Below are 72,089 nucleotides of genomic sequence, written 5' to 3' on the forward strand. Positions count from 1 at the left end.
GCTTGTCCAGGAAAGAGCCATGAGCCTTGAACCCGGATGACTCTGCGTCTAAATGCAGCGGGAAATCCTGCTAAACCGTGCCAGATCCTTAATTCCCTGAAATACATGTAAGTTGAAGAATCAACAATAATGTTGAGCGAGTTCATGCGAAAATGAGTAAATAAACCTTTATCTTTATCAAAAACCCTGGTATGTAGCAAATAAGGAAATAAAAGAGATCACCAATGGGTTGCAAGTCCACTGATATGTGTGAAGTGCAAGTAGGGATGACTCAAACCTAGCGGATTTATGCGTCGGGCACTAAGTCACCCCGAGGTCCGTTCAGCTGGACCTGGGGCTGGGCTCGCTACACCCAGATAGATCTACCGCTCCTGTCCCTCGGTCCTCAACGAGGATTAATGGCCTCAAGTTTCTGCCTACCCACTCACATGATCTAAGTAATAACACTCCTTATGCTAACCATACCATGTATAACATATCCATAATCATTGTAACATGTATTTCACCCCCGCAGTTTATAAAACTGAAAACAGTTAAGAGAAAAGGGGGACATGAACTCACAGTGAACGCGTCACAAAATCAAGCAATCCAATATCCAAGTGCTGTGCAACGACCTACATGTGCTAATTCTATTAGACGGATGGCCGTGCTTTAGCTTCATAGTTTACATTTTTAGGAGACGGTTAGGCAACCGTTCCGTGTGTATACTTGATAACGCAATCTCCTTCCCAAGGATGGGGGGAATTTAAATATATGTACACTTGTATCATTTTATTAAGTCCCACTTAATATATTTTATTTCTTATTTCAAAATATAATCATTTTTCTCAAAAATAATATATTTTCTCTTTACATAATACTTTCCAAAATAATACGTTGACAACATACGTGTCGATGAATATTTCCGCGTAATGCGTAAGTTACGTTTTAAATGATTAGGTGGTAATAGAAATTACCATTGTAACTTTTATGCTTGTCGTATGAGCGTTTGTATTATTTTGGGTTTGACAAGTTAGTAAATATTATTTTTACTCTAAAAATAATATTTATACATTTTCACAAAATAATCATAAACAGTGTTGTGACAAAATATATTTACCGAATATATATTTATTACGTTTAGTTTTGTGAAAAATCCCACCTCCGATTATTTATAAATAAAGTTGTGGCGAAATATATTTGAAAACATGTCAAAGTAGTCTAACACTTGTAAATAATTCTAAGTGTTAGATTTTTAGAAAATTTCGCCAGAGTTTCCCCTGTAACTGGAGGTGGCCACGCTTTCAAGCGTATCATTTTCTTTTACAAAATCATCTCAACAATTTATCAAATCAACCGAATCAATTTTCAACACTTCAAATAGAAGACTAGTATGTAAAACCGCGTTGTTTCATGAACTTGTAGTTTTTACAAAATCTACGGTGTAGGTCTCGTTATTTTTGGTGGATCTATTCACAACATAGCTTAGTCTTGCAAAAACCTCGTTTTTGGCACAAATCACTTCTTACAACTTCCCGACAATTTTTGTAAACATTGTTATTTTGTCGGATCTTTTATTCTACAAGTGTTTATACACTTGTAGTTTATAAAAATCGTATTTGTTAACACTTTATCCATTTTTATAAAAACATGATTTTCTCGACACCCGGTCCTACGAATATACCACTTGTACATACGTAGATCGGCTCGTTTTAAATACTATTTTTCACGTTAAAACATTTTTACACAAGTTCATGTTTCCCGTGTGGTGGAGTTTCACCTTTTAACCCTTGTACCAAAGAAACAAGTGTATGTCAAGATACGTGATCCTAACAAAGTCGGGTTAAACGATGATGAGAGCCACCACATCATAGATCGGGCCATTTTAATCAACCTGTTCAAATACTACGACTTTTACACGCGTTTTGAGCTTTTATCCAACGATATACACGTTTTAGCAACTTTAAAGTTCCATTAAGCGGGTTACCGACATTCAACCGACAAATATCCTTTTAACCACTTTAGACATGACCAAAAATGAGTTTTAAACGTTATACCTCTAGCTCGGGGCTAGGGAAGAAACTAGTCGAAAACTGCGTGGATAATAGCAAACGGTAGAGGTCCTCCGCGTTCCGTTTGTTCCGAGCTCCGTTGTACGTAACCACCGACACTTGAGTATACTTGGAATGTCAAGACTTGAACCGAAAAACGGATGGGTGGTGGGGCTAGTGTTCGGCCGAGAGGGAGAGCAAGGGAGGGAGAGAGAGTGAAGGTGAGGTGTGTGTGTGTTTAGGTGTGAGAGGTGAGGATATTTATAGAGAAAGTTGCCTCGTTCTTCGCGTAATCTAATTTAATATAATAAAGGACGTACTCTCCCGGTCCCACTAGTTGGCCGATTCCATTGAGTTGTAATGGTGCTCGGTTCGTTTCCAAACGTTCAGTTACGGTTTAGTTTGGTTAAGTGCGTTAACTTTAAGGTCTAACCCCGTTAGTTGTTTTAGTGCATTAAAAGCGGGTGTTAGGGTAATCAGGGACCCTAACTGGCTCAGAAAAGTACTAATATTAATTTTGGCAATATTTTTATGTTCCGGGTATTGTCCGGTTGTTCGGTCGGATAGTAATCCGTTAAAGTGCTTAAGATATCCGTTAAGCGTCATAAATAATATTTTTAGCGACACAATTTATTCTGCAAAGTGTCGGGAATAATTCCTCATATTTTGGCACTTTATTAATTAGCTAGAAGCTAGTGTGTTGATAAAAGTGCTGTGTTCCGTGCTTAAAGTATGTTTTAGGCACATCCAAATCTCTATATCTTATTCCTAGAGACGTAATCATACAACCCTTGTATCCCTACACACACTATGGGTGTAGTAAAATAATTCTGGCTCATTCAGGCCTTTAGAGGCAGTGTTTGCCTGATGCTGGCTATACCAGCAAGTTCACTGTGTATCCGTTTAGTGCTACTGTGCTTTTGTGCATCATGCTTGTCACTAAGGTTCAGTAAATAAGTAGTGTAGTGACAGGAATATCAAAGTATGATGCAGATATGTACAAGTACCAACAATCAAGTAGCAGTTTATCAGCAAACTCAGTAAAGCACAGTAATTAGGCAACAATTAATAATTAATTAGGTCGTACGGATACCTGGTTTTGAGAGGGTTGTCACAAGTATAAGTATCCTTCACAACCGAGGATAGTAGTATGTATAAGTATCCTTCACAACCGAGGATAGTAGTAAGTATAAGTCTATGTAGATTGTAAGTATGTGTCCTGCACAACCGAGGACAGTGAATAGCATAAGTATGTGTCCTACACAACCGAGGACAGTAAGAAACATAAGTATGTGTCCTGCACAACCGAGGACAGTAAGAAGCATATGTATGTGTGGGCTTTACGCCTGTGTCCTGCACAACCGAGGACAGTAAGTAGTATAAGCATGCGTAGGTTTACGTATGTGTCCTGCACAACCGAGGACGCTGGTATGGTAGTCTAGTATTAGTGTCAGTACGAATCTATTCAACCTTATTCCTTCAATCCCATTCCCAAGCCCTTGGGAATCCCATGCCTTTGTAAGGGTGTGAACTCACCTTGGTTTGCTCGGTATGCTAGGTTATGCACTCACAAGTAATCAATCAAAGCCTAGAGTATGCACGTGTTCACAGTCAGTTCATGTTTGTATGGTTTCGCAAGCAAAGTTCATCACATAGCGTGTGTAACAGTTAACATCAGGCATTGCAACCAGTTAATCATCTTCATACATTTCATGCTTGATAGGAAGAACAGGCAGTTAACAGGATTCGCATAATAGAAATGTTATATGTCTAGCTGTGATAATCATCCTCGCAATCATAACGGAATTAACGTGTTTAACTGGATTACACTCTAACATAGTTTACTAACTAAGAGAGTTAATAAGGCTAATGTTTAACCAATCATCAGATCATACGTATAACAAACAATCGGGCTATTTCATTGTACTATCAAACATTCAGGCAAAGCTTCCTAGCTAACACTCGGACAATCAATCATACTATAAAGTTCGGACCTCTACACACCCCCTTTAAAGGTCGGACCCCATCCAATCCTTTAAAGAATTCGGACACAACACCATACAAAAGTCGGACAGGAGGATAGAGGTTTGAAACTCGGACCAATGGAGACATGGGTCAAAAGTCGGACCAACATTTTGAGAAACTCGGACCATATGCCATGATAATCAAAAGTCGGACTAGGGTATGGGCCAAAACTCGGACCCTTGGTCATTAAGTAAAACTCGGACTTCGCATTTGTGCTAAAAAAAACTCGGACATTCATGATCAACACATAAACCTCGGACACCTTTCATGTTTAAAGTCGGACCATACCACTTTCCTTAAGAAACTCGGACAATAACACAAGTTAAAGTCGGGTATTTATCATTTAAAGAACCTCGGACCTCCATTAACATTAAAGGTCGGACCCCCCCTCTGACTATTTATAAAAGTCGGACTTTATGTCTTTCACATAAAACTCGGGCAATGCATGTTGTTCAAAACTCAGACAAAACATATGTTTATAAACTTCGGACCTTTATGCTTTACCCAAAACTCAGACAAGAGGATCCAAAAACTCTGACTTAAAGCAACATACATACGAATGATCAAGTTTATATCAGTTACGTTCTTATATTGAACCAGTTACGTTTACATACAATCCAAAACCCTAATTCACATTACAAAAATCATAAGCAGTAAATCGATGATACAGTAACTATCATATAACAAACGATCCATCAGGCATACAACTAATCATCATCGTCATCACAGTAATTTCAGAATCAAATCAATAATCACAGCCTATCACATGAAGAACTAGGGTTTTAACATCAATCAATCAATCAACAATTAATCACAAACAATGATTAAACAATTACCTTGATTCGATTCTAGATGAATTGACAATCAAACTTGATGCAAAAGACTTGTGAAACCAAGAAGGATGAGGAGATGATTGTAGAGAGGATTAGAGGAGGTGAAAGTACGTGTTTTGATTCTTTGTGAATGATTAGAGAATGATTAGGGAAGGGGATTAGGGTTATGAGTTGTTAAAGTTTCACTATCAACCCTAAGCACCCTTAAGTATTATTTATTACAGTTTCAACACCACATTCCATTATTTGACAAATCTTTCACAAGTAACACCTAACCATGCACAACCACAAAACACTATATTATATCAAAACGTATACAGTTTCATAGCAAACCAATTCTGCAAGCAAACAATTAAACAATCAATAAACGTGCAATAAATGCGTAATAGAAATCTTGGAAATTCGAGTTGTCACAGGTTACACCCAAGGAAGGTCAGGCTTGGGTGGATATATTTTTTCAAGAATAAAAACCTGACTTGCCGGAGATCCCAAGATGGTATTGTGGATCATGAATCGGCATGTTTCTAAATCTGTTTAAGAAGTTGCAGGACTTGCCGGAACTCCCAGGTTTGTAAGCGAGGAGTAGGAATCGGCACTTTGAAAATTCAACTAACAGATGGTAATTGGTTGAAAAACAGGTTTGAAGAAGCTTAAATTGCTAAACTTACAAGTGATTGTACGTTTGTGATTGTTATAAATGGTTCAGAATGAGAACCAGTTGATCTTACAAGTGGTTAAATCAAGGTCATTCAATTGAACTTGATTTAATTATCATTCAGGAAATTGGTAAACAAAGTGATGATTTGAACCCCAATTTTACAAAAGGTAAAAACAACTAAACTTTTTTCCGGAAAAACCATACTGATTAAAACAAACTTGAGTGTTTTGAAATCATTATGGGAAAATAGTTTGTTGTGAGGGGGAGTTCTGATTGTTTATGCCAAACGGATGGAGAATTGAAGTGTTTCGATATCAGTTGTCATGTTCTGTACAGTTTGTTTTCAATTTTCTTTAGATGTATTTGAATTTTAGGGGGAGTAAGAATTTTTAGAAAATCCAAAAACATCAGAAAATCTGAAAAAGACAAAAAACATGATAAAACTGAAAAATGAGATTTTGTTGCATAAAAGAGGAAATGATAGTACATCAGTGAACTATCACAGCACGCTAAAGAATTGTAAAGTCAAAATGTGATAAACAATCTTACTGCGGATGTGTCAGTAGATTTTTGCACATTTAGTAGATTGAAACGAGATATAAACCTAAATCAAACTTACTTAATTCGTGGGTAACTATTCTTGGATATATGGGTAACCCCCGAAATCTTGTTTGAAAGGTCCCGTATTCTGAGATACTAGGTCTTTATGCTCAGTGATATCTGGGGTATTATTCCGGGACTTCTGCTGTATGGAAATACTGACCTAGTCCTCGAATAATACTTTCTGCAAAAAGCTTTGAAACATAAGCGCCGCCCTCAGCAAACTGATTAAACAATAAAATTGGTAACCTTTGCTGTTGTAACAAAAGATCCTCTAAAGGGGACCCACCAAAAGTCGAGTCGTCATCTCTCTGCTGAACGGAAGTTCTGACCTGAGCTCTCACGGTTTCGCATCTACCCCTTTACAGATATCATCTGTGGTATATTCACCTGTAAGACTGAATATTTGGGATCTGGATACGGGAGTATATTCAAGTGGAGTGATACACAATTAAGTTTAAGTCTTTAAAACATTAATATCGTATCTCGAATCAGTTGAAATCTGTGTGAAAATTTAAGTGGACAAACATACTGACAATCTAGGTAAATTGTTTAGAACTTATCATGTAATCAAGCTTAACGGTGTTTGTGATATGTTTTATAACTGATATGATCCTCTTGCACAAACTCACAAAAATATTGTCTGTAAATATTTCAATTTCGGCATTTACTTTTATTCAAAAATCCAAAAAGATTTTTGGTGTGTTTTAGCATAAATTTTGAAAAATCAAAAAGATTTTCGACAACTGGTGTTGGGATGCTGATTTTCGAAATTCAAAAGTGCTAAACTTGAAGAACTGGTTTGGGGAGTATTTGTGTGTAAATGATAAAATTGTTTTGATAAGAACCAGTAATATTCTTGAATGCAAAATCTTTATTAGTTTTGGTTCAACATAGTTTCTAAATTTATGAAAAGTTTTTAATCTTTGAAGAAACTTATGTTTCGGTAGAGATTGTGCAGGACTTGAGCCAGATATTGATCCTGAGAGAAAATGGAGCCAGGTATCGATCTGGAACCTGATGGGAGCCTGTTAACGATCTTAGAACCAGTGAAAGTTTGAATTCCAGACTACGATCCCAGCTGTGTGAGAGGGGGAGTCTGAAGACACCGTGTCAACATTCAAGAGAGAAGAGTTTGATGATGATGAAGATAGAGAACAAGGATTCTTGGAACGACAGTTATTTCAGAGGCAGATTATCGACTGATGAAAATTGTAGATAGTCATGTGCGAAGACTCTATGAAGACTCCGTCAACATCCGAGGGGGAGTCTGTTGGTGCACTTACATCTGCTGACTACGTCTTACATCGAGTCTTGAAGATTGAACAGATCGGAAATGACACGGATACCTAGAAATGCAAGTTGTATATGGATCGCTTATTAGTCACTAGTCTAGGACCGCTTTTGTGTCATTGTTATATCTGGATCGCTCATGTGTCAATACTTGGACCGCTTTTCTGTCATTGGTTGGACCGCTCATACGTACATGTACGTATGAGCGGACCAGAAAGTCTATATATAGGTCCACATGAGCGATTCTAAAACTTATAGTTGATGGTGTTTTGTTCCGGTACTCTGCCGAAGTGTTGTCAGATCGTGTAATAGTGTTTGATGTCAATAAAACAGCAATATTAAAGTGAATACAGCTTCAATAGCACCGAATTATTAGTTTCCGCCTCTTAATTCGGATACGAACTTCTCTGAACGACTCAAACAGGTCGAAGAACGATCCTACATATTATGCGAAGAATGTATCGGCAAAGTTTGGGTTTTCAAAACTTATGATGAACACGTCAGGTTTCTTTTTCTTCAAGTTTGATTCAAAGGAAGGTTTGACGAAGGTGTTGGAAGGAGGACCATGGTTAATACGAAAAGTGCCGTTATTTCTGAACGTATGGTCTCCGAAGGTTACACTCAAGAAAGATAGTATCAAAACTGTTCCAATATGGGTTAAGTTGCACAATGTGCCGATTTCGGTCTACACTGATGATGGATTGAGCTTGTTGGCGTCGAAGTTAGGGGTTCCTAAAAGGTTAGATTCTTATACAGCTGATATGTGTGTTAATAATTGGGGTAGGAGTAGTTATGCTCGTGCGATGATTGAGATAAATGCTGACAACGAGCTAAAGGATCACATTATTGTAGCTATCCCTAAAATGGATGAGGATGGATTTATTATGGAACGGGTTAAAGTGGAATATGAGTGGAGGCCGTTACGCTGTAGTACATGTTGTTTATTTGGCCATGATGAAAATACATGTAGCAAGAAACCTAATGGTAAGGCTAAGATGGTAACTGTGACAACCCTCACTAAACCAGGTATCCGTACGACTTAATTAATAATTAATTACTGCTTAATTACTGTGCTTACTTGAACTTGTGGATAAAGCGCTACTTGAAATACTGATACTTGTACATACTTGCATCATACTCTGTTTGCTGTCACTACATTATTTACATACTGAACTCTAGTGACAATCTTGATGCACGAAAGCACAGTAGCACCATGAACGGATAACCTATCAAACATGCTGATATAGCCAGCAACAGGCAGGTACTGCCTCTAAGGCCTGTAAGAGCCTGAGATAGTTTGCTACACTAGTGGTGAGTGTAGGGATATAAGGGTTGTAGAACTGCGTCACTAGGAATAAGTTACAGTGACCGGATGTGCCTAAAACGTACTTTGAGTACAAAATTCTACACTTTAAATAAAAAAAAAATCAGCTTTTACCTAAACTAGTAAAGTGCAAAAAGTTGGAAAAATATTACTAGACACTTTCCATAGTGTCGGGAATAAATTGTGTCACTAAAGATAAAATTCACGACACTTTAAATAATTATTTAGCGCTTTAATGGAGTAATATCCAACTGTACAACCGGACTTAACCCGGGACATAAAAATATTGTCATTGACATTGTTTTGTTTCTCTGAGCTAGTTAGGGTACCCGAACACCCCAACACCCGTTATAAAATACTACACATTAATAACTTAATTCAAGTACCTAATTAACATAACTAGTGATTAATTTATTAGTTGAAATTGAACTATAGTGCAACCCCCCCCCCCCCCCCATAACCGATCGGATTACCTTAAGGGAACACATCCCACCTTTTTTTAATATTATACTAATCCTTGTCCAATATCTACATGACATAAAATCCAATGGGTTTAGTGGGTGATGGTATATAATAAGGATTATGGATAAGCATTTCATCCACTTCAACATTTCACAAAAAAAAAAAAATAAAAAAATTTTGAACTCTTTTCTCTTGAACCTCTCGGCCGAGAACCAAAGCCTAGCACACCCAGATTTTGATTTCATCCAAGCAAATCCAAATATATTCAAGTGTGAAGGGTCACATACGAGGAAGCCCGGTGCTTGTGGATTGCTAAGGACCTCACTACGTTGCTTTTAACCACCTATTTTTCGACTAGTTTCTTCCCTAGCCTCGAGCTAGTAGTAAGTGACTCTAAACGCCTTTTTGATCTATTCTAAAGTGGTTAATAAGAATTTTGACGGTTGAAATTTATGAACATGTGAGAACAAAATTTAAAGTCTACTAAAATAATATAATCAAGTGGGTAATAGATGAATATTGGTGTAAAAATTATAAAACTTGTCTTGTTATGATTATTTAGTGTTGTTTTATGCTAGTGTTAGTTCGGATCGTCATCTGACCCGACTAAGTCATGTTCATGGAACATGACCTAGTGTATGTTATAGTGTGAAAAGTGGTTAGATGAAGACCACTACTACTTATAACCATGAACTTGTGTAAAAACAATTTTTCTTACAAAATGGAGTTCTAAACTAGTGGATCTACGGATCTACAAGTGGTATTTTCGAAGGACCAAGTGTAAAATGAAATCATAATTTTAAAGCCGGATCCTTCCTAAACAAAAGTAATTCTCGTGAACACACAAGTGTGTAGACACTTGTGTAACAAAAAGTTTTAACAAAGAATTATTTTTATAAATTTTGGACAAGAAGTTGTAGAAAGGTATCTTCTTTAATAACAAGGTTCTCGAAGAAACCGAGTCTATTTATAAAAGATCTACTAAAATATGGGAAAGGTTACTACATATCTTACACAAACCACAAGTTCATGTGTTATGCGATTTATATCTATTTTGGACTAGTTGATGTTGATATATCGTTTGTTAATGTTGGGAACATTGTTGATTTGAATTATAAAAGAAAATGATACGCTTGAAAGCGTGGCCACCTTCAGTTACAGAGGAAACTCTGACGAAATTTTTCCAAAGATCTAACACTTGTAAATATTTTTATCACAAGTGTTATGGATATATTTTAACTTATTTTTCCAAATAAAATTCGTCACGATTTTTATTACAAATTAAGCAAGTGTCGGAGATGGGATTTTCACTAAATAAAACTTGTTAAAATATATATTTAGAATATATATTTGCATAACAACACTTGTGTAAAATTTTGTGATTATTTTGTGAACTACGTAAATATTATTTTTAGGGTAAAAATAATATTACTAAATATTAACGGCTCCAAAATAATACGAACGCCTTCACAATAAATATTTAAGTTACAACGGTATTATTATCACCACCCGATCTATATCCGTAACTTACGTATTTTCAGAAAATACGCATAAGTGTGTATTTCGTTAGAAGTATTATTTTGGGTAAAATTATATGGAATAAAATATAATATTTTTGGGAAGAATATTTATATTTTGGAGTAAGAAATAAAATATATTAAGTGAGACTTAATAATGTATTTCGAATTTTTTTTTTTTTTTTGGTAAAGGGTTACCCCGGTGATTCTATTATAAACCGCAAATAAGTACAAGTAGTGAGGATGAATTCCACACTAGTTCATATACAGGACATGCCTCGTATATATTAAATCCCATATTTCGAATTTTACGAACACGCATGTATTAAATCCCCCATCCTTGGGAAGGAAAATAATTACCAAGTATTTACAAAAAAATAGACACGAAATAGTTGTCTAACTATTTCCCAAAAACTTAAACCTTAAGCTAAGGCACGGCTGCTTGAGCAGGAGATACACTTGGTAGAGACGCACCACTGTGAGTTCATGTCCCCCTTTTCTCATAACTGTTTTCAGTTTTCTAAACTGCGGGGGTGAAATACATGTTACTATGATTACAAATATTTCTTACATGGTATAGTCAGCTAAGGAAGGAACTGTTAGGTTATGTGATTTGGGTAGGTGAAACCTTAAGAACATTAGTCCTCGTAGTACGATCGAGGGATACAAGTGATAGGCCTATTTGAGCATAACAAACCTCACCCATGCGCCCTAAGGTTGGACCATGTGGTGACCTTGTCTTAACACCACCCATGCGCCCGCAGGTTGGACCATGTGGTGACCTTGTCGTAACACCACCCATGCGCCCGCAGATTGGACCATGTGGTGACCTTGTCCTATCCCTTCCCATGCGCCCGCAGGTTGGACCATGTGGATACACATTAACTGATATGTTTCCTTATTTGCTTTCATACCAGAGTTTACAAAATATTCACACTTACAATGATTATAAAGGTTTATTCACGCGCACATACTAAACACATGAACTCGCTCACCATTATTGTTGATTTTTCAACTTACATGTATTTCAGGGAATTAAAAGATCTGGCACGGTATGGCACGTTTTCCCGCTGCACTAGTTTCCGAGGTCATCCAGGGTTTAGGGAATGTGACTCTTTCCTGGACAAGTCACAGTCCTTAAACTGTGTTTATGCTATATTTATGTTTGTAATGTTGTTGAACAAGGTTGTGGTTGTTAGGGCGTATTCCTGTTAAAACAATGGTATTGTATTTGGTTTTCAAAACTTAATGGATGATCTTGCATGTTTTTAATTCATATAGCTTTGTTATGATTAAGCTATGGTATTAAGAAGTCACACCAAAATAACCACGCTTCCGCAAAGCCAGTGTGTGACAGCTTGGTATCAGAGCTCTGATCATAGCGAACTAGGATTCCTTCTCGAGTCTAGACTATGATCACTAGGGCTCTCACGAAAACATTTTTACTGCATACCACTTAAGTCCAGATCCAAAACCTTTTTATAAACAAATGTTGAGCACATTTTATTTATTTATTATTTAGACTCAGTCTTGGAAGCTGAGGCTCGGTCTTGGAGGCCGAGGCTCGATCTTAGAGATCGAGGTAGATGGCTAGTGAGACTAGGAAGAGTAGGCTCAGTCATGGAGGCTGAGGCTCGGTCATGGAGGCCGAGGCTCGATCTAAGTGGTCGAGGTAGATAATAGAGCAGTCTTGGAGACTGGGAGGAATTTGGCTAGTGGGACTAGGAGTGTCAGTCTAGGAGACTGGGAGGCTAGTGGGACTAGGAGAATTGTTTGATTGTTTATTGTGACTAACATGTTTATATGATTATATGATTGTTATACGTATATGTGTTTGTGTTACAAACGTCATGCTTTCATCATGTGCTAGAAAGATGGACACTACGAATCCCATGGCCATAGTATAAGACGACATTGTTTCATCGGAGCACGAGATGTACATTTCCGATACTACCGGCACAGACAATGACGACTTTCAGCCCTTTTGCGCTGCCTGAAGTCGTAGCAGAGCCTACTGATGGCCATCTTGTTGGGAATTTGCCACTCGCGGTAATCCCTGCTCCTGTGCCCCTTGCCGCTTATCCTGTTGTTGATATGCCCCCCCTCCCCGACGTGGCCTCTGACGACGATAACGATCTACTAGAGGAGGACCCATTCGAGGGCGAGGCCCTATTGCTGCTGGTATTAGCCTATTGCTTGCGGACGCTCCTGCAGGGGAAACTCATGCCCATTCCCCTGTCCCAGACTCATTTGAGTTTCTGACATCCGCATTTTCGCATATACAGGGAGTGCAGCACCATTCACACGACGCCGACCCTGATACGGCATCATCAGCTGCACCGGTTCCCGCACACAGCTTTGAGTTTGATCACAGTATTGAGGGTGATCTTGTTCTTCCACCTGGTTTTGATCCAGACCATGACCTTGAGTTCATACACTTAGACCAGCCCTTGGAGGATCCTGTAACCCCCTGTGATGATTAATCCAGCTGATTTTGAGATGGAGTTTGTTGATTCGGAGCCAGCCGTGGCCCCTGAGCCAGGCATTGCTCCTAACACCGCATTGGAGCATGACCTTGTTCATGCCGATGCACCTGCTGTTGCTCCTTGATTGATCATCTGCTTGGACGAGAGAAAATTTGGGGTAACTGTGCAAGACAATTTATTATTACGGGGGCCCACGTAATAACGACTTGTAGTGCACAGAATCCTGGTGGACTGTGCGGGTCAAGCTAATGAAAACCAATGTGGCAGGAAATAACTCGAACACGAATGACCAAGGCGATGAAGCCTCGAGTTCATTCTATTTCAAGCAACAAGCCAAATTGGCAAGCCTATGTGAAGGCTCAGTAATTTATTTCCCCACCCATACATTGAGTATATTTACGTGTAAAATTAGGTGAGTACATGATGGCTTATGGTGCTCTGTATCTCCTAGACAATTGGAAAGTTGTCTAACCCACTTCATGCCATTTCGGCAGAAGAGAATGCCACCCAGGCGTGACACAAACACCAGTATGTTGCCAAGGATAGGAGCCGAGCTGCAAAAACGCATCTCACAGGCAAATGCATGACATGAAGCACTCCGCATTAAGTGCAGCGATGGCACTACTGGGAATAACCCCCCCCCCCAACTGACCGCACCTATAAGCAGTTCCTGAACTGCAAGCCTTTGAACTTCGTCGAAACAGGAAGCGCCATTGCATTTGTCGTTGGTCCGAAAAAAAAATTGACTCCATTCTAAGAATGACTAACTGTTCACCCCAACAGAGTGTTACCTTTACCTCGGGGTCATTTCTAGATGGCACACTCTCATGATAGGATCTTCAGATTCAGACCCTTGGTACAAATACTGCTTATGCACTGAGCTGGGACGAGCTCAAGGAAATGATTAAGGAGAAATATGGTTCTAAGACTGGAATAACAGGAGCTTGAGATGGAGTCCTGGAATTTGAAAATGGACGAACCAGAGATTCCTGAACATGTCCAGCGATCGCATGACTTGCCTAGGGTCGTCACCTACTAAGTCATTGATGATGTATGATACAGTTGGGTACCTGTAAACCTTACATTCTGGTCTCGATTTGTGGCAATGCAATCGCAGTAATCTATTGTTTATGTTCTATAACATGAGATGTTATGTGTTGATATTGTTGTATACTTACGTACACTTTACTTACTATGACCTGACCCATACGATCATCATTTAGAAGATGCCTCCAAGACGGGATGTATGCATACCCACCAACGAGGCGGAACTTCAGGGAATCATTGCTGCAGTCATCGCACAATACGAGCCCATCACTCCGAGCGCAACGGAGGTACCTCAGGAAATAACCCACCCAACGGCTGCACCTACAAGCAGTTCTTAGGCTGCCAGCCCCTACATTTCGATGGCACTGGGGGTGCCATAGCCTTCGTACGCTGGATTGAGAAAACGGACACTGTTTTGCGTGCGAGCAAATGCGCCCCAAGAGATCAGGTCACATACATTTCCGGGCTGTTCCGAGATGGGGCTCTGTCATGGTGGAAACTTCAGGTTCAGACAATGGGTGAGGCTGCTGCGTATGCTCTATCGTGGGACGAGCTGAAAGAGCTAATGCATAAAAAGTACTGTTCGAGAACAGAAAGCCAGAAGGTAGAAACTGAGTTCTGGAACTTGAAAATGGAAGGTCCAAAAATAGCTGAGTATGTGGAGAAGTTCCAAGTTCTATCGCGTATCGTTCCTTACATGGTAGATCCGGAGTTTAAAAGGATTGAGCATTTCATTTGGGGATTGGCACCCCAAATCATGAGCATGGTAACGGCATCAAAGCCTGCAACAATCTCTGAGGCCATCAATCTAAGTGTAGCCCTGACGGAAGAGGCAGTCAGGATGAACAAATTTTCAGCCACTGAGGAGAAGAAGGAGACTCATGTAGAGTCATCTGGGGACAACAAGAGGAAGTTGGCGAATTTCAAACAGGGTACCCAGTCGAGTAGCGACGACAAGGCCAAAAAGAGAAAAGAGTACACGGGTATCCTACCAAAGTGCGACAACTGTCGACGTCACCATAACGGGCGGTGTAGATATGGAAAATGTCGTAACTGTGGCAAGGTGGGACATGTCAAGGAAACATGTCGGCAAGGTACTGAACATGGAAATAGAGGTCAAGATGGTAACGGAAATCGCGGAGGAAATAACAACGACGACAACTATCAAGGCAGGGATGGTGATGATCAAGGCTGTGGCCAAGCATGTTTTAATTGCGGTGATGTGGGGCATTTCAGGAAGTATTGCCCTAAGAACACTCAGGCACGTGGATGAAAGCTCAACAGCGGGGATAGAATCCAAGCGTGGATATCGGTACGTCTCATAATAGTCAATGTTACGCTCTATTTGACAGTATTGTCAAATTTTAGCTTCAGAAAATATAGTTGTTTTAGTAGTAAGTAACCTAGATACCCAGTTCTCGATAGAACAAGCCTGACGGAAGCTTCGATGTGATAATTGGGATGGACTGGTTGTCGAACAACCCAGCGGAGATTGTCATCCGCACCCCGACGACGAACGGAGAAATGATTGTGATTCATGGAGCAGGATCCGCTCCTACGGATTATCAGGCAAAGAAGACACAAAAATTTTCGCACAAAGGATGTGTTGCATTCTTGGCTCATGTCGTGGAAAAAGAAGCCGAAGAACCAAAACCCGAAGATATCCCTGTGATTGGAGAATACCCTGAAGTCTTCCTCGAAGACTTGCCTGAATCGTCTCCTCAACGATTAGTCGAATCCCGCGTCAATTTAATTCCAGGCACTGCACCCGTAGTCAATGCATCGTAGCGACTTACATTTTCGGAGATGCAAGGATTGATAGAGAAGCTTTAGCAATGGATAGAGAAGGAAGATAACAGAACAAAATTCCCTTTTGGGGTAACCCCATTACTACTCGTCAAAAAGAAGGATGATGATTTTCAAATAAACATCATCTACCGGGAGGTGAACAAGCTGACGATCAAGAATAGATACCCTCTGCCAAGAATTGATGATCCGTTTGATCAACTGCAAGGTTCAAGCTTCTATTCGAAGATCGATTTGCGATCTGGTTACCACCAGTTAAGGATACAGGAGGAGAGTATTCCAAAGACAGCCTTCAGAACTCGTTATGGGCACTACGAGTTTTTGGTTATGCCGTTTGGTTTGACAAACGCACCTGCAGTGTTCATAGATTTGATGAATCGAGTTTGTAAGCCGTACTTGGATAAGTTCGTGATCGTGTTCATCGATGATATCTTGATCTACTCAAAGATGAAGGCTGAGCACGAACAGCATTTAAGAGCCATTTTGGAGCTGTTGAAGAAGGAACAGCTATACGCCAAATTCTCTAAGTGCGAGTTTTGGCTAAGAGAAGTGCAATTCCTTGGGCACGTGGTAAATGGAGATGGAATCCACGTGGATCCAACCAAGATCGAGGCGATCAAGGATTGGGAAACGCCAAAGACGCCAACCGAGATTCGGCAATTCTTGGGTTTGGCTGGCTATTACCGAAGATTCATCGAGAACTTTTCAAAGATCGCTCAACCATTGACGCTCCGCACTCAGAAGGACAAGAAGTTTGATTGGGGAATCAAACAGGAAGAAGCGTTTCAGGTATTGAAAGATAAGCTTTGCAACGCGCGAATCTTAGCCCTACTAGAGGGTACAGATGAATTTGTGGTATACTGCGACGCATCGCGTCAAGGATTGGGTTGTGTGTTGATGCAACGCCAAAAGGTTATTGCCTACGCGTCACGCCAGATGAAGGTACATGAAAAGAACTACACCACACACGATTTGGAACTCGGCGCAGTGGTTTTTGCTTTAAAGATCTGGAGACACTACCTTTATGGTACGAAGTGCACAATCTTCACATATCACAAGAGCCTCCAGCACATATTCAACCAAAAGGAGTTGAATATGAGGCAAGGACGATGGGTTGAGCTGTTGAACGATTTCGACTGCGAGATTAAGTATCATCCAGGGAAGGCGAATGTGGTCGCCGATGCCCTAAGTCGAAAAGAGAGAATCAAGCCCATAAGGGTTAGGGCTTTGGAAATGGTTATACGAACCGATTTTCCTCTGTGCATTCGTGCCGCGCAGAGAGAAGCTCTCAAGGAGAGAAACCTTGAAGAAGAGTATCTCTGTGGGATGGAGAAGTTATTGATACCAAACAAGGAAGGAACGTTGTGTTTTGAGAAAACGATTTGGGTTCCTTTGTTTGGAGGCTTAAGGAAGGTTATTTTCGATGAAGCTCACAAGTCACGGTACTCTATCCACCCTGGAGCGGATAAGATGTACCATGATCTTAAAGATTATTATTGGTGGCCTAGGATGAAAGGCGATGTGGCTGTTTATGTGAGCAAATGTTTAACTTGCGCTAAGGTTAAAGCGGAATACTAGAAGCCTTCAGGACCTCTGCAACAACCAGAGATTCCCAAGTGGAATGGGAACAAATCTCCATGGATTTTATTACGAAATTGCCAAGAACGCCAAGAGGCCATGACACCATCTGGGTGATAGTGGACCGATTAACGAAGTCAGCACACTTCTTACCTATCCGAGAAAAGGATAATACGAGCAAATTGGCCGAAATATACATGCGAGAGATTGTTACACGCCATGGAGTACCTCTCTCGATTATCTCCGATAGAGACGGGAGATTCGTATCAAGGATATGGCAATCCTTCCAAGAAGCCTTTGGCTCAAAGTTGAATATGAGCCCCGCTTTTCACCCGCAGACCGACGGTCAAAGCGAGCGGACGATTCAGACGTTAGAGGACATGCTGAGAGCATGTGTTATGGATTTGGGCGGTAGCTGGGATAAGCATTTGCCTCTGGTTGAGTTTTCATACAACAACAGCTACCACACCAGTATTGGTGTCGCGCCTTTCGAAGCTTTATATGGGCGCAAATGCAGATCACCGCTCTGTTGGTCTGACGCTGGTGATAGACAGTTGGTTGGTCCTGACATGGTTTAGGAAACCACAGATAAGATTGCACAGATCCGAGATCGCATCAGTGCGGCTCGTGACCGACAAAAATCCTGCGCGGATCTAAAAAGGAAACCTCTAGAGTTTGAAGTATGTGATATGGTGTTGTTGAAGGTATCACCCTGGAAGGGTGTGGCACGCTTTGGGAAGCGTGGGAAGTTGAATCCGAGGTATATTGGACCGTTCAAGATCTTGGAAAGAATCGGGTTAGTAGCATACAAGTTGGACCTACCTGCTGAACTGAATGGAGTTCACGATACGTTCCATGTATCCAATCTGAAGAAGAGTCCAACTCAAGATACTGTTGCCATTCCTACCGGTGAAATTCAAGTTGACGACACGCTCCACTTCGTTAAAGAACCTGTTGAGGTCACGGATTGGAAGGTAAACAAGACCCGGCGGAACAGTGTCAAGCTCGTCAAGGTTCGTTGGAATGCCATACATGGTCCTGAATACACCTGGGAGCGTGAGGACCGGATGAAAGAGAAATACCCCCACTTATTTCCCAAGAACCCTGCTTCTAGAAGCAGAACTTAAAATTTCGGGACGAAATTTTTCTAACGGGGGGAGAATGTGACAACCCTCACTAAACCAGGTATCCGTACGACTTAATTAATAATTAATTACTGCTTAATTACTGTGCTTACTTGAACTTGTGGATAAAGCGCTACTTGAAATACTGATACTTGTACATACTTGCATCATACTCTGTTTGCTGTCACTACATTATTTACATACTGAACTCTAGTGACAATCTTGATGCACGAAAGCACAGTAGCACCATGAACGGATAACCTATCAAACATGCTGATATAGCCAGCAACAGGCAGGTACTGCCTCTAAGGCCTGTAAGAGCCTGAGATAGTTTGCTACACTAGTGGTGAGTGTAGGGATATAAGGGTTGTAGAACTGCGTCACTAGGAATAAGTTACAGTGACCGGATGTGCCTAAAACGTACTTTGAGTACAAAATTCTACACTTTAAATAAAAAAAATCAGCTTTTACCTAAACTAGTAAAGTGCAAAAAGTTGGAAAAATATTACTAGACACTTTCCATAGTGTCGGGAATAAATTGTCTCACTAAAGATAAAATTTACGACACTTTAAATAATTATTTAGCGCTTTAATGGAGTAATATCCAACTGTACAACCGGACTTAACCCGGGACATAAAAATATTGTCATTGACATTGTTTTGTTTCTCTGAGCTAGTTAGGGTACCCGAACACCCCAACACCCGTTATAAAATACTACACATTAATAACTTAATTCAAGTACCTAATTAACATAACTAGTGATTAATTTATTAGTTGAAATTGAACTATAGTGCAACCCCCCCCCCCCCCATAACCGATCGGATTACCTTAAGGGAACACACCCCACCTTTTTTTAATATTATACTAATCCTTGTCCAATATCTACATGACATAAAATCCAATGGGTTTAGTGGGTGATGGTATATAATAAGGATTATGGATAAGCATTTCATCCACTTCAACATTTCACAAAAAAAAAAAAAAAAAAAAAATTTTGAACTCTTTTCTCTTGAACCTCTCGGCCGAGAACCAAAGCCTAGCACACCCACATTTTGATTTCATCCAAGCAAATCCAAGTATATTCAAGTGTGAAGGGTCACATACGAGGAAGCCCGGTGCTTGCGGATTGCTAAGGACCTCACTACGTTGCTTTTAACCACCTATTTTTCGACTAGTTTCTTCCCTAGCCTCGAGCTAGTAGTAAGTGACTCTAAACGCCTTTTTGATCTATTCTAAAGTGGTTAATAAGAATTTTGACGGTTGAAATTTATGAACATGTGAGAACAAAATTTAAAGTCTACTAAAATAATATAATCAAGTGGGTAATAGATGAATATTGGTGTAAAAATTATAAAACTTGTCTTGTTATGATTATTTAGTGTTGTTTTATGCTAGTGTTAGTTCGGATCGTCATCTGACCCGACTAAGTCATGTTCATGGAACATGACCTAGTGTATGTTATAGTGTGAAAAGTGGTTAGATGAAGACCACTACTACTTATAACCATGAACTTGTGTAAAAACAATTTTTCTTACAAAATGGAGTTCTAAACTAGTGGATCTACGGATCTACAAGTGGTATTTTCGAAGGACCAAGTGTAAAATGAAATCATAATTTTAAAGCCGGATCCTTCCTAAACAAAAGTAATTCTCGTGAACACACAAGTGTGTAGACACTTGTGTAACAAAAAGTTTTAACAAAGAATTATTTTTATAAATTTTGGACAAGAAGTTGTAGAAAGGTATCTTCTTTAATAACAAGGTTCTCGAAGAAACCGAGTCTATTTATAAAAGATCTACTAAAATATGGGAAAGGTTACTACATATCTTACACAAACCACAAGTTCATGTGTTATGCGATTTATATCTATTTTGGACTAGTTGATGTTGATATATCATTTGTTAATGTTGGGAACATTGTTGATTTGAATTATAAAAGAAAATGATACGCTTGAAAGCGTGGCCACCTTCAGTTACAGAGGAAACTCTGACGAAATTTTTCCAAAGATCTAACACTTGTAAATATTTTTATCACAAGTGTTATGGATATATTTTAACTTATTTTTCCAAATAAATTTCGTCACGATTTTTATTACAAATTAAGCAAGTGTCGGAGGTGGGATTTTCACTAAATAAAACTTGCTAAAATATATATTTAGAATATATATTTGCATAACAACACTTGTGTAAAATTTTGTGATTATTTTGTGAACTACGTAAATATTATTTTTAGGGTAAAAATAATATTACTAAATATTAACGGCTCCAAAATAATACGAACGCCTTCACAATAAATATTTAAGTTACAACGGTATTATTATTACCACCCGATCTATATCCGTAACTTACGTATTTTCAGAAAATACGCATAAGTGTGTATTTCGTTAGAAGTATTATTTTGGGTAAAATTAAATGGAATAAAATATAATATTTTTGGGAAGAATATTTATATTTTGGAGTAAGAAATAAAATATATTAAGTGAGACTTAATAATGTATTTCAAATTTTACGAACACGCATGTATTAAATCCCCCATCCTTGGGAAGGAAAATAATTACCAAGTATTTACAAAAAAATAGACACGAAATAGTTGTCTAACTATTTCCCAAAAACTTAAACCTTAAGCTAAGGCACGGCTGCTTGAGCAGGAGATACACTTGGTAGAGACGCACCACTGTGAGTTCATGTCCCCCTTTTCTCATAACTGTTTTCAGTTTTCTAAACTGCGTGGGTGAAATACATGTTACTATGATTACGAATATTTCTTACATGGTATAGTCAGCTAAGGAAGGAACTGTTAGGTTATGTGATTTGGGTAGGTGAAACCTTAAGAACATTAGTCCTCGTAGTACGATCGAGGGATACAAGTGATAGGCCTATTTGAGCATAACAAACCTCACCCATGCGCCCTAAGGTTGGACCATGTGGTGACCTTGTCTTAACACCACCCATGCGCCCGCAGGTTGGACCATATGGTGACCTTGTCGTAACACCACCCATGCGCCCGCAGATTGGACCATGTGGTGACCTTGTCCTATCCCTTCCCATGCACCCGCAGGTTGGACCATGTGGATACACATTAACTGATATGTTTCCTTATTTGCTTTCATACCAGAGTTTACAAAATATTCACACTTACAATGATTATAAAGGTTTATTCGCGCGCACATACTAAACACATGAACTCGCTCAACATTATTGTTGATTTTTCAACTTACATGTATTTCAGGGAATTAAAAGATCTAGCACGGTATGGCACGTTTTCCCGCTGCACTAGTTTCCGAGGTCACCCAGGGTTTAGGGAATGTGACTCTTTCCTGGACAAGTCACAGTCCTTAAACTGTGTTTATGCTATATTTATGTTTGTAATGTTGTTGAACAAGGTTGTGGTTGTTAGGGCGTATTCCTGTTAAAACAATGGTATTGTATTTGGTTTTCAAAACTTAATGGATGATCTTGCATGTTTTTAATTCATATAGCTTTGTTATGATTAAGCTATGGTATTAAGAAGTCACACCAAAATAACCACGCTTCCGCAAAGCCAGTGTGTGACAGTTACTGTTGATGAGGAGGGTTTTGTTACTGATAACAGGAGGATGGCGAGGTACTCGTTCCCTAAAAAAAAGCAGAAACCTAAGGTTGTGTATAAACCTAAGACTAATAAAAATCATGCAAGTACGTCTGGGACGAAGGGGGATAATTCGGATGTGCGGTTGTCAAACTCCTTTGCGGTGCTTGATAATAATAAGAATGATGAGAAAAGGGATCCGACTAGTGCCAAGTCGATGATTGATGAAAATCATGGTACTCGTATACAACAACCTGATGAAGTTAATGAGTTGAACCCGACAGAGATGGCTGATTTTATGAGCGGTAACATGAATACTAAATCTTCTGAGGGGGCAAGCACTCCCGGTGACAATGGTTTTAATGGGTAGCTTAGCAGCTTGGAACATAAGGGATTTGAACCAACCCCTGAAACAAAGTGAGGTTCGTCATTTTATTGCGGAGAATCATTTAAGTGTTTGTGCCATTTTAGAGTCTCATGTGGATGTTAATAAGCTGAATAAGATATGTGAGAAGGTTTTTCGGAGTTGGAAGTGGACATCGAACGGAGGTATGTGTCAGAGAGGTACGAGGGTGATATTGGGGTGGAATGCAGATGATATTGATCTTTTGGTTATATCCCAATCAGACTAGGTTATTCATGCTCAGGTATTGTTAAAATCAGTCAAAAAGAAGATATTTTGTTCTTTTGTGTATACGGAAAACAAGTATCAGGATAGGAGAAGCTTGTGGGCTGATTTGTGTAACTTTAAAGGCCTCACTCATGATACCCCTTGGGTTGTAATGGGTGATTTCAATGCCGCTTTGAATATGAAGGATTTTATGATGGGGTCATCATCCCACACAATAGCTATGCGAGAATTTTATGAGTGTATTCAAGAGGCAGAATTGATCGATGTTAAGAGTCATGGGTTGCATTATACTTGGAATCAAAAACCAAGGGATGGGGTAGGAATGCTAAAGAAGATCGACCGTATTATGGGTAACATCAAACTTATTGATGTTTTCTCGGATGCTTATGCTATGTTTCAGCCTTTCTGTGTTTCTGATCATGCTCCTGCTATCTTGAAGTTATTTTCCATGTCTACGGACCGGCCTAAACCATTTAAATTCCCTAATTTTATTGTCACAAAGCCAGAGTTCCGCCAAGCTGTTATGTCCGAATGGACTAAAACCATGTTTTCTGTGGTTAAGAAAATGAAGGGCCTGAAATCGCATTTTCGGAGGATATTGCGTAAGCAAGGTAATCTCCATAAAAGAGTTACAGAGTTACGGAATGAGCTGGACCAGATTCAAAAACAGGTGGAAGCTCATCCTTTTGATGCTGCTATTCGGTTATCTGAGACTATCTGTTTGCGAGATTTCAAGTCAGCGGTTTATGATGAGGAGTGCTTCTTGAAACAAAAATCTAAAGTGCAATGGTTATGTGCGGGTGATTCAAATACTTCCTACTTTCATAATTGTGTGAAGAGTAGGAATGCTAGAAGTAAAATCAATTGCATTAAGGATACGAATGGGAACCAGTATGAGGGAGTTGATGTTGCGGCTGCTTTGTTGAACCATTATTCAGGTTTCATGGGTACTGAAGATCAAGTGACTAGGTTGGATGAGGCAGATTTGTTTGTTAATGTTTTGCAGCAGAATGTGGCGGAGAATATGGTGAGACAGGTTACCGATGATGAAGTTAAACAGGCTATGTTCAGTATAGGGGAGAATAAGGCTCCAGGTCCGGACGGATACACTTCAGCGTTTTTTAAAAATGCCTGGGATGTTGTGGGCGGTAAAGTTACTAAGGCGGTGTGTGATTTTTTTAATAATGGGAAAATACTTAAGCAAATTAACCATACGTTTTTAGCATTGGTGCCAAAGATTGATACGCCAAATTCATTTCTTGATTACAGGCCAATATCATGTTGTAATGTGATATATAAGTGTATCAGCAAAATAATCACCAATCATGTGAAGGGATGTTTGGGGACTCTAGTGAACATCAACCAGTCGGCGTTTATTCCCGGTAGAAAGATATCTGATAATATTCTTATTACGCAGGAGCTTATGCATAATTATCATGTGGATCGTGGTCCTCCGAGGTGTGCCTTGAAGATTGACATCCAGAAAGCTTATGATACTGTAAGCTGGTCTTTTTTAGAAGCTATTTTAGTCCGGTTTGGATTTCACAGAAAAATGGTTGCTTGGATTATGGCGTGTGTTACAACGGTATCCTACTCGGTTAGCGTAAATGGCGAGTTGCGTGGTTACTTTTCAAGGAAACGGGGTCTTTGTCAAGGAGATCCAATGTCCCCGTACCTATTCACGTTGATTATGGAGGTGTTATCTCTCATGTTACAAAAGATGGCGTTAAATCCTGCGTTCAAGTTCCATAGTCACTGTTATAAACAAAAGATTATCAACGTATCATTTGCTGATGATTTATTTGTTTTTGTTAATGGTGATACTGGATCGGTTCAGCTTATTCGGAATGTTTTGGAGAAGTTCACTAGTGTTTCGGGCCTGGTCCCTAGTTTGCCCAAGAGTACGGTCTTTTTCTGCAATGTTCCAAGCCATGTAAAAGATGAGATTTTGAGTTTGCTGCCGTTTCGTGAGGGTGAACTTCCGGTTCGCTATCTGGGGGTTCCCTTAATCTCTACTAAGCTGTCTTTTAGAGATTGTCGGGTTCTGGTGGAACGTATGGAGAGGAAGCTTGATAATTGGATGTCTAAATTGTTATCCTTTGCAGGTCGATTGCAGCTCCTTAACTCTGTTCTTGCAGCCATGTATACGTATTGGGCCTCGGTATTCATTTTGCCAATGCGTATAGTGAAGGATCTGGAAAAGAGAATGCGAAGATTTCTTTGGAACGGGGGGGCTACGGGGAGTATCCGGTCTAAAGTCGCGTGGAAGGATGTTTGTCTGCCTACGGATGAGGGGGGTCTTGGAATCCGAAATATTTAAGATGTGAACAAAGCTCTTATGATGTCGCATATTTGGAGCATTATTAGCAACCGGGAATCCCTGTGGGTCAAATGGATCCATTCTTACAAGATAAAAGGCAGAAATTTTTGGGAGATTCAAAGCCGTGGTGCTTTGACTTGGAGTTGGCGAAAGATTTTATCTATTCATCCGTTGGTCAGACATTATGTTTGGAAGTTAATTGGGAGTGGTTCCCAGACTAATGCGTGGAATGATAATTGGTGCTTATGCAGTCCAATTCGAAACTTTATTACGCCAAGGAGAACTGCCAAAGCGGGTTTTAATTTGCAAACTACGGTTGCGGAGCTTGTAGACGCTGATGGCAACTGGAGGTGGCCTCAGGCATGGTATGATTTATTCCCAGTACTCATAGATGTCATGGCTCCTGCTCTAGTTCCTGATTCGGTTGACAGACTGGGATGGAGATCTGTGGAAGGGAAAATTGTGCAGTTTAGCTCTTGGGAAGCTTGGAATAATCTTCGGGTAAGGGATAACAAGGTGGCTTGGGTGAATATGGTGTGGTATGGCCAATGCATTCCAAGACACTCTTTTTATCTTTGGTTAGTTCTAAAGAATAAGCTGAAGACTCAAGACAGATTGGCAGTCTGGGAAGCGGGGAGTGAAACGAATTTACGTCTTATGTGCTGTCCACTTTGTAACTATGGGCGAGACTCAAGAGACCATTTATTCTTTCAATGCACTTATGCGGCCAAGATTTGGAGCATTGTCAAAGGAAAAGTTGATATGGTAAATGTAAACGATTCATGGAGCTCAATAATGGTGTGGATAGAGCTGAATGCGAGTTCAAAGAAACTGGAACACATTGTTTGCAAGCTTGTGGTAGCGGCCTCTACTTATTTTATATGGCAAGAACGGAATAACCGGCTGTTTTCCAACACTTACAGGAAGGAAGAGATGGTGGCACAGATTATTTTGGATATGGTACGGCTTCGTATGATGGGGTTCATGATCGGAAGAGACGTGAATTATAGGAAGCTGTTGGAAACATGGGGAGTAAAAGAAGACGAACCGGGCTAATTGCGAGTCTAGTTTGCTAGTTTAGCAGTTAGTTAGTTTTGTTTTTTCGGGTTGTTTAGTTTTGTTTGGGCCGTTTGTGAGTTGTTTGTTTTGTGTTGCCTAGGCTTGGCATGTCGAGCCTAGTAGTGTGTGTCAAACTCTTGTCACACCCTGTTCTTTGATTCTTTATAAAAATTCACCGGGGTAACCCTTTACCCAAAAAAAAAAAGTCGTAACGGACGCAAAAACGATCCAAATTGCGCGACGAATGGATTTTTATCATGCCAAACACTAAAATAAAATATTTTAATGCTTACATAAACTTTTGGATGTCCGGATGTATTCAGAACGTAAGATATGCGCGAAAATGCAAACTTATGCACTTTTTGACGCTTTTAGTCGCTGAATGAGCATAAAGTTTATTTTAACACACCGAATCCCTCAAAGCCTATTTCTAAGATATGTAAAGGATATTTAGGGTGTGTTTAACTTATGATCAAGTTCCGGATTGTTCGTTTGTCAAATTTAGTCCCTGTAAGCGAATAAACTTGATTTCGGCATAACAAACCATCCAAAACTTATTTCTAAGTTATGTAAAGGTTATTTAAGGTATGTTAAGCCTATGTCACTATTCCGGAGTGTTTGTTGCATTAAACTGGTTAGGGTTTGCTGCTGTTCCTGACTACTCGGTTGTTTTTGTTTTGAACCTTGCCTTTGGTTTACGTCTGCATGTTAGGGAGTTGAGTCAACCATGGCTTCTAAACCTCCCAATATCGTTGAACTGTTTGGAAAACACCCAACCATGAATGATGAACCGGCTATCATACAAGAATTGTATGGAAAACCTCCAATGGTTATTAAGGGTTTTGGAAAGAGAACTCTGAATATTGATGGCAAACCTTTGGCACTGAGACGTGGAGTTGTGTTGAATAATCAAAAGGAGCCTCGGCTGGTCAATGTTATTGATGAGTTGGAGAAAATTACTGTCACGGTGGAGAATGTCTATGCGGATAAACAACAGGAAGACCAGGTGTCTTATGCTCAAAAGGTGATGACGAATTCTAAGCCTAAGCGTGAAGTTAATTTCAGGAAGTTGGACCCGATGGAGACTCATCAGGAAGCTGATATCGTGATTCCGAGGGAGGTAGTTAAAACGGTTCAAGACAGGTTCGATAATGTTTTATTTGGCTATTTTCTGGGGAATAGATTGCTGTTTCCGGTTGTTGAGTATTATGTTAAAAATGTTTGGTCGAGATTTGGATTTGCTAAGATTATGATGAATGCTGAAGGCTTTTTCTTTTTCAAATTTGATTCAAAGGAGGGAATGAATAAAGTTTTGGAGGGTGGGCCTTGGCTAATACGTAAAGTCCCTTTATTTCTCAATATCTGGTCGCCTTCGGTCAGCCTGAAAAAGGAGGGAATAAAGTTGGTTCCTATTTGGGTTAAGCTTCATAATGTTCCTATTTCCATTTATACGGATGATGGTTTGAGTCTGTTGGCGTCAAATATTGGTATTCCAAAAAGATTGGATAGCTATACATCGGATATGTGTGCGGATAGCTGGGGTAGGAGCAGTTTTGCTAGAGCATTGATTGAATTTAGTGCGGATGATGTTCTTAAGGATCAAATAGTTGTGGTGTGACAACTCGAGTTTCTGACTTTCACTTTCGCATTAAATGCGCGTTGACTTTGACTGTTTAGTTGTTTGGATTGTGGACTTGAAATTGTACGAGTTGTGTTTTAATGAAGCGTATTGTCATTTTTGCCTATATGTGATTACTTGCTGTGGTAGAAAATAATGTTAGAATTATTATTAAAACACTTAATCTAGATCACGAAACATGACCTACAGTTCGAAGGATCTCGAAACATATCCTTCGATTCGAAGGATCAGCTTTCGGTCCGAAGGGTCTCGAAACATATCCTTCGACCAAGGACCCTATCCTTCGACATCTTTCGGCCCAGCCTTTCTAATGGGCTTGGCCCATTTCTGTGATACGTTTAAATACGTGAATGCATGTAGTCGGCAGTCACTTTCAACCCTAGAGCCTTTCTGTGAGTGACGGCAATTTGGAACTCTCGAAGCTTGCTTTAGTTTTCGATTCACCTCGGTTAGTATCCAAGCATTGCATGATTATTTAATTGTTATCCTTGCTAACTATTAATCGAATACATGATTCATTAATATATATACATAATGCCTGACTTCATGTTTGAATCCTTGCTTATTGATGATGTTGATTATGGTAAACGAAAACGAAACAAGTGAACACGGGTTGGTTAGTTTAAACACAAAGATCAAAACCTGCTATCGATTAGGGTTTTTGGTATTCTGTTCGGATTATTAATCAATATTATAGATCGATTGTAGTGAGGAATCGTGCTCGTATGATACTCGTTATGTAGATGTACTGTTAAGTTTTGGTACCTGTTGTGATTTGTTTGGACATGCATGATCGATGATGATTGTTAATGATGATGACGGCTGTAGATGATTAGGGTTTCTGTTTCTATAATTGACTGCGTGATATCCGTAACTGATTGTGATCAAACGTAACTGATATGTATCGAAAGATACTTGCTACTCGAAACATAGTTGTTGTCGAAAGATGCTTGTTAGTCGAACCATAGTAGTGTTGACCGAAGGATAGCTTTGACCGAACCATAGTAGCATTGACCGAAGGATAGCATTGACCGAAACATAATTAGGTTGACCGAAAGATGACAGTTGGTCGAAAGATGACTTTGGTTCGAAACATAACATTCGGTCCGAAGGATAACTGTGATAACTGTGTATCGAAAGATCACTAATGTACCGAAAGATAAGGGTGGATCGAAAGATATATAATTATGAACATACTTTGAATGTTGGAATGTATGCTTGATTCATTTGACATGCCATGCTTAGTGATGAATGTTAACATTGGTATTCGTGTACACTAGCTGATGATTTGATGTGAAACAATACGTGTTGTGCCGATATGCAAACTGACTGTTATGTGAACATTAAATTGCATGCGTATCATTGCGAACATGAACTGATTTGTTATACGTGCATACAATAGGACGTGATTAATTACTTGTGAGTGCATAACCTAGCATACCGAGCAAACCAAGGTGAGTTCACACAGCCAAGGCATGGGTTCCCAGGGTGGGAAAGGGTTGGATGATTATTTGTGCATGCTTAAGTGATACTTGTCGAACTGCCTTCGCACACACCCTGGTTGGTAAAGACTATGGTCGCGAACGAACTACTCAACTGCCTTCGCACACACCCTGGTCGGTAAAGACTATGGTCGCGAACGAACTGATAAATTGCCTTCGCACACACCCTGGTCGGTAAAGACTACGGTCGCGAACTAATGAACCTAATCTTCGCACACATGCCTGTGAGGCCGCGATGGAACTGATACGATATGAGACTTAATTGAACGAACGCATTATTACCCAAACTAAACTATTAACTGTGAACTCGCTCAACTAGTTTGTTGATCATTCTGTTACATGCCTTGCAGATCGTTAGGTACTTGGAGCTTGCACTGGAGAAGCGGGTCGTTGTGGACAAGGATCGTGGCTTTTCTGTTGAACTATTATGACACTTAAAAATTGTTAACTACTACTGGATTATTTACTATGCTTCCGCTACATTTTGAAACTATGGTTTTGTTTGAACACCTTTCGTGTTGAATGGATGGTTTACTTTTATTTTACTTGGTATTAATTGCATGTTCAATATGATTGGTGGCTTGATCCTGGTCAGTCACGCTCCCAAGCGGTGATACTCCGCGTGTGGATTTTGGGGGTGTGACAGATTGGTATCAGAGCCATTGGTTATAGAGAACTTGGTTTTAATATGGAAAAACGTTTTTTATTAAAACCAGACTATAACCAGAACAGTGCTCTCAACGATCCACAACGACGCTTCGCTCCACGTGCAAGACTCAACTTCCTAGGTAATAAGGTTTATGTTTATTGCCTACATTGCTAGAATTTGCATAGAACTTTGCTCGTAGTATGCTTACATTACCTTGCTCACAACTTGACATTGCATGAGAATACTTATGTGCTTACACTCTTCTGTCATCGCACTATTCGCGAACCTTTCTCACTTATGTTGCCTTTGATGTGAAGATCAATGGCCGCACGAATTACCATGACTCAGGCCCAGCTAGAGGCTCTCGTTGCTGCGGCAGTTGCAGCCGCCCAAGCAGGTAGTATACCCTGCAGTATAGACACTAGGATCTTTAGATCCTACATTAATTCTCGTACTTAACTTTGCCCTATTCGTACACAATAGGTCAACCCGCTCAGCAACAGCCTGGGTGCACCTTCAAGAATTTCATGGAATGTCGTCCTAGTTCGTTCAGTGGCACGGAGGGAGCAGTTGGACTCCTCCACTGGTTTGAAAAGCTCGAGTCGGTTTTCGAAATGTGTGAATGCCCTGAGGCTCGCAGGGTGAAGTTCGCCACTGGCACACTTGAAGGGATTGCGCTCACTTGGTGGAACGCACAAGTGCAGATCTTAGGGTTGGCAGCTGCTAACGCCACACCCTGGAATGAATTCAAAGAACTGATCAAGAGGGAATACTGCACTAGAGAAGACATTCACAAGTTGGAGGACGAGTTGTATAACTTGAAAATGGTTGGTTCGGAAATCGAAGCTTACACCAAGAGATCAAATGAGTTGGCTGTGTTATGTCCAACTATGGTGGACCCTCCATACAAGCGTATTGAGTTGTACCTCAAAGGTTTGGCACCAGAAATACAGAGCCACGTTACCTCGGCTAACCTCAACAACATCCAGGAAATCCAGCGTCTCGCTCATCGCATCACCGATCAGGCAGTGGATCAGAACAAACTGCCAAAGCGTATCAGTGCTACTGCTGCCACTACAGCTGCTACTTCTGCTACACCCAGCGACAACAAGAGAAAATGGGATGGGGATTCCAGCAGGGGATCGGTGTCTGTTCAGTCCCAAACTCAGCAACGTCGCACCAACGATTACCAGAGTCCGAGTCAGCAATCATCGGGAAGTCAGGGACAACGAGGTTATCAGGGAAATCATCCGTGGTGCAACAAGTGCAACAAACACCACAGTGGAAGGTGTCGGAAAGATCGCTGTCAAAGATGCCACAAGATGGGCCATGAGGCCAAAGATTGTAGAAGCGCGCGACCAGTAAACCAGAACCAGCAACTCCCACCGCCAGCTCCACAGAATCAGCAGCAGCAGCCACAGCGTGGAAATCGGGGATGTTTCCAGTGTGGGGCTGAAGGTCATTACAAACGCGATTGCCCTCAGTTGAACCAGAATCGCAACAACAACAACAACAACCAGGGCAACGGAAATAACAACAATCAGGGTAATGGTAACAACAACAACGGGGGAAACAACAACAACAACGGCAATGAAGCTCGTGGTCGTGCTTTTGTGTTGGGTCGAGGAGATGCAGTGAATGATCCCAATGTGGTTATGGGTAAGTTTCTTCTCGACGATATTTATGTTACTGTCTTATTTGATTCGGGTGCTGATACAAGCTATATGTCATTGAAAATGAGTAAATTATTAAAACGTACACCAACACCCCTAGACACCAAACACGTCGTAGAACTAGCCAATGGTAAAAGTGTAGAAGCCGCGCAGGTAGTCAAGGGTTGTAGTATTGTTCTAGCGGGTCAGACTTTCTCGATTGATCTCATACCCATAGTTTTGGGTTGTTTCGACGTCGTCATCGGTATGGATTGGCTATCCCAACATCATGCGGAGATCTTATGCAAAGAAAAAGTTATTCGTATTCCTCGCTCCAGTCAGGAACCTCTCGAAGTACAAGGTGACAAGAGTGGTGCTGTGGTTGGCATCATCTCTTTCTTAAAGGCGCAGAAATGTTTACGAAAGGGACATACTGCCATTTTGGCACTTGTCACTGACGCATCAGCAAAGGAAAGGAAGCTGGAGGATATACCAGTTGTGCGTGATTTTCCTCAAGTGTTTCCTGAAGATTTACCTGGTTTACCTCCTCATCGTCAAGTCGAGTTTCAGATTGAGTTAGCTCCTGGAGCAGCACCAATAGCCCGCGCACCGTATCGTTTAGCTCCAACCGAATTGGAAGAACTGTCGAAGCAGCTGCAAGAGCTCTTGGAAAAGGGCTTTATTCGTCCAAGCTCTTCGCCTTGGGGAGCTCCAGTGTTATTTGTGAAGAAGAAAGACGGTACGTTCAGGATGTGCATCGACTACCGCGAACTCAATAAGGTGACGGTGAAGAACCGTTATCCTCTTCCGCGCATAGATGACCTATTCGACCAGTTGCAAGGGTCGTGTTACTATTCCAAGATTGATCTAAGGTCAGGGTATCATCAGCTGAGAGTCCGGGATGAGGACGTCTCCAAAACCGCTTTCAGAACTCGTTACGGACACTACGAGTTTCTTGTCATGCCATTCGGGCTTACGAACGCGCCAGCAGTCTTCATGGATCTTATGAACAGGGTGTGTAAACCCTATCTAGACAAGTTCGTCATTGTCTTCATCGACGACATCCTGATTTACTCCAAGAGTCAGGAGGAGCACGAGCAGCACTTACGTCTTATCTTGGAACTTCTTCGAAAGGAGCAACTGTACGCAAAGTTTTCAAAATGCGACTTCTGGCTTCGTGAAGTCCACTTCTTAGGCCATGTAGTAAACAAGGATGGGATTCATGTCGATCCATCCAAGGTTGATTCGATCAGAAACTGGCCAGCACCACGTACACCGACAGAAATACGCCAATTCTTGGGTTTGGCGGGTTACTACAGGCGATTTATTAAAGATTTCTCCAAGATCGCACAACCACTTACTATGCTAACACAGAAAGGTGTCGTTTACAGATGGGGTAATACGCAAGAGACCGCTTTTCAGTATCTAAAGAATAGGCTCTGCAGCGCACCTATTCTTTCATTGCCAGAGGGCACAGATGACTTCGTAGTATATTGTGATGCATCCATCCAGGGTCTTGGATGTGTGTTGATGCAACGTGATAAAGTGATCGCCTACGCTTCTCGACAACTCAAGGTTCATGAACGAAACTACACGACGCACGATTTAGAGCTGGGAGCTGTTGTTTTCGCGCTTAAGATATGGCGGCACTACCTGTACGGTACCAGGTGCACGATTTACACCGATCACAGGAGTCTCGAGCATATTCTTAAGCAAAAGGATTTGAATATGCGTCAACGGAGATGGGTTGAACTTCTGAACGACTACGAATGCGCCATCAAGTACCATCCAGGCAAGGCCAATGTTGTGGCTGATGCCCTCAGTCGGAAAGACACTCTACCGAAGCGCGTGCGAGCGCTACAGCTTACTATTCAGTCTAGTCTTCCCTCTCAGATACGAGCTGCTCAGATGAAAGCTCTGAAACCCGAAAACGTCAAAGCTGAAGCCTTACGCGGCTCAAGGCAACGCATGGAACAAAAGGAAGACGGCGCCTACTATGTAACGGGGCGTATTTGGGTCCCACTTTATGGCGGTTTACGCGAACTTGTAATGGATGAAGCTCACAAGTCTCGCTATTCGGTACATCCAGGGTCGGATAAAATGTACCACGACATCAGTACCACTTATTGGTGGCCTAGTATGAAGGCCCACATCGCCACCTATGTTGGCAAATGCTTAACCTGTGCGAGAGTCAAGGTTGAATATCAGAAACCAGCTGGTCTACTTCAGCAGCCTAAGATACTGCAATGGAAATGGGAAGAAATTTCCATGGATTTCGTTACGGGCTTACCAAGATCCCAGCGTGGGAATGACACTATTTAGGTAATCGTTGATCGACTCACAAAGTCTGCTCACTTCTTGGCTATCAAAGAAACGGATAAGTTTTCTACCCTAGCAGACGTCTATCTTAAAGAAGTTGTTTCGAGGCACGGAGTGCCCACTTCCATTATCTCGGATCGCGATGCACGATTCACGTCAGAGCTTTGGCAAGCGATGCACAGATCCTTCGGCTCACGATTAGACATGAGCACAGCATATCACCCTCAGACGGATGGGCAGTCTGAGCGCACGATTCAAACTCTAGAAGACATGCTTCGAGCGTGTGTTATCGATTTCGGCAACGGCTGGGAAAAGCACCTCCCTTTAGTGGAGTTTTCATACAATAACAGTTACCATACCAGCATTCAAGCCGCTCCATTCGAGGCATTGTACGGACGTAAATGCCGGTCACCTCTCTGTTGGGCAGAGGTGGGGGATAGTCAGATTACGGGTCCAGATATTGTTGTGGACGCCACAGAAAAGATAGCACAGATACGACAACGCATGGCGGCAGCACGCGACCGTCAGAAAGCCTACGCGGACAAGCGTAGAAAGCCATTGGAATTTGAGGTCGGGGACCGGGTTTTATTGAAAATTTCACCCTGGAAGGGTGTGGTTCGATTTGGTAAACGAGGCAAACTGAATCCGCGGTACGTCGGACCATTCGAAATCTTGGAAAAGATTGGCAAAGTAGCCTACAGATTAAACCTACCAGCTGAACTCGGTGCAGTTCATAATGTATTTCACGTGTCGAATCTGAAGAAATGTCTATCAGATGAGACCCTTATAGTTCCTTTTAAGGAACTCACTATCGACGAGCGGTTGCAGTTCGTCGAGGAACCAGTTGAAATCACGGACCGGGATGTTAAGGTCCTCAAACACAAGAGAATCCCTCTTGTTCGAGTTCGTTGGAACTCCCAGCGTGGCCCAGAGTATACCTGGGAACGCGAAGACCAGATGAAAGAAAAGTATCCCCAGTTATTCGAAACCAATGCATCCACTTCTGAGGCTGAAGCTACTACTACTGAATTTCGGGACGAAATTCCGAATCAACGGGGGGATGATGTGACACCCCAGGAAAACCAGTGAACGATGTAACTTACCTAGCTTCCTCAGTGAGTGCGTACCAAATTTCGGGACGAAATTTCTTTTAAGTTGGGGATAATGTGACAACTCGAGTTTCTGACTTTCACTTTCGCATTAAATGCGCGTTGACTTTGACTGTTTAGTTGTTTGGATTGTGGACTTGAAATTGTACGAGTTGTGTTTTAATGAAGCGTATTGTCATTTTTGCCTATATGTGATTACTTGCTGTGGTAGAAAATAATGTTAGAATTATTATTAAAACACTTAATCTAGATCACGAAACATGACCTACAGTTCGAAGGATCTCGAAACATATCCTTCGATTCGAAGGATCAGCTTTCGGTTCGAAGGGTCTCGAAACATATCCTTCGACCAAGGACCCTATCCTTCGACATCTTTCGGCCCAGCCTTTCTAATGGGCTTGGCCCATTTCTGTGATACGTTTAAATACGTGAATGCATGTAGTCGGCTGTCACTTTCAACCCTAGAGCCTTTCTGTGAGTGACGGCAATTTGGAACTCTCGAAGCTTGCTTTAGTTTTCGATTCACCTCGGTTAGTATCCAAGCATTGCATGATTATTTAATTGTTATCCTTGCTAACTGTTAATCGAATACATGATTCATTAATATATATACATAATGCCTGACTTCATGTTTGAATCCTTGCTTATTGATGATGTTGATTATGGTAAACGAAAACGAAACAAGTGAACACGGGTTGGTTAGTTTAAACACAAAGATCAAAACCTGCTATCGATTAGGGTTTTTGGTATTCTGTTCGGATTATTAATCAATATTATAGATCGATTGTAGTGAGGAATCGTGCTCGTATGATACTCGTTATGTAGATGTACTGTTAAGTTTTGGTACCTGTTGTGATTTGTTTGGACATGCATGATCGATGATGATTGTTAATGATGATGACGGCTGTAGATGATTAGGGTTTCTGTTTCTATAATTGACTGCGTGATATCCGTAACTGATTGTGATCAAACGTAACTGATATGTATCGAAAGATACTTGCTACTCGAAACATAGTTGTTGTCGAAAGATGCTTGTTAGTCGAACCATAGTAGTGTTGACCGAAGGATAGCTTTGACCGAACCATAGTAGCATTGACCGAAGGATAGCATTGACCGAAACATAATTAGGTTGACCGAAAGATGACAGTTGGTCGAAAGATGACTTTGGTTCGAAACATAACATTCGGTCCGAAGGATAACTGTGATAACTGTGTATCGAAAGATCACTAATGTACCGAAAGATAAGGGTGGATCGAAAGATATATAATTATGAACATACTTTGAATGTTGGAATGTATGCTTGATTCATTTGACATGCCATGCTTAGTGATGAATGTTAACATTGGTATTCGTGTACACTAGCTGATGATTTGATGTGAAACAATACGTGTTGTGCCGATATGCAAACTGACTGTTATGTGAACATTAAATTGCATGCGTATCATTGCGAACATGAACTGATTTGTTATACGTGCATACAATAGGACGTGATTAATTACTTGTGAGTGCATAACCTAGCATACCGAGCAAACCAAGGTGAGTTCACACAGCCAAGGCATGGGTTCCCAGGGTGGGAAAGGGTTGGATGATTATTTGTGCATGCTTAAGTGATACTTGTCGAACTGCCTTCGCACACACCCTGGTTGGTAAAGACTATGGTCGCGAACGAACTACTCAACTGCCTTCGCACACACCCTGGTCGGTAAAGACTATGGTCGCGAACGAACTGATAAATTGCCTTCGCACACACCCTGGTCGGTAAAGACTACGGTCGCGAACTAATGAACCTAATCTTCGCACACATGCCTGTGAGGCCGCGATGGAACTGATACGATATGAGACTTAATTGAACGAACGCATTATTACCCAAACTAAACTATTAACTGTGAACTCGCTCAACTAGTTTGTTGATCATTCTGTTACATGCCTTGCAGATCGTTAGGTACTTGGAGCTTGCACTGGAGAAGCGGGTCGTTGTGGACAAGGATCGTGGCTTTTCTGTTGAACTATTATGACACTTAAAAATTGTTAACTACTACTGGATTATTTACTATGCTTCCGCTACATTTTGAAACTATGGTTTTGTTTGAACACCTTTCGTGTTGAATGGATGGTTTACTTTTATTTTACTTGGTATTAATTGCATGTTCAATATGATTGGTGGCTTGATCCTGGTCAGTCACGCTCCCAAGCGGTGATACTCCGCGTGTGGATTTTGGGGGTGTGACATGTGGCCATTCTGAAACTTGATGATGATGGGTTTATCATGGAGAAAGTAACGGTTGAGTATGAATGGAAGCCGCACCGGTGTGCTGCATGTTGCATCTTTGGTCATAATGACCAAAATTGTCCCAACAATGTTACTGCCAATCCGAAACAAGTAACGGTGGATGAGGATCAGTTTATCACAGATAAGAGAAAGGTTGCTAACTTTGGAGCTGGACACAAGAAACAGAAATCGAAGTTTGTTTACAAGCCAAAGGCCATTAAGTCGGGTGCGAGCACATCAGGAATGAAGAGAGATAACAGCTCGGGTCCTAGTCATATTAAAACAGCTAATTCGTTTGATGTTTTAGCGTCTGAGGATGGAAATGGAGAGGATAACATAGCTGTGAAGAAGGATGAGCCGTATGATAAGTCTAAACGATCTCCAAAGGATGGTGATGAGATGATGGAGGTTACTCCAACGGAAATGGTAGACTTCGTGACAAATGATCAGCATATTAATGATTCTAAGGGGGCAAGCACTCCTGGTTTGACGAGTTTAAATGGGTAGCATTATGACATGGAATATTAGGGGCTTGAATCGGCCCCTGAAACAAAGTGAGGTTCGTTCTATCGTTGCTGATAATAGAATAGACATGTGTGCGATCCTTGAATCTCATGTGGATGTTTCTAAGCTGGCTAAAATTTGTAAGTATGTTTTCCGTGGTTGGTGTTGGACTTCTAATGGTGGGCTATGTAACCGTGGCACGAGAATTATTCTGGGATGGAATCCTGATATGTTTGATGTTATGGTTCTCTATCAATCGGATCAACTTATTCATACTCAGGTCATTTTTAAAGATAGCAGAAAGGTTCTGTTTTGCTCTTTTGTGTATGCTGAAAATAAGTATCTAGATCGTATATCTCTCTGGGATGATTTATGCAAGCATAAGGTTTTCTGTCATGACAAGCCGTGGGTGGTAATGGGAGATTTCAACTCGGCTCTCAAGGTTGAAGATTCTTTGTTTGGGGCGTCTAGCCATTCTATTGGCATGCATGAATTTGATGAATGTGTCCAACATGCTGAATTGTTCGATATTCATGCTCATGGTTTGCAATACACTTGGAGCCAAAAGCCGAAGAGTGGAGTGGGTCTTCTTAAAAAGATCGATAGAATTATGGGTAATGTTTCTTTTATTGATCAGTTTCCTGATGCTTTTGCTATGTTCCACCCGTTTCGGGTTTCTGACCATACACCTTGTATTCTAAGAATGAAATGCTCTTATGGTAATCGGCCACGACCTTTTAAATTCCTAAATTTCATTGTTAGAAAACTAGACTTTAAAGAGGCCGTGAAACATGAGTGGATGAAAACAGTGGATGGTGTCACTATGCTTTCCGTTGTGAAGAAAATGAGGAACTTGAAACCGAAGTTGAGAAAGATTCTTTTCAACCAAGGTAACTTACATACTAGGGTGATTGAGTTGAGGAAAACGTTGGATGATCTTCAGGTTCAGGTGGATCAAAACCCGTTGGACGTTAGGCTTCGACAATTGGAGACTCAATGCCTTCAAGACTTTCAATCAGCTGCTTATGATGAAGAATGTTTTTTGAAACAGAAATCTAAGGTAGAGTGGCTTCGGGCGGGAGACTCAAATACTAAGTTTTTCCATAATTATGTGAAAGCCAGAAATGCTAGAACTAAAATTTCTAGTATCACGGATACTGTGGGAACTCGCCATGAAGGTGATGAGGTTGCGGATGTAATGGTCTCGCATTACACACAGTTTTTGGGGGTGGATGTTTCGGTTGACAGGGTTAACTTGGACAATCTCTTCATTAATGTGTTAAGTATGGAGGTTGCGGATCAAATGGTGTCTCAGGTTACTCGGGAGGAAGTCCAAACTGCTATGTTCAGTATTGGAGAAGACAAGGCCCCGGGGCCTGATGGGTACACGTCGGCTTTTTTTAAGCATGCTTGGGATATTGTTGGTAATGAAGTTATGGATGCGGTGTTACAATTTTTCGAGAAAGGTAAGCTTCTAACTCAGGTCAACCATACTATTCTTACTTTGATCCCGAAAAAAGATGTCTCGGATTTAGTTCTAGATTACAGGCCGATTTCTTGTTGCAATGTGCTCTATAAATGCATAAGTAAGATAATCATGGATCGCCTAAAAGGAAGTTTGGGAACTCTTGTTAGTATTAACCAATCGGCTTTTGTTCCGGGTCGGAGGATTTCTGATAATATTCTTCTTACACAAGAATTAATGCATAATTATCACCTTAATAAGGGTCCGGCTAGATGTGCGTTCAAGATTGACATCCAAAAAGCTTATGACACGGTTAATTGGTCATTCTTGCAAGATATTTTGGCTCGTTTTGGGTTTCGTCAGAAAATGTTTGGGTGGATTATGACATGTGTTTCTACAGTCTCTTACTCATTGAGCATCAATGGCAATCTTCATGGCTATTTTAGAGGCAAACGCGGGTTACATCAGGGTGATCCAATGTCCCCCTATTTGTTCACGTTAATTATGGAGATTCTCTCGCTTCTGCTTCAAAAAGCTACTAGCGCTCCATACAAATATCATGCTCATTGTGCCAAGCAAAAAATAATTAATGTGTCATTTGCTGATGACTTATTTATTTTTGTGCATGGTGATGTTGTCTCAGTTAAGAAGGTCAAGGAGGATCTTCAAACGTTTACCAACATTTCTGGGTTGGCTCCTAGTCCGGCGAAAAGCTCAGTTTTCTTTTGCAATGTTCCTCAGTCGATTAGACAGGAAATTATGGATATTATGCCGTTTCAGGAGGGTGTATTCCCGGTTCGCTATTTGGGGGTTCCGCTCATCTCATCAAGGCTTCTGTTTAAAGATTGCCAAGTCCTTATTGATCGAATGGACAAGAAGATTGCTAATTGGATGACAAAGTCGTTATCGTTTGCTGGCCGGTTGCAACTTATAAACTCGGTTCTCTCATCTATGCATATTTATTGGGCCTCAGTCTTCATTATTCCCACTCGGGTTATCAAGGAGCTTGAGAAAAGAATTCGTAGTTTCTTGTGGAACGCGGGATCGGAGGGTAGAATTCGGGCGAAAGTTGCTTGGAAATGTCACACCCCCAAAATCTACGTGCGGAGTATCACCGCTTGGGAGCGTGACTGACCAGGATCAAGCCACCAATCATATAGAACAATATATATAGTAAAAGTAATTGCCATTAAACCAAACCAAATCCATATGAAAGGTGATCCAAAATCATAAGTAAGTTATCATTGTTTAGCGGAAGCGTATAATCAAAACCCAACATAATTAAGTACGAAACGTCATAAGTGTTTAATAAGATAATCACGATCCAAGCCCACAACGACCAGCTCCTCCATGTGCAAGCTGCATGTACCTAACGACCTGCAAGGCATGTAACAGAGGATCAACAACTAGTTGAGCGAGTTCACAGAAAGTAAATGCGTAATAGTAAGTTCGTATGTAACAGGTGGCTCTACTAGGCCGTTAGTACGTTCTATTGGTGGGGGCTTCCCATGTTGTATAACCACTAGACTATTCGTAACCATAAGTATCCTTCACAACCGAGGATAGTAGTAAGTATAAATACACGTAGGTTTTACGTGAGTATCCTTCACAACCGAGGATAGTGATAAGTATAAGTCTACGTAGATTGTAAGTATGTGTCCTGCACAACCGAGGACAGTGAATAGCATAAGTATGTGTCCTGCACAACCGAGGACAGTAAGAAACATAAGTATGTGTCCTGCACAACCGAGGACAGTAAGAAGCATATGCATATGTGGGCTTTACGCCTGTGTCCTGCACAACCGAGGACAGTAAGTAGTATAAGCATACGTAGGTTTACGTATGTGTCCTGCACAACCGAGGACGCTGGTATGGTAGTCTAGTATTAGTGTCAGTACGAATCTATTCAACCTTATTCCTTCAATCCCATTCCCAAGCCCTTGGGAATCCCATGCCTTAGTAAGGGTGTGAACTCACCTTGGTTTCCTCGGTATGCTAAGCTATGTGCTCACAAGAAATCAGTCAATCAATCAATCAAGGCCTAAGGTGATGCATATATATACAGTCAGTTCATGTTCGTAATGATTCGCATGCAAGTAACATCAGAGTATAACAGATAGTGTGCTTAGCAGTTTGCATCTGGTATCATGTAAACAGTCAATCAATCTCATGCAACTTCAAGTTTCACATAAGCGTTTTCTCAGTTAATTCCAACATAGTTAACCATTGACATACCCAACTGAGTTAACAGATTCATTAGAGTTGCATAACTTGACAGAATTAATACAGTTAACAGAGTTTATAAACTTGATTCAGTTAACAGACTAAACACAGTTGATAGTTAATAGTATTAACACACTAACATATGTAACTAATTAACAGAGTTATCAATTGGGCCGAAGTCAACTTTAAACACTCGGACTATGCATATCAACTTAAAACTCACCCTTTTTCATCTTACAAAGTCGGACTAGCCACACCTTAACAACCTCGGACCCCTTATATATATATCATAAAGTTCGGACATCATCAAGCATTTAAAGGTCGGACTAATGGTTCCCATTTAAAACTCGGACCAAGTGAATCAACCAAAACTCGGACTGAACATGGTGTTTCTACCAGAAACTCGGACCTTCTTGTGTTGTTTGAAAGCTCGGACCCCTTTACAAGGGTTAAACATCGGACAAGGGGGCATGGGGTTAAAAACTCGGACCAACAAGATGTTTCATCAACAAGATCGGACCATGTCCACTTATAAAGAGTTCGGACTCTTTGCTACCTTTACAACTTTGGACATTAACATTTCCTTAACAAAGCTCGGACATCACAATCAAGTAAAGTTCAGGCATAGACATTGATAAACTCAGGGCTTGAATCACATAAAGGTCGGACAAGCTTGAAATTAAAAACTCTGACAAAACACATACTCATACGTTCATCGAGATTGTATCAGTTACACTTCTTTCATTCAACAGTTACGTTCTATTGTTCATACAATCAAACCCTAATTACACTGTGTCAGTCTAGCATCATCTCAATCATCACATCAATCATGTATTCTTAATCACCAAACCAATCGATTAAACAACCATTCAGTGTCATTATCATTATAATTAGAATCAAATCAAAATCACAGAACATTATATGGAGAACTAGGGTTTTCAAGAGTTCACAAGAATTAAGAATCGATACAATCTACAATCATTTAGGGTTTACAAGTATTACAATAATTCATAAACAATTACCTTGAATGATTCTAGAGAAAGAGAGGAATCAAGAGTGAATATCTTGGTGATGATGATTGCCAGAGAAAGTGAATGTACGTGCTTTGGTTTTTGTGTGCCAATGATTAGTGAAAAGGGATTAGGGTTAAGTATCTCTAAGATTTCACTAATTACCCTCTACCTCCCTAAGTATTATATTTTACACATGTACACCATCTCATAACAATTTCATAGTTCCACCACCAAGTTTACATATTTGACAAGTTTATCACAATTAACACATAACCATGCACAATCACACAACACAGTTCATTGTATGAAAACGTATACAATTCCATAGCAACTAATTGTGCAATCAATCAACTAAATAATACAAGAACGTGCAATAAATGCGAAATAGAAATCTTGGAAATTCGAGTTGTCACATTATCCCCAACTTAAAAGAAATTTCGTCCCGAAATTTGGTACGCACTCACTGAGGAAGCTAGGTAAGCTGTAGTGTTCACTGGTTTTCCTGGGGTGTCACATCATCCCCCCGTTGATTTGGAATTTCGTCCCGAAATTCCGCAGTAGTAGCTTCAGTCTCAGTAGTGGTTGCACGATTTTCGAATAACTAGGGGTACTTTTCTTTCATTTGGTCTTCGCGTTCCCAGGTGTACTCTGGGTCACGTCGGGAGTTCCAACGAACTCGAACAAGAGGGATTCTCTTGTGTTTGAGGACCTTAACATCCCGGTCCGTGATTTCAACTGGTTCCTCGACGAACTGCAACCGCTCGTCGATAGTGAGTTCCTTAAAAGGAACTATGTGGGTCTCATCTGATAGGCATTTCTTCAGATTCGACACGTGAAATACATTGTGAACTGCACCGAGTTCAGCTGGTAGGTTCAGTCTGTAGGCTGGTGGGCCTATTCTTTCAGTGATTTCGAACGGTCCAACATACCGTGGATTGAGTTTGCCTCGTTTACCAAATCGAACCACACCCTTCCAGGGTGAGACTTTAAGTAAAACCCGGTCCCCGACCTGAAATTCCAACGGCTTCTTACGCTTATCCGCGTAGGCTTTCTGTCGGTCGCGTGCTGCCGCCATGCGTTGTCGTATTTGTGCAATCTTTTCTGTGGCGTCCACTACAATCTCTGGACCCGTAATCTGACTATCCCCCACCTCTGCCCAGCAGAGAAGTGACCGGCATTTACGTCCGTACAATGCCTCAAATGGAGCGGCTTGTATGCTGGTGTGATAACTATTATTGTAAGAAAACTCCACCAAAGGGAGGTGCTTTTCCCAGCCGTTGCCGAAATCGATAACACATGCTCGAAGCATGTCTTCAAGAGTCTGGATCGTTCGCTCAGACTGCCCATCCGTCTGAGGGTGATAAGCTGTGCTCATGTCTAAACGGGAGCCAAATGCTTTGTGCATCGCTTGCCATAGCTCTGATGTGAATCGTGCATCCCGATCCGAGATGATGGAGGTGGGCACCCCGTGCCTTGAAACAACTTCTTTAAGATAGATGTCTGCGAGAGTGGAGAACTTATCCGTTTCCTTAATAGCCAGGAAGTGTGCAGACTTGGTGAGTCGATCCACGATCACCCATATGGTATCATTCCCACGCTGGGATCTAGGTAGGCCTGTAACAAAATCCATGGAAATTTCTTCCCATTTCCACTGTGGTATCCTAGGTTGTTGAAGTAGGCCCGCTGGTTTCTGATACTCCACTTTGACCTTGGCACATGTCAAACACTTGCCGACGTAAGTAACGATGTGGGCTTTCATGCTAGGCCACCAATATGTTGTTTTGAGATCGTGATACATCTTATCCGTACCTGGATGTATCGAGTAGCGAGACTTATGAGCTTCATCCATCACAAGCTCTCGTAAGCCGCCATATAGTGGGACCCAAACGCGTCCTGTTACATAATAGGCGCCGTCCTCCCTTTGTTCTAATCGTTGCCTTGGGCCACGTAAAGCTTCAGCCTTCACGTTTTCTGGTTTCAATGCTTCCACTTGAGCATCTCGTATCTGTGCAGGAAGACTGGACTAGATAGTGAGCTGCAAGGCTCGTATGCGCCTAGGTAAGGTGTCTTTTCGACTGAGAGCGTCAGCCACAACGTTGGCTTTGCCTGGGTGGTACTTGATGGCGCATTCGTAATCATTAAGTAACTCGACCCATCGTCGTTGACGCATGTTCAATTCCTTCTGCTTGAAGATATGCTCGAGACTCCTGTGATCGGTGTAAATTGTGCACTTGGTACCGTACAGGTAGTGTCGCCATATCTTGAGCGCGAAAACAACAGCTCCCAGCTCTAAATCGTGCGTTGTATAATTCCGTTCATGAACTTTGAGTTGACGAGAGGCGTAGGCAATAACTTTATCCCGCTGCATCAATACACAACCAAGCCCCTGTATCGATGCGTCACAATAGACCACAAAATCATCTGTGCCCTCTGGCAGTGAGAGAATAGGTGTGCTGCATAGTCTATCCTTCAGATACTGAAAAGCCGTTTCTTGCGTATTACCCCAACGATAGGTAACACCTTTCTGTTTCAAAATTGTGAGCGGCTGTGCGATCTTGGAGAAATCTTTGATGAATCGTCGGTAGTACCCTGCCAAACCCAAGAATTGGTGTTTTTTCGTCGGTGTACGCGGTGCAGGCCAGTTCCTGATCGAATCTACCTTGGATGGATCGACATGAATCCCATCCCCGTTCACCACATGGCCTAAGAAGTGGACTTCACGAAGCCAGAAGTCGCATTTTGAAAACTTGGCGTACAGTTGTTCCCATCGAAGAAGTTCCAAGATAAGACGTAAGTGCTGCTCGTGTTCCTCCTGAGTCTTGGAGTAGATCAGAATGTCGTCGATGAAGACAATGACGAACTTGTCTAGATAGGGTTTGCACACCCTGTTCATAAGATCCATGGAAACTGCAGGCGCGTTCGTAAACCCGAATGACATGACAAAAAAACTCGTAATGGCCGTAGCGAGTTCTGAATGCTGTCTTGGAGACGTCCTTATCCCGGACTCTCAGCTAATGATAACCGGACCTTAGATCAATCTTGGAGTAGTAGCTCGACCCTTGCAACTGGTCGACTAAGTCGTCAATACGAGGAAGAAGATAGCGGTTCTTCACTGTGACCTTGTTCAGTTCGCGATAATCAATGCACATTCTGAAAGTGCCATCCTTCTTTTTCACGAATAGTACTGGAGCTCCCCAAGGCGAAAAGATAGGTCGGATAAATCCCTTATCCAAGAGTTCTTGTAGCTGCGTCGATAGTTCTTCCAATTCGGATGGAGCTAAGCGATACGGTGCGCGAGGTGTAGGTGCTGTCCAGAACTATAGGAATGAAGTCGATAGGGAACGTCTACCCAGCGAGGATAATTTTACAACCCTGAACTATGTGTGGCCTCTAGACTTGTACCATAAGCTAACACTACGACAGGTTTGGTGTTCAAGGGAGTTGGTGTACGTTTTATCATTCGACTAACTTTCAAAGACATATAATTGGTATTCACACCCAAATCAGACAATATAGTAACATAGAAGTCGACAAGAAGAAACTTACCCACTATTACGATAAGATCGTTCCTTGCGTCACCCTGACCAAACACGTACGCGCGGCCCCGGCGTCATTGTTTCCTCTGTTTCCCGCAACGCTATCACCATTGCCGTCCTTGTTTCCATGGTCGTGGTTCTGAGTCTGGTCCTAGTTCATATGCGGACAATGCCTCTTGTAGTGATCTTTAGCATCACACTGAAAACATCCTTTAAAACTTTGTTGTTGCTGTTGATTCTGTGAAGATTGAGGCGGTCGTCGTTGTTCTTGAGTTACAGGACGTGAGTTTCGACAATCCTTAGCTTCACGACCAATCTTGAGACACCGCTGGCAACGACCCCTGTTGCACTGGCCACCGTGGTGTCTGTTACATTTGTTGCACCATGGGTGAATTCCTCGATATCTTTTCTGCCCATGACTACTAGAAAACTGCTGTCGGGGGCTCTGGTAGTCATCTATCTCTTGCTGCTGCGTCAGAGGCTGGACCAAAATTAATCCCGTGCTCAGGTTTTCATCCCACTTGCGTTTGTTATCTCTAGAAGCACATGCAGTATCAGTCTTAGCTCGTTTCGGTAGTTTGTTCTGTTCTACAGCCTGGTCTGTGAGACGACGAGCCAGTCGAGTGGCTTGCTGGATAGTGCCAAGGTTAGCCTGGTCTGTATGCTGACGCGGGCCGCGTGAGAAGCCCAGTAACAGAAAACCATTTTTCTGAAACAGCAGCTGGTATTCGTTGAACTTGGACATGTTTTTGATCAATCTAGGGGCTGATTTTGATGGTTTTTAGTTACCCCTTGTATTGTAAAACAATGGGCACAAGTGGAAGGCCAAGATTTAAGCTCGATTATCGAGAAACGATCCTAACGGTTGTGCCTTTCCTATAAATACCCAACCCATTTGCCCATCTTCCTCACATTTGATCTGAGTTTTTCTCTAAGTGGTTGTGTTTGTGCACTTCCTACCTGAGATTACTTGGAATCAAACCTTGCGGGGACCTTCTGTAAGTATTCTTTCGCGTTTTTCGTTCGTTTTAGCGTTTAAGTCAAATTGCGTTTGACTTTCTGCATTGACCAGTTTATGGTCAACGCAAAGTTCGTTTGAACTTCATAACGTGAGCGTAATCACGACGGTTATAGTCCCTAGTGACTATACCTACTGATTTCCACGTTATCTAGACTCAGTGACGAGTCGTAGTTTCGGCCAAAATGCGTTTTCTCGCGTATTTTGTAACCAAACTACTCTAGGGTATTAAAACCGTTTGTTTTAATACCAAACCTGTTTTCAAACTTTACTAAACATGTTCTAGCATGTTTAGCTCGTCGCTTTTAGATTTGTGCTTGTTTAGGGTCGTAAAGGTAAGCGATCTAATCAATCGCTTATGCTTTCGAACCCGACCCATTTGGTCGATCTTTAGGATCCGACCAAAACACTTTAGGTGACCATAGTATATAGGGAATAACCTTCCGAGGTTATACCTTATGGTCACATCGTTTAAGTAGTTGTATGATAAGTAGTTCTTATGCCTTAGGAAAATTACCAAAATACCCTTTTGCGCCAAAATTCATTTTAAGCCTATGTAACGTAATTTTTGACCTCTAAACTGATTTAACAACAATATTAAACATGTTAAGGCATATCTTGCTTGTCATAGGACTAGTTAGGCTTTCCTAATACGTTTTACGCAAACGACGCGTTAAAGTAGCATAAGCTCTCTAAACGGGTCGTAACGGGTCAAAAGCACTTAGGATAGGTTTCGTTTTAGTATGTAGGCTTTGTCAAACCCTATTACATAAGTTCCCAGACTTATTTGGTTTATGGACCCTCGTACTACCCGATCCTCCGATAGGTCCGTTTATTAATGTAGATACCTATATAGGTGCCGTTTGATTCCGTGATCTTCTAGCATTGCTTGGTGGTTATCCTACGACTTCTAAGCATTCTCAAGTGAGTACATAGACCCCTCTTTTACTGTTTTTTTTTCAAACATTTTGGGGTGAAACACATGTGCCTACTTGTTACTTTCATGTTTTCCATGTCTTCCTATCATATGCTTGCTAAGTTCTCTAGTACACTTATAGTACATGATTTCATTGTGCTTTTGCTATGTATGTCCTTTGTAGTATACTTAGTACATCGTTTTACATGACATTTTATGCTACGTATGTTCGTTTAGCGCATACTTAGTACATCGTTTTACATGACATTTTCATGCTATGTATGTTCATCATACTTAGTACATTGTTTACATGACATTTCATGCGATGTGTGTACATTTGATTACATACTTAGTGCATTGTTTTTACATGCTTACATCTTGGGTATGACATTTGGTTTGTTTAAGTGGGACCATATACATTCATTAACTTTGATCACGCCGCTCGTTAGTAGGTAATGGTACCATAGGAATTGACAACTCCCGTTCCTGACATCCTAGGTATGTTTGGATGGAAGGAATGACCGAATTCGATAAAACATAACACAGATAGGCCTTTAATTTGTTTAAAGGTTTATCACCACAGTCGCAAGGCTTGGATGTATGCATTTTCACAATACCGCATAAATGTTTGTATTCAGTATAGCATGCATTTCCACAAAACAAAACATTGATTTAAACCATGTTTTACTTCAATACACTGTTTTGTTCATTTTCACCTATGGTTTAGTTGATACATATTTCACTTACCATACATGACATTTTGTTTACACATGACATGATTGACATTGACATAGACATTTTGACATTGTTATACATAAACACGTTTAAGTAGACATGGTTTTTCGCATAAACATTTTGACTTTTGGTTATACATAAACACGTTTACATTGGTGGTGTGTTTGGGTAAATGATTCAAGTAACGAGGTGTGTGTGTAATATGATACAAGCATGGTGGATACGCCGCTGGTACTTCCTATATATAAGTGTTTGTATGATATTACACATCGCAGCGTTGTTTAAATCATTTCAGTTTAGATATATAACATATTTTTCACAATACATTGTTTTACAAACAACTTATCTTATATAAACTCATTTTTGCTTGGTTATTCATTTAACCATACATTATTCTTTCAAAAATACATATCTACCATCGTTTTTCAAATGATTTACAAACAATACAATCAACAAGGTTCGTGACTACATTTCATTAAACATTTTTCTAAAACCTAAGTCATGGATCCTATTTTCACAAAACCTATGTATCTCACAGGCATTTTTATGCTGACGTACCTATTTTCACATGTGTTTCAGGAGCAAATGCATAGAATGATCGTGACACGCTAGGGTGGACTCGGGCCTTAGTGACATAAAACAGAGCTAGACTTAGTTTAATTACTTTATGTACTCTTTATTTCAGTAGTTTTAAGACAATGTAACAAGTTGATTCTTGTTTTGAACGATGTATTCCACCCTTGGGTGATGAATAAAATATTATTTTAATTACCTTGGTTGTGGAACAATAATTCTGTTACAACACTCCCCGACGTTTCCGCCACGATTTGATGTTTTACGTGGTCGGGGTGTGACAGAAGAGTTGGTATCAGAGCCAATGGTTATACGGAATTAGGTTATTAGTAATGCTTTGACCTAGACTATAACCTTTCTAGGACCCCAACACAAGTTGTCTTGTGTTTAGATTTTAAAACATGCACTTCACCTATCCTTAGGTGATCACCAAAACAAGAACCCAGTTTTCTAAAACGATTTTTGAAAAGACAATCCCCTGTTTTCAAATGATCTATTATATGGTTTTGAACCCTTCCAGTTTGATTTTTGGCCTTGTGCCTTCCAAGTTTTCAAAATCTCGTTAAAGTTTTGGGTTCTAAATAGTGTGAACACGTGCAAACTAGAAGAGTGAATGCCTGTACCCTGGGTTTTCTGTCTAAGGCTAGAGTGTTCGTACAAATCCACATAATCGGACCAGTCACTCTTAGCTGGGAACTCTTGGGGTGAGTGTTCACTTATAGGCGAGCATGTCTTCGCTAAGCATTGTTTATGGACCCATTTACTTTGATTAGTCACTGTGTGTCATTTGTTTGCTTTGTGATACGGACAAATGACCACCATCCTTGCTTTGTTGATTTTGTTTCCTCTCGTTCTTATCATCTAATCATCTCACACGTTTCCTCTCATGTTTTCCTCTTTTTAGCATGCCTCCTCGACGCGAAAATCAGCTACCAAATGCTGAGCTGGCAGAAATCGTCGCGCAGCAAATGGCTGCTGCGTTCCCGAATCTTATTGCTCAGTTGAACCAAGCAAACAACAACAATGCCCCTTGTAACTTCAAGAGCTTCAATTCGGCTAAACCACTCAAGTTCAGTGGTACTGAGGGGGCAACTGGGCTCCTTCAATGGTTCGAGAGCATTGAGAATACTTTCCGTCACATTCAATGTCCTGATAATCGCAAAGTCGAGTTTGCTTCTAGTGTTTTTCAAAAGAGGGCTTTATCATGGTGGAACGGGGTCATGAGAGATCGTGGTGCTGAAGTTGCTTTAGCACAGACATGGGCTGAGTTAAGGACTCTCATGATGAGTGAGTTTTGTCCTCGTCATGAACTGCGAGCGTTGGAAAGGGAGTTTGATGATCTAAAGCAGTTTAGTGGCGAACACAGGGCATATACTGATAGGTACGAAGAGTTGAGTTTGTTATGCCCAACAATGGTTACCCCACTTGATAAGGCTATCGAAAGATACATCGATGGTCTACCTGACTCTGTGCAAGACATCGTTACTGGTAGTAAACCTACCACTGTTCGTCAGGCAATCGAACTATCTGCAACGTTGTCTGAATCGCAGATCAAAAAGGGTAAATTGCATAGGAAGGGTGACAAGGGCAAGAAGCTGGCGTCTGACAAAGGGGATAGCAAGAAAGGTAAGAAGGGAAAGGATTCTGGTTCATCATGTCACACCCCCAAAATCCACCTGCGGAGTATCACCGCTTGAGAGCGTGACTGACCAGGATCAAGCCACCAATCATATTGAACATGCATTTAATATTAAGTAAAATAACTGAAAACCATCCATTCAATACAAAAGGTGATCAAACAAATCATCGTTTCAAAATGTAGCGGAAGCATAGTAAATAAACCAGTAGTAGTTAAAAGTTTTAAGTGTCATAATAGCTCAACAGAAAAGCCACGATCCTTGTCCACAACGACCCGCTTCTCCAGTGCAAGCTCCAAATACCTAACGATCTGCAAGGCATGTAACAGAATGATCAACAAACTAGTTGAGCGAGTTCACAGAAAGTAAATGCGTAATAGTAAGTTCGTTTGTCACAGGTGGCTCTACTGGGCCGTTTGTATGTTCTATTGGTGGTGGTGTTCCACGTTATTGGTGGTGGTGTTCCACGTTATTGGTGGTGGTGTTCCACGTTATTGGTGGTGGTGTTCCACGTTATTGGTGGTGGTGTTCCACGTTATTGGTGGTGGTGTTCCACGTTGTATAACCACTAGACTACTCGTAACTATAGGTATCCTTCACAACCGAGGATAGTGATCAGTATAAGTATCCTTCACATCCGAGGATAGTGATCAGTATAAGTATCCTTCACATCCGAGGATAGTAATGTGGTAGTCTAGTCATAGTGTCAATAGTGTATCTAATCAACCTTTCAATCCCATTCCCAACACCCCGGGAATCCCATGCCTTGGTAAGAGTGTGAACTCACCTTGGTTTGCTCGGTATGCTAGATTATGCACTCACAAGTAATTAATCACGTCCTATTGTATGCACGTATAACAAATCAGTTCATGTTCGCAATGATACGCATGCAATTTAATGTTCACATAACAGTCAGTCTGCATATCGGCACATCACGTATTGTTTCACATCAATTCATCAGCTAGTGTACACGAATACCAATGTTAACATTCATCACCAAGCATGGCATGCCAAATAAATCAAGCATACATTCAATCATTCAAAGTATGTTCATAACCATATATCTTTCGATCCACTCTTATCTTTCGACACATCAGTGATCTTTCGACAAACAGTTATCATAGTTATCTTTAGGACCGAATGTTATGTTTCGAACCAGTGTCATCTTTCGGTCAATGCTATCCTTCGGTCAACACTACTATGGTTCGGTCAAAGCTATCCTTCGGTCAACACTACTATGGTTCGACTAACAAGCATCTTTCGACAACAACTATGTTTCGAGTAGCAAGTATCTTTCGATACATATCAGTTACGTTTGATCACAATCAGTTACGGATATCACGCAGTCAATTACAGAAACAGAAACCCTAATCATCTACAGCCGTCATCATCATTAACAAGCACATTTCATCAGTTACATTACACAGAAGGCACAAGATCATCTACGACAGTTACTATCATTCCCGGAAATCATTTAACTGTAACAGAATCAATCATCAACCAATCCGAATCGTCATCTATGTGTCATGTAAACATAATCATCATTCGGTTCAACTATCTAACATACATATCCGGTTCTCATGACCGATCCATAAAATATTATCATTGAACATCATCAAAACAGATCCGATAGTCATACATATCCGATTAACATACAACAATATGTAGCAAGACAATAGATAAATCATGAAATCAAAGCATCGTGAAATCAAAGCATCGTAAACAACACCACACACTAACCGGAAATCTGGATTACGGAATGAAATCCTTCGAACAGAGAGTAGGTCTGCTATATGCCGTCACACACACACAAGGGAACTAGGGTTTTTGAAACTAGCTGATGACTTACATGCATTCACGTATTTAAACGTATCACAGAAATGGGCCAAGCCCATTAGAAAGGCTGGGCCGAAAGATGTCGAAGGATCTCTTCTTGGCCTGAAGGATATGTTTCGAGACCCTTCAAGCCGAAAGTTGATCTTTCGGATCGAAGGATATGTTTCGTGGTCCTTCGATCCTTGAGCCATGTTTCGTGGACATCCTTCGAAGGTTGGACATCCTTCGAAGGTTGTTTGTGTGATGTAATGTGTTTCACACTAACTAGTTTACACATTTACAAGTTTCACAATGTAACAAACAAACAACTATGTACAATCAAACAATCAAAACGTATAAAATTTCATGGCAACCAAATGTGCAAATAAACAACTAGTCAATACATGGTCGTGTAATACATATGAAATCGAATCTTGGAAATTCGAGTTGTCACATTATCCCCAACTTGAAAGAAATTTCGTCCCGAAATTTGGTACGCACTCACTGAGGAAGCTAGGTAAGTTACATCATTCACTGGTTTTCCTGGGGTGTCACATCATCCCCCCGTTGATTTGGAATTTCGTCCCGAAATTCAGTAGTAGTAGCTTCAGTCTCAGAAGTGGATGCATTGGTTTCGAATAGCTGGGGGTACTTTTCTTTCATCTGGTCTTCGCGTTCCCAGGTATACTCTGGGCCACGCTGGGAGTTCCAACGAACTCGAACAAGAGGGATTCTCTTGTGTTTGAGGACCTTAACATCCCGGTCCGTGATTTCAACTGGTTCCTCGACGAACTGCAACCGCTCGTCGATAGTGAGTTCCTTAAAAGGAACTATAAGGGTCTCATCTGACAGGCACTTCTTCAGATTCGACACGTGAAATACATTGTGAACTGCACCGAGTTCAGGAGGTAAGTTTAATCTGTAGGCTACTTTGCCAACCTTTTCTAAGATTTCGAATGGTCCGACGTACCGCGGATTCAGTTTGCCTCGTTTACCAAATCGAACCACACCCTTCCAGGGTGAAACTTTTAATAAAACCCGGTCCCCGACCTCAAATTCCAATGGCTTTCTACGCTTGTCCGCGTAGGCTTTCTGACGGTCGCGTGCTGCCGCCATGCGTTGTCGTATCTGCGCAATCTTTTCTGTGGCGTCCACTACAATCTCTGGACCCGTAATTTGACTATCCCCCACCTCTGCCCAACAGAGAGGTGACCGGCATTTACGTCCGTACAATGCCTCAAATGGAGCGGCTTGAATGCTGGTATGGTAACTGTTATTGTACGAGAACTCCACCAAAGGGAGGTGTTTTTCCCAGCCGTTGCCGAAGTCTATAACACATGCCCGAAGCATGTCTTCAAGAGTTTGGATAGTTCGCTCAGACTGCCCATCCGTCTGAGGATGATATGCTGTGCTCATGTCTAATCGTGAGCCGAAGGATTTGTGCATCGCTTGCCAAAGCTCTGACGTGAATCGTGCATCGCGATCCGAAATAATGGAAGTGGGCACTCCGTGCCTCGAAACAACTTCTTTCAAGTAGATGTCTGCTAGGGTAGAAAACTTATCCGTTTCTTTGATCGGTAGGAAGTGTGCAGACTTGGTGAGTCGATCAACTTTGACCCATATTGTATCGTTCCCACGCTGAGATCTAGGTAAGCCCGTAACGAAATCCATGGAAATTTCTTCCCATTTCCATTGAGGTATCTTGGGCTGTTGAAGTAGGCCTGATGGTTTCTGATATTCAACCTTGACTCTCGCACAGGTTAAGCATTTTCCAACGTATGTAGCGATGTGAGCCTTCATACTAGGCCACCAATAAGTGGTACTGATGTCGTGGTACATTTTATCCGACCCTGGATGTACCGAATAGCGAGACTTGTGAGCTTCATCCATTACAAGTTCGCGTAAACCGCCATAAAGTGGGACCCAAATACGCCCCGTTACGTAGTAGGCGCCGTCTTCCTTTTGTTCCATGCGTTGTCTTGAGCCGCGTAAGGCTTCAGCTTTGACGTTTTCGGGTTTCAGAGCTTCCATCTGAGCAGCTCGTATCTGAGAGGGAAGACTAGACTGAATAGTAAGCTGTAGCGCTCGCACGCGCTTCGGTAGAGTGTCTTTCCGACTGAGGGCATCAGCCACAACATTGGCCTTGCCTGGATGGTACTTGATGGCGCATTCGTAGTCGTTCAGAAGTTCAACCCATCTTCGTTGACGCATATTCAAATCCTTTTGCTTAAGAATATGCTCGAGACTCCTGTGATCGGTGTAAATTGTGCACCTGGTACCGTACAGGTAGTGTCGCCATATCTTAAGCGCGAAAACAACAGCTCCCAGCTCTAAATCGTGCGTCGTGTAGTTTCGTTCATGAACCTTGAGTTGCCGCGAAGCGTAGGCAATAACTTTATCCCGCTGCATCAATACACAACCAAGCCCCTGTATCGATGCGTCACAATAAACCACGAAGTCATCCGTGCCCTCTGGCAATGAGAGAATAGGTGCGCTGCAAAGCCTATCCTTTAAGTACTGAAAAGCGGTCTCTTGCGTATTACCCCATCTGTAAACGACACCTTTCTGTGTTAGCATAGTAAGTGGTTGTGCGATCTTTGAGAAGTCTTTAATAAATCGCCTGTAGTAACCCGCCAAACCCAAGAATTGGCGTATTTCAGTCGGTGTACGCGGTGCTGGCCAGTTTCTGATCGAATCAACCTTGGATGGATCGACATGAATCCCATCCTTGTTCACCACATGGCCTAAGAAGTGGACTTCACGAAGCCAGAAGTCGCATTTTGAAAACTTTGCGTACAGTTTCTCCTTTCGAAGAAGTTCCAAGATAAGACGTAAGTGCTGCTCGTGCTCCTCCTGACTCTTGGAGTAGATCAAAATGTCGTCGATGAAAACAATGACGAACTTGTCAAGATAAGGTTTGCACACCCTGTTCATAAGATCCATGAAGACTGCAGGCGCGTTCGTAAGCCCGAATGGCATGACAAGAAACTCGTAATGACCGTAGCGAGTTCTGAAAGCGGTTTTGGAGACGTCCTCATCCCGGACTCTCAGCTGATGATACCCTGACCTTAAATCAATCTTAGAATAGTAACACGACCCTTGCAACTGGTCGAATAGGTCATCTATGCGCGGAAGAGGATAACGGTTCTTCACCGTCACCTTATTGAGTTCGCGGTAGTCGATGCACATTCTGAACGTACCGTCTTTCTTCTTCACAAATAACACTGGAGCTCCCCAAGGCGAAGAGCTTGGACGAATAAAGCCCTTTTCCAAGAGCTCTTGTAGCTGCTTTGACAGTTCTTCCAGTTCGGTTGGAGCTAAACGATACGGTGCGCGGGCTATTGGTGCTGCTCCAGGAGCTAACTCAATCTGAAACTCGACTTGACGATGAGGAGGTAAACCAGGTAAATCTTCAGGGAACACTTGAGGAAAATCACGCACAACTGGTATATCCTCCAGCTTCTTTTCCTTTGCTGATGCGTCAGTGACAAGTGCCAAAATGGCAGTATGTCCCTTTCGTAAACATTTCTGCGCCTTTAAGAAAGAGATGATGCCAACCACAGCACCACTCTTGTCACCTTGTACTTCGAGAGGTTCTTGACTGGAGCGCGGGATACGAATAACTTTTTCCTTGCATAAGATCTCCGCATGATGTTGGGATAGCCAATCCATACCGATGACGACGTCGAAACTACCCAAAACTATGGGTATGAGATCAATCGAGAAAGTCTGACCCGCTAGAACAATACTACAACCCTTGACTACCTGCGCGGCTTCTACACTTTTACCATTGGCTAGTTCTACGACGTGTTTGGTGTCTAGGGGTGTTGGTGTACGTTTTAATAATTTACTCATTTTCAATGACATATAGCTTGTATCAGCACCCGAATCAAATAAGACAGTAACATAAATATCGTCGAGAAGAAACTTACCCATAACCACATTGGGATCATTCACTGCATCTCCTCGACCCAACACAAAAGCACGACCACGAGCTTCATTGCCGTTGTTGTTGTTTCCCCCGTTGTTGTTGTTATTGTTCCCGTTGCCCTGATTGTTGTTGTGATTGTTGTTGTTCTGGTTCCTGTTCAACTGAGGGCAATGCCTTTTGAAGTGACCCTCAGCACCACAATTATAGCACCCCTTGTTGCCCTGCTGCTGATTCTGCTGTGCTGGTGGTTGCTGCTGATTCTGGTTTGCAGGTCGAGCGCTTCTACAATCTTTGGCCTCATGACCCATCTTGAGGCATCTTTGACAACGAACCTTATTACACTGGCCACTGTGATGTTTGTTGCAGGTGTTACACTTTGGGAGATTTCCTCGATACCCTCCCTGTCCGTGGCTGCCTGAGGAGTGCTGACTGGGACTCTGGTAACTGTCTGTCTTTCGCTGCTGAGCTTGTGACTGTACTGAAGCTGACCCCTTGCTAGAATCCCCATCCCATTTTCTCTTACTTTCACTGGGAGTAGCAAGTGTAGTAGAAGCAGTAGCGGTAGCAGTAGCACTGATACGCTTTGGCAGTTTGTTCTGATCCACTGCCTGATCGGTGATGCGATGAGCGAGACGCTGGATTTCCTGAATGTTGTTGAGGTTAGCCGAGGTAACGTGGCTCTGTATTTCTGGCGCCAAACCTTTGAGATACAACTCAATACGCTTGTATGGAGGGTCCACCATAGTTGGACATAACACAGCCAACTCATTCGATCTCTTGGTGTAAGCTTCGATTTCCGAGCCAACCATTTTCAAGTTATACAACTCGTCCTCCAACTTGTGAATGTCTTCTCTAGTGCAGTATTCCCTCTTGATCAGTTCTTTGAATTCATTCCAGGGTGTGGCGTTAGCAGCTGCCAACCCTAAGATCTGCACTTGTGCGTTCCACCAAGTGAGCGCAATCCCTTCAAGTGTGCCAGTGGCGAACTTCACCCTGCGAGCCTCAGGGCATTCACACATTTCGAAAACCGACTCGAGCTTTTCAAACCAGTGGAGGAGTCCAACTGCCCCCTCCGTGCCACTGAACGAGCTAGGACGACAGTCCATGAAATTCTTGAATGTGCACCCAGGTTGTTGCTGAGCGGGTTGACCTATTGTGTACGAATAGGGCAAAGTTAAGTACGAGTATTAATGTAGGATCTAAAGATCCTAGTGTCTATACTGCAGGGTATACTACCTGCTTGGGCGGCTGCAACTGCCGCAGCAACGAGAGCCTCTAACTGGGCTTGAGTCATGGTAATTCGTGCGGCCATTGATCTTCACATCAAAGGCAACATAAGTGAGAAAGGTTCGCGAATAGTGCGATGACAGAAGAGTGTAAGCACATAAGTATTCTCATGCAATAACAAGTTGTGAGCAAGGTAATGTAAGCATACTACGAGCAAAGTTCTATGCAAATTCTAGCATGTAGGCAATAAACATAAACCTTATTACCTAAGAAGTTGAGTCTTGCACGTGGAGCGAAGCGTCGTTGTGGATCGTTGAGAGCACTGTTCTGGTTATAGTCTGGTTTTAATAAAAACGTTTTTCCATATTAAAACCAAGTTCTCTATAACCAATGGCTCTGATACCAATCTGTCACACCCCCAAAATCCACCTGCGGAGTATCACCGCTTGAGAGCGTGACTGACCAGGATCAAGCCACCAATCATATTGAACATGCATTTAATATTAAGTAAAATAACTGAAAACCATCCATTCAATACAAAAGGTGATCAAACAAATCATCGTTTCAAAATGTAGCGGAAGCATAGTAAATAAACCAGTAGTAGTTAACAGTTTTAAGTGTCATAATAGCTCAACAGAAAAGCCACGATCCTTGTCCACAACGACCCGCTTCTCCAGTGCAAGCTCCAAATACCTAACGATCTGCAAGGCATGTAACAGAATGATCAACAAACTAGTTGAGCGAGTTCACAGAAAGTAAATGCGTAATAGTAAGTTCGTTTGTCACAGGTGGCTCTACTGGGCCGTTTGTATGTTCTATTGGTGGTGGTGTTCCACGTTATTGGTGGTGGTGTTCCACGTTATTGGTGGTGGTGTTCCACGTTATTGGTGGTGGTGTTCCACGTTATTGGTGGTGGTGTTCCACGTTATTGGTGGTGGTGTTCCACGTTGTATAACCACTAGACTACTCGTAACTATAGGTATCCTTCACAACCGAGGATAGTGATCAGTATAAGTATCCTTCACATCCGAGGATAGTGATCAGTATAAGTATCCTTCACATCCGAGGATAGTAATGTGGTAGTCTAGTCATAGTGTCAATAGTGTATCTAATCAACCTTTCAATCCCATTCCCAACACCCCGGGAATCCCATGCCTTGGTAAGAGTGTGAACTCACCTTGGTTTGCTCGGTATGCTAGATTATGCACTCACAAGTAATTAATCACGTCCTATTGTATGCACGTATAACAAATCAGTTCATGTTCGCAATGATACGCATGCAATTTAATGTTCACATAACAGTCAGTCTGCATATCGGCACATCACGTATTGTTTCACATCAATTCATCAGCTAGTGTACACGAATACCAATGTTAACATTCATCACCAAGCATGGCATGCCAAATAAATCAAGCATACATTCAATCATTCAAAGTATGTTCATAACCATATATCTTTCGATCCACTCTTATCTTTCGACACATCAGTGATCTTTCGACAAACAGTTATCATAGTTATCTTTAGGACCGAATGTTATGTTTCGAACCAGTGTCATCTTTCGGTCAATGCTATCCTTCGGTCAACACTACTATGGTTCGGTCAAAGCTATCCTTCGGTCAACACTACTATGGTTCGACTAACAAGCATCTTTCGACAACAACTATGTTTCGAGTAGCAAGTATCTTTCGATACATATCAGTTACGTTTGATCACAATCAGTTACGGATATCACGCAGTCAATTACAGAAACAGAAACCCTAATCATCTACAGCCGTCATCATCATTAACAAGCACATTTCATCAGTTACATTACACAGAAGGCACAAGATCATCTACGACAGTTACTATCATTCCCGGAAATCATTTAACTGTAACAGAATCAATCATCAACCAATCCGAATCGTCATCTATGTGTCATGTAAACATAATCATCATTCGGTTCAACTATCTAACATACATATTCGGTTCTCATGACCGATCCATAAAATATTATCATTGAACATCATCAAAACAGATCCGATAGTCATACATATCCGATTAACATACAACAATATGTAGCAAGACAATAGATAAATCATGAAATCAAAGCATCGTGAAATCAAAGCATCGTAAACAACACCACACACTAACCGGAAATCTGGATTACGGAATGAAATCCTTCGAACAGAGAGTAGGTCTGCTATATGCCGTCACACACACACAAGGGAACTAGGGTTTTTGAAACTAGCTGATGACTTACATGCATTCACGTATTTAAACGTATCACAGAAATGGGCCAAGCCCATTAGAAAGGCTGGGCCGAAAGATGTCGAAGGATCTCTTCTTGGCCCGAAGGATATGTTTCGAGACCCTTCAAGCCGAAAGTTGATCTTTCGGATCGAAGGATATGTTTCGTGGTCCTTCGATCCTTGAGCCATGTTTCGTGGACATCCTTCGAAGGTTGGACATCCTTCGAAGGTTGTTTGTGTGATGTAATGTGTTTCACACTAACTAGTTTACAGATTTACAAGTTTCACAATGTAACAAACAAACAACTATGTACAGTCAAACAATCAAAACGTATAAAATTTCATGGCAACCAAATGTGCAAATAAACAACTAGTCAATACATGGTCGTGTAATACATATGAAATCGAATCTTGGAAATTCGAGTTGTCACACATCAAAGGGCTCTAGGAAGCGAAAGGCTTCCCAAAATTTTGCCATCACTGCCCAACAGAACTAGGCGGCTCCCAATCAGCCAGCGCAGCCTCCCACTAAGAAACGCTATGAAGGGAATGCACCTTTGTGCAATAGGTGCAATAGTAATCATCTACAGCAACTCCCGTGCCGTTTCTGTACCAACTGTGGAAAATCGGGTCATCTTGCAGAGGTTTGTCGTTCTGCTCGAAATCCAGCTCAACAGGCAGCTCAACCACCTGTTCAACAGCAAGCTGCACGACCTCACTATCCTCCTGGTTCGTGCTTTAATTGTGGAGACCTGACCCATTATCGAAACCAGTATCCAAGGTTGGTTAATGCAAATCAGAATCAGGCTCCAGCTCGAGGTCGAGCATTTAATATGAATGCTGTTGAGGCGCAAGCAGACAACGAGGTGGTGAACGGTACGTTCTTAGTTAATAATCAACCTGCGTCTGTTCTTTTTGATTCAGGGGCCGATAAGAGTTTTGTGTCGTTATCTTTTGAGCCCTTGCTTCGCGTGTCTAGAATGAAACTAGGTAAGCCTTTGACAGTAGAAGTTGCGAATGGTGAACCCGTTGTTCTTGATTCTGTTCTTCGCAACTGCTAGTTAAACCTTAACGACCATCTTTTTCCTATTGACCTCACGCCTATGCAACTTGGGAGCTTCGACATTATTGTGGGTATGGATTGGTTAGCCAAGCATCGCGCAGAGGTAGTTTGTTTTGAGAAGATCGTTCGTGTGCCGCTTTCGTCAGGTGAGACACTACAGGCTCGTGGTGAGAAACCTGCTAGTAGCCTCAAGCTTATGCCTTGTTTTCAAGCTCGGAAGTATCTGCGAAAGAACTATGTGGCCTTTTTGGCACATGTTACAGCAGATAAGGGCAAAGGTAAGTGTATTCAAGATATCCCAGTTGTTCGGGACTATCCAGAGTTGTTTCCTGAAGAGTTACCTGGACTACCACCAGCATGCCAAGTCGAGTTCCGTATTGATCTTGTACCTGGTGCAAATCCTATTGCCAGGGCTCCATATCGTCTTGCACCGTCTGAGATGCAAGAGTTGTCTAAGCAGCTTCAGGAGCTTTCTGACAAAGGTTTTATTCGTCCTAGCTTTTCACCTTGGGGTGCTCCCGTTCTTTTTGTCAAAAAGAAGGATGGATCCTTCAGAATGTGTATCGATTATCGTGAGCTGAATAAGCTTACTATCAAGAATCGATATCCCCTACCTCGCATTGATGATCTCTTTGACCAGTTACAGGGTGCTACTTGCTTTTCGAAGATCGACCTTCGTTCAGGGTATCATCAACTTCGTGTGCATGAAGAGGATATTCCCAAGACAGCATTCCGCACTCGATATGGGCATTATGAGTTCACAGTCATGCCTTTTGGTTTGACCAATGCTCCTGTTGTTTTCATGGACTTGAAGAATAGGGTCTGCAAGCCTTATTTGGATAAGTTCATCATTGTTTTTATTGATGACATCTTGATTTACTCTAAGACGCGAGCTGATCACGAACAACATCTTCGTCTTACTCTGGAACTCCTAAAGAAAGAGCAACCTTTTGCCAAATTCTCCAAGTGTGAATTTTGGCTTAAGGAAGTTCAATTTTTGGGACATATTGTCAACGAACAAGGTATTCATGTAGATCCCTCCAAGATCAGTGCGATTAAGGGTTGGGATACGCCTACTACTCCTACTGAGGTTCGTTCTTTTCTTGGTCTTGCGGGTTATTACCGCCGCTTCATTGAAAACTTCTCGAAGATTGCAGTTCCTCTAACTCCTCTAACTCAGAAGAACAAACCCTTTGAATGGGGTTCTAAGCAAGAAGAAGCATTTCAGACCTTGAAGCAGAAGCTTTATGACGCACCTATTCTAACTTTGCCTGAAGGCAATGATGATTTCGTTGTTTATTGTGATGCATCGAAATTGGGCCTTGGCTGTGTTATGATGCAAAGGAACAAAGTCATAGCCTATGCATCAAGACAGTTGAAGGTGCACGAGAGAAACTACACTACTCATGATCTTGAGTTGGGTGTAGTTGTTTTCGCTCTCAAAATTTGGAGACACTATTTGTATGGCACAAAATGCATGATTTTCACTGACCACAAAAGTCTTCAGCATATCTTCTATCAGAAAGAACTCAACATGAGGCAAAGACGTTGGGTCGAACTCCTAAACGACTATGATTGCGAAATTCGCTACCATCCTGGTAAAGCGAATGTTGTGGCTGATGCATTGAGTCGTAAGGAACGCACTATGCTTCATTGTGTTCGTGTTCAATCTGCTATTCAAGCACGATCCGATATCCAAGCACGCATTACTCAGGCTCAGCAGGCTTGCGTTTCACAAGACTTGATGGGTAAGGAATTACCTTATCACATTAAGCCTGATCTTGTGCTAAAGAAAGGTGGATCGTATTATTTCATGGACCGTTTGTGGGTCCCAAGCCAAGATGATCTTCGCACTTTGCTTATGGATAAGGCCCATAAGTCTCGTTATTCTATTCATCCTGGCTCAGATAAGATGTATAAGGATCTTCGTACTCATTATTGGTGGCCTGGTATGAAGAAAGACATTGCCTTGTACGTTTCAAAGTGCCTTACTTGTCTCAAGGTTAAGGCTGAACACCAACATCCTTATGGTCTTTTGGAGCAACCTGAGATCCCAATTTGGAAATGGGAAAACATTGCTATGGATCTCATTACCAAACTTCCGCGCACTAAGAAAGGTCATGATGCCATCTGGGTAGTTGTTGATCGTCTTACTAAGTCAGCGCATTTCTTGCCAATCCGTGAGGATTTATCTGCTGAAGATCTGGCTAAAATCTATGTGGATGAAATTGTATCTCGACATGGTGTTCCCTTGAACATTATTTCTGATAGAGATGCTCGTTTCTCTTCTCGTTTTTGGAGAACCATGCAATCTGCTATGGGGACCCAACTAAATCTGAGCACAGCTTTTCATCCACAAACAGATGGCCAAACTGAAAGGACAATCCAGACTTTGGAGGATATGCTTAGAGCTTGTGTGATCGATTTTGGTGGTAGTTGGGATTCACATCTTCCATTGATTGAATTCTCCTACAACAATAGTTATCACTCCAGCATCAACATGGCTCCTTTCGAGGCTCTCTATGGTCGAAAATGTCGTTCACCAGTCTGCTGGAATGAAATAGGTGAGGCTCAGCTTACTGGACCTGACCTAATTCTAAAGACAACTGACAAGGTTAAGAAAGTTCGTGATAACTTACAGGCAGCTCGAAGCCGTCAAAAGAGTTACGCGGACCAACGACGCAAGCCCTTAGAATTCCAAGTCGGTGATCGTGTATTACTTAAGGTCTCACCTTGGAAAGGTGTGATCAGATTTGGAAAGAAAGGAAAACTTGCACCTAGATACGTTGGACCATTCAAGATCGTCGAAAGAATCAGTAAGGTAGCCTACAGACTTCAATTACCTCCTGAACTTGGAAATGTTCATCCAACTTTCCACGTATCCAATCTCAAGAAGTGTTTAGCTGATGAGAACCTCCACATACCACTTGTCGAAATTCGTGTTGATAAAACACTACATTTTCTTGAGAAACCTGTGGAAATTATGGATCGTGAAGTCAAATGGCTTAAACGCAAGCGCATTCCGTTGGTTAAAGTTCGCTGGGAATCTAAACGTGGACCTAAGTTTACTTGGGAACGTGAAGATCAAATGAAGGCGAAGTATCCAAATCTATTCTCACGAGTTTCCCCTAAACAAATTTCGGGATGAAATTTCCACAAGTAGGGGAGACTGTGACATCTGTGATTGTAATCATTGTAAACAATTCAATTATCAATGAAATAAAGTTATTTGATCCCAATGTTTGTTTGTTGATGTTTGATGTTTTTCATGTTTTGACTTTTATTCGATTTCAAACTCTATATCGCTTTTTGGAGAATTATACGCAAACTGGTGCGTAAACATAATCAGTTTAACATGACAAATACTTTGGAACATCAAATTATGCTTAACATACCTTAAATAACCTTTACATAACTTAGAAATAAGTTTTGAAGGCTTTGGTATGGCAAAATCAAGTCTATTCGCTTATAGGGACTAAAATTGACAAACTGCGAAAGTACGCCAATCTGAACTGTAACGAACATTCCGGAACATGATCATAAGTTAAACACACCTTAAATATCCTTTACATAGCTTAGAAATTGGCTTTGAGGGGTTCGGTGTGCTAAATTAAACTTTATGCTCATTCAGGGACTAAAAGCGTCAAAAAGGGCATAAGTTTGCATTTTCGCGCATAACTTACGTTCTGAATACATCCGGACATCCAAAAATTTATGCAAGCATTAAAATATTTTGTTTTAGTGTTTGGCATGAGAAAAATCCATTCGTCGCGCAATTTGGATCGTCTTTCGCGCTTATGCGCATTCCGTCGTAGTTAAGCGAACATCGCGATCGTACGACCAAACGAACCGATATCCGAGATATTTTTGAGCATGTTTTAGGTCCACAATGTTTAGGCATCATTTTAGGGCCTTAAAATTGGCTTTACGGGCCTTAGAAGTGTTGGAAATGGCTTAAATATGCAACAGGGACTAAAACTGTCATTTCTGAAAGTTGTGCAGATCAGACAAGGCCAGGCGCCCGCCTGAGTTTTGTCTGTATGCTGACGCGGGCCGCGTGAGAAGCCCAGTAACAGAAAACCATTTTTCTGAAACAGCAGCTGGTATTCGTTGAACTTGGACATGTTTTTTATCAATCTAGGGGCTGATTTTGATGGTTTTTAGTTACCCCTTGTATTGTAAAACAATGGGCACAAGTGGAAGGCCAATTTAAGCTCGATTATCGAGAAACGATCCAAACGGTTGTGCCTTTCCTATAAATACCCAACCCATTTGCCCATCTTCCTCACATTTGATCTGAGTTTTTCTCTAAGTGGTTGTGTTTGTGCACTTCCTACCTGAGATTACTTGGAATCAAACCTTGCGGGGACCTTCTGTAAGTATTCTTTCGCGTTTTTCGTTCGTTTTAGCGTTTAAGTCAAACTGCGTTTGACTTTCTGCATTGACCAGTTTATGGTCAACGCAAAGTTCGTTTGAACTTCATAACGTGAGCGTAATCACGAAGGTTATAGTCCCTAGTGACTATACCTACTGATTTCCACGTTATCTAGACTCAGTGACGAGTCGTAGTTTCGGCCAAAATGCGTTTTCTCGCGTATTTTGTAACCAAACTACTCTAGGGTATTAAAACCGTTTGTTTTAATACCAAACCTGTTTTCAAACTTTACTAAACATGTTCTAGCATGTTTAGCTCGTCGCTTTTAGATTTGTGCTTGTTTAGGGTCGTAAAGGTAAGCGATCTAATCAATCGCTTATGCTTTCGAACCCGACCCATTTGGTCGATCTTTAGGATCCGACCAAAACACTTTAGGTGACCATAGTATATAGGGAATAACCTTCCGAGGTTATACCTTATGGTCACATCTTTTAAGTAGTTGTATGATAAGTAGTTCTTATGCCTTAGGAAAATTACCAAAATACCCTTTTGCGCCAAAATTCATTTTAAGCCTATGTAACGTAATTTTTGACATCTAAGCTGATTTAACAACAATATTAAACATGTTAAGGCATATCTTGCTTGTCATAGGACTAGTTAGGCTTTCCGAATACGTTTTACCAACGACGCGTTAAAGTAGCATAAGCTCTCTAAACGGGTCGTAACGGGTCAAAAGCACTTAGGATAGGTTTCGTTTTAGTATGTAGGCTTTGTCAAACCCTATTACATAAGTTCCCATACTTATTTGGTTTACGAACCCTCGTACTACCCGATCCTCCGATAGGTCCGTTTATTAATGTAGATACCTATATAGGTGCCGTTTGATTCCTTGATCTTCTAACATTGCTTGGTGGTTATCCTACGACTTCTAAGCAATCTCAAGTGAGTACATAGACCCCTCTTTTACTGTTTTTTTTTCATACATTTTGGGGTGAAACACATGTGCCTACTTGTTACTTTCATGTTTTCCATGTCTTCCTATCATATGCTTGCTAAGTTCTCTAGTACACTTATAGTACATGATTTCATTGTGCTTTTGCTATGTATGTCCTTTGTAGCATACTTAGTACATCGTTTTACATGACATTTTATGCTACGTATGTTCGCTTAGCGCATACTTAGTACATCGTTTTACATGACATTTTCATGCTATGTATGTTCATCATACTTAGTACATTGTTTTACATGACATTTCACGCTTTGTGTGTACATTTGATTACATACTTAGTGTATTGTTTTTACATGCTTACATCTTGGGTATGACATTTGGTTTGTTTACGTGGGACCATATACATTCATTAACTTTGATCACGCTGCTCGTTAGTAGGTAATGGTACCATAAGAATTGACAACTCCCGTTCCTGACATCCTAGGTATGTTTGGATGGAAGGAATGACCGAATTCGATAAAACATAACACAAATAGGCCTTTAATTTGTTTAAAGGTTTATCACCACAGTCGCAAGGCTTGGATGTATGCATTTTCACAATACCGCATAAATGTTTGTATTCAGTATAGCATGCATTTCCACAAAACATAACATTGATTTAAACCATGTTTTACTTCAATACACTGTTTTTTTTTTCATTTTCACCTATGGTTTAGTTGATACATATTTTTTTTGGGTAAAGGGTTACCCCGGTGAATATTATAAAGAATCAAAGAACAGGGTGCGACAAGAGTTTGACACACACTACTAGGCTTGACAGGCCAAGCCTAAGCAACACAAAACAAACAACTCACAAGCGGCCCAAACAAACAAAACAACCCGAAAAACAAAACTAACTAACTGCAAACACTAGCAAACTAGACTCGCAATTAGCCCGGTTCGTCTTCTCTTACTCCCCAGGTTTCCAAAAGCTTCCTATAATTCCCATGACGTCCGATCTTGAAACTCATTATACGAAGCCGCACCATATCCAAAATAATCTGTGCCACCATCTCTTCCTTCCTGTGAATGTTGGAAAACAGCTGGTTATTCCGTTCTTGCCATATAAAGTATGTAGAGGCCGCTACCACCAGCTTACACACAATGTGTTCCAGAGTCTTTGAACTCGCATTTAGCTCTATCCATGCCATGATTGAGCTCCATGAATCGTTTACATTTACCATATCAACTTTTTCCTTGACAATGCTCCAAATCTTGGCCGCATAAGAGCATTGAAAGAATAAATGATCTCTTGAGTCTCGTCCATAGTTACAAAGAGGACAACACATAAGACGTAGATTTGTTTCACTCCCCGCTTCCCAAACTGCCAATCTATCTTGTGTCTTCAGCTTATTCTTTAGAACTAACCAAAGATGAAAAGAATGTCTTGGAATGCACTGGCCATACCACACCATATTCACCCAAGCCACCTTGTTATCCCTTACCCGAAGATTATTCCAAGCTTCCCAAGAGCTAAAATGCACAATTTTCCCTCCCACCTCTCTCCATCCCAGTCTGTCAACCGAATCAGGAACAAGAGAAGGAGCCATGACATTTATGAGTACTGGGAATAAGTCATACCATGCCTGAGGCCACCGCCAGTTGCCATTAGCGTCTACAAGCTCTGCAACAGTAGTTTGCAAATTAAAACCCGCTTGGGCAATTCTCCTTGGTGTAATAAAGTTTCGGATCGGACTACACGAGCACCAATTATCACTCCACGCGTTTGTTTGGGAACCACTCCCAATTAACTTCCAAACATAAGGTCTGACCAACGGACGAATAGATAAAATCTTTCACCAACTCCAAGTCAAAACCCCACGACTTTGAATCTCCCAAAAATTTCTGCCTTTTATCTTGTAAGAATGGATCCATTTGACCCACAAGGATTCCCGGTTGGTAATAATGCTCCAAATATGCGACATCATAAGTGCTTTGTTCACATCTGAGATATTTCGAATTCCAAGACCCCCCTCATCCTTAGGCAAACAAATGTCCTTCCACACGACTTTAGACCGAATACTCCCAGGAGCCCCCCCGTTCCAAAGAAACCTTCGCATTCTCTTTTCCAGATCCTTGACTATACGCATTGGCAAAATAAAAACCGAGGCCCAATACGTATACATTGCTGCAAGAACAGAGTTAAGGAGCTGCAATCGACCTGCAAACGATAACAATTTAGACATCCAATTATCAACCTTCCTCTCCATACGTTCCACCAGAACCCGGCAATCTCTAAAAGATAACTTAGTAGAGATTAAGGGAACCCCGAGGTAGCGAACCGGAAGTTCACCCTCATGAAACGGCAACAAGCTCAGGATTTCAGCTTTTACTTGGCTTGGAACATTGCAGAAAAAAACCGTACTCTTGGGCAAGCTAGGGACCAGGCCCGAAACACTAGTGAACTTCTCCAAAACATTCCGAACAAGCTTGACCGATCCAGTATCTCCATTAACAAAAACAAATAAGTCATCAGCAAATGATACGTTGATAATCTTTTGTTTAGAACAGTGACTATGGAACTTGAAAGCAGGGTTTAACGCCATCTTTTGTAACATGAGAGATAACACCTCCATAATCAACGTGAATAGGTACGGGGACATTGGATCTCCTTGACAAAGACCCCGTTTCCCTGAAAAGTAACCACGCAACTCGCCATTTACGCTAACCGAGTAGGATACCGTTGTAACACACGCCATAATCCAAGCAACCATTTTCCGGTGAAAACCAAACCGGACTAAAATAGCTTCTAAAAAAGACTAGCTTACAGTATCATAAGCTTTTTGGATGTCAATCTTCAAAGCACACCTCGGAGGACCACGATCCACATGATAATTATGCATAAGCTCCTGCGTAATAAGAATATTATCAGATATCTTTCTACCAGGAACAAACGCCGACTGGTTAATGTTCACTAGAGTCCCCAAACACCCCTTCACACGATTTGTGATTATTTTGCTGATACACTTATATATCACATTAGAACATGATATTGGCCTGTAGTCAAGAACTGTATTTGGAGTATCCATCTTTGGCACCAACGCTAAAATCGTATGGTTAATCTGCTTAAGAATTTGCCCGTTATTAAAGAAATCACACTCCGCCTTTGTAACTTCACCGCCCACAACATCCCAGGCATTTTTAAAAAACGCTGAAGTGTATCCGTCCAGACCTGGAGCCTTATTCTCACTTATACTGAACATAGCCTGTTTAACTTCATCATCGGTAACCTGTCTCACCATAGTCTCCGCCACATTCTGCTGCAAAACATTAACAAATAAATCTGCATCATCCAACCTAGCCACTTTATCTTCGGTGCCCATGAAAGCTGAATAATGGTTTAGTAAAGCAGCCGCGACATCAACTCCCTCATACTGTTCCCATTCGTATCCTTAATGCAATTGATTTTATTTCTAGCATTCCTACTTTTCACACTATTATGAAAGTAGGATGTATTTGAATCACCCGCACATAACCATTGCACTTTAGATTTTTGTTTCAAGAAACACTCCTCATCATAAACCGCTGACTTGAAGTCTCGCAAACAGATAGTCTCAGATGACTGAATAGCAGCATCAAAAGGATGAGCTTCCACCTGTTTTTGAATCTGGTCCAGCTCATTCCGTAAGTCAGTAACTCTTTTATGGAGATTACCTTGATTATGCAATATCCTCCTAAAATGTGATTTCAGGCCCTTCATTTTCTTAACCACAGAAAACATGGTAGCACCCTCCACGGTTTTAGTCCATTCGGACATCACAGCTTGACGGAACTCAGGCTTTGTCACAATAAAGTTTGGGAATTTAAAAGGTTTAGGCCGGTCCGTAGACATAGAAAATAATTTCAAGATAGCAGGAGCATGATCTGAAACACGGAAAGGCAGAAACATAGCATAAGCATCCGAGAAAACATCTAAGGGTTTGATGTTACCCATAATACGGTCAATCTTCTTTAGCATTCCTACCCCATTCTTTGGTTTTTGATTCCAAGTATAACGTAACCCATGACTCTTAACATCGATCAATTCTGCCTCTTGAACACAATCATAGAATTCTCGCATAGCTATTGTGTGGGAGGACGGCCCCATAGTAAAATCCTCCATAAATCACCCATTACAACCCAAGGGGTATCATGAGTGAGGCCTTTAAAGTTACACAAATCAGCCCACAAGCTTCTCCTATCCTGATATTTGTTTTCCGCATACACAAAAGAACAAAATATCTTCTTTTTGACCGATTTTAACAATACCTGAGCATGAATAACCTGGTCTGATTGGGATATAACCATAAGATCAATATCATCCGCATTCCACCCCAATATCACCCTCGTACCTCTATGACACATACCTCCGTTCGATGTCCACTTCCAATTCCGAAAAATCTTCTCACATATCTTATTCAGCTTATTAACAGCCACATGAGACTCTAAAATGGCACAAACACTTAAATGATTCTCCGCAATAAAATGGCGAACCTCACTTTGTTTCACGGGTTGGTTCAGACCCCTTATGTTCCAAGCAGCTAAGCTACCCATTAAAACCATTGTCACCGGGAGTGCTTGCCCCCTCAGAATTTTGATTATTCATGTTACCACTCATAAAATCAGCCATCTCTGTCGGATTCAACTCCTTAACTTCATCAGGTTGTTGTATACGTGTACCATGATTTTCATCAATCATCTACTTGGCACTAGTCGGATCCCTTTTCTCATTATTCTTATCATTATCAAGCACCGCAAAGGAGTTTGACAACTGCACAGCCGCCGAATTATCCCCCTTCGTTCCAGACGTACTTGCATGATATTTATTAGTCTTAGGTTTATACACAACCTTAGGTTTCTGCTTCTTTTGAGGGAACGAGTACCTCGCCATCTTCCTTTTATCAGTAACAAAACCCTCCTCATCAACAATAACCATCTTAGCCTTACCATTAGGTTTCTTGCTACACGTATTGTAATCATGACCAAACAAACAGCATGTACTACAGCGTAACGGCCTCCACTCATATTCAACTTTAACCCGTTCCAAAATGAACCCATCCTCATCCATTTTAGGGATAGCTACAGTAATGTGATCCTTCAGCTCGTTATCAGCATTTAACTCAATCATCGCACGAGCATAACTACTCCTTCCCCAGTTTTCAACACACATATCAGCTGTATAGGAATCTAACCTTTTAGGAACCCCTAGCTTCGAAGCCAACAAGCTCAATCCATCATCCGTATAAACTGAAATCGGCACATTGTGCAACTTAACCCATATTGGAACGGTTTTGATACTATCTTTCTTGAGTGTAACCTTCGGAGACCATATGTTCAGAGATAACGGGACTTTTCGTATTAAC

The 72,089-nt window shown here is 41.3% G+C and overlaps 3 protein-coding genes across 3 annotated transcripts; 1 reads left to right on the forward strand and 2 right to left on the reverse strand.

The window, feature by feature from the left end:
* The first annotated feature begins 25,323 nt into the window (after window positions 1-25,323).
* Window positions 25,324-26,358, forward strand: LOC110919055. Its single transcript, XM_022163332.1, has one exon. It carries the CDS (start codon window positions 25,324-25,326, stop codon window positions 26,356-26,358), a length of 1,035 nt encoding a protein of 344 aa, XP_022019024.1.
* A 41,279-nt stretch (window positions 26,359-67,637) lies between these two features.
* Window positions 67,638-69,461, reverse strand: LOC110919054. The gene is made up of 2 exons (XM_022163331.1): window positions 68,800-69,461; window positions 67,638-68,514 (listed from the first exon to the last, which is right to left on the reverse strand). The coding sequence occupies exons 1-2, from the start codon at window positions 69,459-69,461 to the stop codon at window positions 67,638-67,640; spliced, it is 1,539 nt and encodes a 512-aa protein (XP_022019023.1).
* Window positions 69,462-69,506: 45 nt separating this feature from the next.
* On the reverse strand, window positions 69,507-70,807 carry LOC110919053. The gene is made up of 2 exons (XM_022163330.1): window positions 70,232-70,807; window positions 69,507-70,121 (listed from the first exon to the last, which is right to left on the reverse strand). Exons 1-2 carry the CDS (start codon window positions 70,805-70,807, stop codon window positions 69,507-69,509), a joined length of 1,191 nt encoding a protein of 396 aa, XP_022019022.1.
* Between the last annotated feature and the right edge of the window lie 1,282 nt (window positions 70,808-72,089).

The sequence above is a fragment of the Helianthus annuus genome, chromosome 4 (assembly GCF_002127325.2).
Source record: "Helianthus annuus cultivar XRQ/B chromosome 4, HanXRQr2.0-SUNRISE, whole genome shotgun sequence".
In the NCBI taxonomy this organism is placed as follows: domain Eukaryota; kingdom Viridiplantae; phylum Streptophyta; class Magnoliopsida; order Asterales; family Asteraceae; genus Helianthus; species Helianthus annuus.

Excerpts from the sequence above, each read along its gene's own strand:
- LOC110919055 (XM_022163332.1), top strand. The coding sequence starts at position 25,324 with ATGTCGCATATTTGGAGCATTATTAGCAACCGGGAATCCCTGTGGGTC.
- LOC110919054 (XM_022163331.1), bottom strand. The coding sequence starts at position 69,461 with ATGGTTGCTTGGATTATGGCGTGTGTTACAACGGTATCCTACTCGGTT. Across the intron at positions 68,515-68,799 it reads CTGGAAAAGAGAATGCGAAG|ACCTTATGTTTGGAAGTTAA; the intron begins GTTTCTTTGGAA and ends TCCGTTGGTCAG.
- LOC110919053 (XM_022163330.1), bottom strand. The coding sequence starts at position 70,807 with ATGCGAGAATTCTATGATTGTGTTCAAGAGGCAGAATTGATCGATGTT. Across the intron at positions 70,122-70,231 it reads TCTTGAAACAAAAATCTAAA|TATGAGGGAGTTGATGTCGC; the intron begins GTGCAATGGTTA and ends GAATGGGAACAG.